Source organism: Ranitomeya variabilis, chromosome 6 (genome assembly GCF_051348905.1).
Source record: "Ranitomeya variabilis isolate aRanVar5 chromosome 6, aRanVar5.hap1, whole genome shotgun sequence".
Classification (NCBI taxonomy): domain Eukaryota; kingdom Metazoa; phylum Chordata; class Amphibia; order Anura; family Dendrobatidae; genus Ranitomeya; species Ranitomeya variabilis.
This window is the reverse complement of record NC_135237.1, coordinates 228,528,371-228,600,459: the sequence shown is the minus strand read 5'-3', so window position 1 is coordinate 228,600,459 and position 72,089 is coordinate 228,528,371.

The window sequence follows — 72,089 nt, the reverse complement described above, 5'->3', positions numbered from 1 at the left end:
ACGCTACACGCTACACTCTACACCATACACGCTACACCCTACACTCTACACCCTACACCCTACACGCTATACCCGACACCCTACACCCTACATGCTTCACCCTACACGCTACACTCTACACTCTACACGCTACACCCTACACGCTACACTCTACACCCTACACGCAACACCCTACACTCTACACCCTACACCCTAAACCCTACATGCTACACCCTACACGCTACACTCTACACCCTACACCCTACACTCTACACCCTACACGCTACACGCTACACTCTACACCCTACACCCTACACACGCTACACGCTACACCCTACACTCTACACGCTACATGCTACACTCTACACCCTACACGATACATGCTACACCCTACACGCTACAGCCTACACGCTACACGCTACACTCTACACCCTACAAGCTACACACTACACGCTACACCCTACACTCTACACCCTACACCGTACACGCTACACGCTACACTCTACACGCTACACCCTTCACTCTACACCCTACACCCTACATGCTACACTCTACACCCTACACGGTACACCCTACAATCTACACGCTACATGCTACACTCTACACTCTACACCCTACACCCTACACGCTACATGCTACACTCTACACCCTACACGCTACACTCTACACCCTACACGCTACATGCTACACTCTACACCATACACCCTACACGCTACATGCTACACGCTACACTCTACACCCTAAACGCTACACGCTAGGGTGTAGAGTGTAATATGTAGCGTGTAGTTTGTAGCGTTTAGCTTGTAGGGTGTAGCGTGTAGCGTGTAGGGTGTATAGTGTAGCGTGTAGCGTGTAGCATGTAGGGTGTAGGGTGTAGAGTGTAGAGTGTAGCGTGTAGGGTGTAGAGTGTAGGGTGTAGGATGTAGAGTGTAGGGTTTAGAGTGTAATGTGTAGCGTGTAGGGTGTAGCGTGTAGCATGTAGGGTGTAGAGTGAGGAGTGTAGGGTGCAGCGTGTAGGGTGTAGAGTGTAGCGTGTAGCGTGTAGGGTGTAGAGTGTAGGGTGTAGCGTGTAGGGTGTAGAGTGTAGCGTGTAGCGTGCAGGGTGTAGAGTGTAGCGTATAGTGTGTAGGGTGTAGATTGTAGGGTGTAGCGTGTAGGGTGTAGAGTGTAGGGTGTAGCGTGTAGGGTGTAGAGTGTAGCGTGTAGCGTGTAGGGTGTAGGGTGTAGGGTGTAGCGTGTAGGGTGTAGAGTGTAGCGTGTAGCGTGTAGGGTGTAGGGTGTAGGGTGTAGCATGTAGTGTGTAGCGTGTAGCGTGTAGGGTGTAGCGTGTAGTATGTAGCGTGTAGCGTGTAGCATGTAGAGTGTAGGGTGTAGGGTGTAGCATGTAGAGTGTAGGGTGTAGGGTGTAGCGTGTAGAGTGTAGGGTATAGAGTGTAGCGTCTAGTGTGTAGAGTGTAGCATGTAGCGTGTAGGGTGTAGAGTGTAGCGTGTAGGGTGTAGAATATAGCGTGTAGAGAGTAGGGTGTAGGGTGTAGAGTGTAGGGTGTAGGGTGTAGAGTGTAACGTGTAGCGTGTAGGGTGTAGCGTGTAGCATGTAGGGTGTAGGGTGTAGAGTGTAGGGTGTAGCGTGTAGGGTGTAGCGTGTAGCGTGTAGGGTGTAGGGTGTAGAGTGTAGGGTGTAGCGTGTAGGGTGTAGCGTGTATCGTGTAGCGTGTAGAGTGTAGCGTCTAGCGTATAGTGTGTAGCGTGTAGCGTGTAGATTGTAGCGTGTAGGGTGTAGGGTGTAGGGTGTATCGTGTAGCGTGCAGGGTGTAGAGTGTAGCGTGTAGTGTGTAGGGTGTAGGGTGTAGAGTGCAGAGTGTAGGGTGTAGAGTGTAGCGTGTAGAGTGTAGGGTGTAGAGTGTAGGGTGTAGAGTGTAACGTGTAGTGTGTAGGGTGTAGCGTGTAGCGTGTAGGGTGTAGCGTGTAGCGTGTAGGGTGCAGAATGTAGAGTGTAACGTGTAGCGTGTAGGGTGTAGCGTGTAGCGTGTAGGGTGTAGCGTGTACCGTGTAGTGTGTAGCGTGTAGGGTGTAGGGTGTAGAGTGTAGCGTGTAGGGTGTAGGGTGTAGAGTGCAGAGTGTAGGGTGTAGAGTGTAGCGTGTAGAGTGTAGGGTGTAGAGTGTAGGGTGTAGAGTGTAACGTGTAGTGTGTAGGGTGTAGCGTGTAGCATGTAGGGTGTAGCGTGTAGCGTGTAGGGAGCAGGGTGTAGAGTGTAGCGTGTAGGGTGTAGAGTGTAACGTGTAGCGTGTAGGGTGTAGCGTGTAGCGTGTAGGGTGTAGCGTGTAGCGTGTAGTGTGTAGCGTGTAGGGTGTAGGGTGTAGAGTGTAGCGTGTTGCGTGTAGGGTGTAGAGTGTAGCGTGTAGAGTGTAGCGTGTAGCGTGTAGCGTGTAGAGTGTAGCGTGTAGGGTGTAGAGTATAGTGTGTAGCGTGTAGGGTGTATGGTGTAGAGTGTAGAGTGTAGCATGTAGCGTGTAGCGTGTAGAGTGTAGCGTGTAGGGTGGAGAGTGTAGCGTGTTGCATGTAGGGTGTACAGTGTAGCGTGTAGCGTGTAGAGTGTAGGGTGTAGAGTGTAGCGTGTAGCGTGTAGAGTGTAGGGTGTAGAGTGTAGCGTGTTGCGTGTAGAGTGTAGCGTGTAGCGTGTAGGGTGTAGGGTGTAGCGTGTAGCGTGTAGAGTGTAGAGTGTAGCGTGTAGCATGTAGAGTGTAGATTGTAGCGTGTAGGGTGTAGAGTGTAGCGCTTAGCGTGTAGGGTGTAGGGTGTAGAGTGTAGCGTGTAGTGTGTAGCGTGTAGAGTGTAGGGTGTAGTGTGTAGAGTGTAGAGTGTAGCGTTTAGGGTGAAGCATGTAGGGTGTAGGGTGTCGGGTATAGCGTGTAGGGTGTAGGGTGTAGAGTGTAGGGTGTAGCGTGTATTTTGTAGAGTGTAGCGTGTAGCGTGCAGAGTATAGAGTGTAGCGTGTAGCGTGTAGAGTGTAGAGTGTAGCGTGTAGCGTGTAGAGTGTAGCGTGTAGGGTGTAGAGTATAGCGTGTAGCGTGTAGGGTGTAGGGTGTAGAGTGTAGAGTGTAGCATGTAGCGTGTAGCATGTAGAGTGTAGCGTGTAGCGTGTAGAGTGTAGGGTGTAGCGTGTAGCGTGTAGAGTGTAGGGTGTAGAGTGTAGCGTGTAGAGTGTAGAGTGTAGCGTGTAGGGTGTAGAGTGTAGCGTGTAGCGTGTAGGGTGTAGGGTGTAGCGTGTAGCGTGTAGAGTGTACGGTGTAGAGTGTAGGGTGTAGCGTGTAGGGTGTAGAGTGTAGCGTGTAGCGTGTAGCGTGTAGGGTTAAGCTACACACTACACACTAAACACAAAAAGAAAAGGATATGCAAACCAATGGGATCCACGTTAAATAGTCAATTTTATTGTACAAAAATAGTAATCCACAAACAGAACCAGGCAAAACATACATTTAAAAACATTTAAAACACTAGTATGGCTGAATAGGCCATAAGTAATTTTACCCGAGGGAATGAAGGAAGCTAATACTTTACAGCATATGTGAGACAGGAGAAATAACCAGAGAGAAAAAATTGCTAGGTATGCGGGTACACCAATCTTAGTCAAATCTACATATAAGAAGCCTATTGTTTACTGCCAACTGTGACCCCCTGAGTACTATGACAGGAAACATATACTCCAGCCTAGTATCTGGAAGAAATACATCATGGATCCTATTTTGTTCAACACAGCATGCGTGCGCACAGTTGGTAAGCAAATGAAAGCAGACCCCTATAGAAAGGTAATCAGGGAAATAGATATGCTGCAGTACTACAAAATCCTAGTTATTTGGATAAATGTATGCATACAGACGCCTTGTGGAAATACAAAGAATCACTCAGGATCCATTGTCCTAAGGCTTGGAAAAATGCCAGGCCATGCATGAAGTAAATAGGTGTAATTCCATAGCAGTTGTAAAGATAAGTTACCCAAGTCCTGTCCCTCGGGAAAAAAACAAAGGAAGCCCTGAACCCCACGCGTATCGACGCTACTCAAGCGTCTTCATCAGAGGAAAAAGTGACACCCTACACGCTACACGCTACACTCTACACCCTACATGCTACACTCTACACCCTACACGCTACACCCTACACTCTACACGCTACATGCTACACTCTACACCCTACACAATACACGCTACTTGCTACACCCTACATGCTACACTCTACACGCTACACGCTACACGCTACACCCTACACGGTACACCCTACACCCTACACCCTACACCCTACACGCTACACGCTACACCCTACACCCTACACGCTACAATCTACACGCTACACGCTACACCCTACACCCTACACCCTACACGCTACAATCTACACGCTACACGCTACACACTATACGCTACACGCTAGACGCTACACTCTACACCCTACACGCTACACCCTACACTCTACACCCTACACCCTACACGCTACACGCTACACGCTACACCCTACACGCTACACCCTACACTCTACACCCTACACCCTACACGCTACACGCTACACGCTACACCCTACACGCTACACCCTACACTCTACACCCTACACGCTACACCCTACACGCTACACGTTACACTCTACACCCTACACCCTACATTCTACACCCTACACCCTACTCTCTACACGCTACACTCTACACCCTACACGCTACACTCTACACTCTACACCCTACACCCTACACGCTACACGCTACACTCTACACGCTAAACGCTACAGCTTATACCCTACACTCTACACCGTACACCCTACATGCTACACTCTACACCCTACACGCTACACCCTACACCCTACACCCTACATGATACACCCTACACTCTACACCCTACACCCTACACGCTACACCCTATGCCCTGCACGCCACACACTACACTCTACACGCTACACCCTTCACTGTACACCCTACACCCTACACGCTACACGCTACACTCTACACGCTACACCCTACACCCTACACGCTATACGCTACACTCTACACCCTGCACGCTACACTCTACACCCTACACGCTACACCCTACACTCTACACCCTACACCCTACACTCTACACCCTACACCCTACACGCTATACGCTACACTCTACACCCTGCACGCTACACTCTACACCCTACACGCTACACCCTACACTCTACACCCTACACCCTACACACTACACGATACTCGCTACACTCTACACCGTACACGCTACACTCTACACTCTACTCCCTACTCTCTACACGCTACACTCTATACCCTACACTCTACACGCTACGCGCTACACGCTACACACTACACACTACACGCTACACTTTACACTCTACACGCTACACACTACACGCTACACGCTACACTCTACACGCTACACCCTACACCCTACACGCTATACGCTACACTCTACACCCTGCACGCTACACTCTACACCCTACACGCTACACCCTACACTCTACACCCTACACCCTACACTCTACACCCTACACCCTACACGCTATACGCTACACTCTACACCCTGCACGCTACACTCTACACCCTACACGCTACACCCTACACTCTACACCCTACACCCTACACACTACACGATACTCGCTACACTCTACACCGTACACGCTACACTCTACACTCTACTCCCTACTCTCTACACGCTACACTCTATACCCTACACTCTACACGCTACGCGCTACACGCTACACACTACACACTACACGCTACACTTTACACTCTACACGCTACACACTACACGCTACACGCTACACTCTACACCCTACACCCTACTCTACATGCTACACGCTACACGGTACATGATACACGCTACACCCTACACGCTACACGCTACACCCTACACGCTACACGCTACACTCCACACCCTACACGCTACACCCTACTCCCTACACTCTACACGCTACACACTACACCCTACACCCTACACTGTACACCCTACACCCTACATGCTACACTCTGCTCCCTACTCTCTACACGCTACACTCTATACCCTACACTCTACACGCTACGCGCTACACGCTACACACTACACGCTACACCCTACACGCTACACTTTACACTCTACACGCTACACTCCACACTCTACACACTACACTCTACACCCTACACCCTACTCTACATGCTACACGCTTCACGCTACATGCTACACCCTACACGCTTCACCCTACACCCTACACGCTACACGCTGCACGCTACACTCTACACCCTACACTCTACACCCTACACGCTACACGCTACACTCTACACGCTAAATGCTACAGCTTATACCCTACACTCTACACCGTACACCCTACACGCTACACTCTACAACCTACACGCTACACCCTACACCCTACACCCTACATGCTACACCCTACACTCTACACCCTACACCCTACATGCTACACTCTACACCCTACACCCTACTCTACATGCTACACGCTACACGGTACATGATACACGCTACACCCTACACGCTACACGCTACACCCTACACGCTACACGCTACACGCTACACTCTACACCCTACACGCTACACCCTACACCCTACTCCCTACACTCTACACGCTACACGCTACACCCTACACCCTACACTCTACACCCTACACCCTACATGCTACACTCTACACCCTACACCCTACTCTACATGCTACACGCTACACGGTACATGATACACGCTACACCCTACACGCTACACGCTACACAATACACGCTACACGCTACACTCCACACCCTACACGCTACACCCTACACCCTACTGCCTACACTCTACATGCTACACGCTACACCCTACACCCTACACTGTACACCCTACACCCTACATGCTACACTCTACACTCTGCTCCCTACTCTCTACACGCTACACTCTATACCCTACACTCTACACGCTACGCGCTACATGCTACACACTACACGCTACACCCTACACGCTACACTTTACACTCTACACGCTACACTCTACACTCTACACACTACACTCTACACCCTACACCCTACACCCTACTCTACATGCTACACGCTACACGCTACATGCTACACCCTACACGCTACACCCTACACCCTACACGCTACACGCTACACTCTACACCCTACACGCTACACTCTACACCCTACACGTTACACTCTACACGCTACACGGTACACGCTACACGCTACGCCCTACACCCTACACGCTACATGTTACACTCTACACCCTACACGCTACACTCTACACCCTACACGCTACACCCTACACCCTACACGCTACACACTACACGCTACACTCTACACCCTACACGCTGCACTCTATACGCTACACGGTACAGACTACACGCTACACCCTACACCCTACATGCTACACGCTACACCCTACACTGTACACCCTACACCCTACACGCTACACTCTACACGCTACATGCTACACCCTACACTTCACACCCTACACGCTATACGCTACACTCTACACCCTGCACGCTACACGCTACACGCTACACCCTACACGAAACACTCTACACCCTACACGCTACACTCTACATGCTACACGCTACACGCTACATGCTACACGCTACACCCTACACGCTACACTCTACACCCTACACCCTACACCCTACACGCTACACTCTACACCCTACACGCTACACCCTACACTCTACACCCTACACTCTACACGCTACTCGCTACACTCTACACCCTACCCGGTACACTCTACACGCTACACGCTACACTCTACACTCTACACGCTACACGCTACACTCTACACCCTACACGCAACACGCTACACTCTACACCCTACACGCTACACTCTGCACGCTACACGCTACACCCTACACCCTACACGCTACACTCTACACGCTACACTCTACACCATACACGCTACACCCTACACTCTACACCCTACACGCTATACCCGACACCCTACACCCTACATGCTTCACCCTACACGCTACACTCTACACCCTACACCCTACACGCTACATGCTACACTCTACACGCTACACTCTACACCCTACACGCTACACTCTACATCCTACACCCTACACGCTATACGCTACACTCTACACCCTGCACGCTACACGCTACACTCTACACCCTACACGCTACACTCTACACCCTACACGCTACACCCTACACTCTACACTCTCCACCCTACACGCTACACGCTACACTCTACACGCTACACCCTACACGCTACACTCCACACCCTACACGCAACACCCTACACTCTACACCCTACACCCTAAACCCTACACGCTACACCCTACACGCTACACTCTACACCCTACACCCTACACTCTACACCCTACACGCTACACTCTACACCCTACACCCTACAGACGCTACATGCTACACTCTACACCCTACACGCTACACTCTACACCCTACACGCTACACCCTACACTTCACACGCTACATGCTACACTCTACACCCTACACCCTACACGATACATGCTACACCCTACACGCTACAGCCTACACGCTACACGCTACACTCTACACCCTACAAGCTACACGCTACACGCTACACCCTACACTCTACACCCTACACCGTACACGCTACACGCTACACTCTACACGCTACACCCTTCACTCTACACCCTACACCCTACATGCTACACTCTACACCCTACACGGTACACCCTACAATCTACACGCTACATGCTACACTCTACACTCTACACCCTACACCCTACACGCTACATGCTACACTCTACACCCTACACGCTACACTCTACACCCTACACGCTACATGCTACATGCTACACTCTACACCCTACACCCTACACGCTACATGCTACACGCTAAACTCTACACCCTACACGCTACACGCTAGGGTGTAGAGTGTAATATGTAGCGTGTAGTTTGTAGCGTTTAGCTAGTAGGGTGTAGCGTGTAGCGTGTAGGGTGTAGAGTGTAGGGTGTAGCGTGTAGGGTGTAGAGTGTAGCGTGTAGGGTGTAGCCTGTAGCGTGCAGGGTGTAGAGTGTAGCATATAGCGTGTAGGGTGTAGAGTGTAGGGTGTAGCGTGTAGGGTGTAGAGTGTAGGGTGTAGCGTGTAGGGTGTAGAGTGTAGCGTGTAGGGTGTAGGGTGTAGCGTGTAGGGTGTAGAGTGTAGCGTGTAGCGTGTAGGGTGTAGGGTGTAGGGTGTAGCGTGTAGTGTGTAGCGTGTAGGGTGTAGCGTGTAGCATGTAGCGTGTAGCGTGTAGCATGTAGAGTGTAGGGTGTAGGGTGTAGCATGTAGAGTGTAGGGTGTAGGGTGTAGCGTGTAGAGTGTAGGGTATAGAGTGTAGCGTCTAGGGTGTAGAGTGTAGCGTGTAGCGTGTAGGGTGTAGAGTGTAGGGTGTAGGGTGTAGAATATAGCGTGTAGAGAGTAGGGTGTAGGGTGTAGAGTGTAGGGTGTAGGGTGTAGAGTGTAACGTGTAGCGTGTAGGGTGTAGCGTGTAGCGTGTAGGGTGTAGGGTGTAGAGTGTAGGGTGTATCGTGTAGGGTGTAGCGTGTAGCGTGTAGCGTGTAGGGTGTAGGGTGTAGAGTGTAGGGTGTAGTGTGTAGGGTGTAGCGTGTATCGTGTAGCGTGTAGAGTGTAGCGTCTAGCGTATAGGGTGTAGCGTGTAGCGTGTAGATTGTAGCGTGTAGGGTGTAGGGTGTAGGGTGTAGCGTGTAGCGTGTAGGGTGTAGAGTGTAGCGTGTAGCGTGTAGGGTGTAGGGTGTAGAGTGCAGAGTGTAGGGTGTAGAGTGTAGCGTGTAGAGTGTAAGGTGTAGAGTGTAGGGTGTAGAGTGTAACGTGTAGTGTGTAGGGTGTAGCGTGTAGCGTGTAGGGTGTAGCGTGTAGCGTGTAGGGTGCAGGGTGTAGAGTGTAACGTGTAGCGTGTAGGGTGTAGCGTGTAGCGTGTAGGGTGTAGCGTGTAGCGTGTAGTGTGTAGCGTGTAGGGTGTAGGGTGTAGAGTGTAGCGTGTAGGGTGTAGCATGTAGCGTGTAGGGTGTAGGGTGTATAGTGTAGAGTGTAGCGTGTAGTGTGAAGCATGCAGGGTGTAGGGTGTCGGGTATAGCGTGTAGGGTGTAGGGTGTAGAGTGTAGGGTGTTGCGTGTATGGTGTAGCGTGTAGCGTGTAGAGTGTAGCGTGTAGGGTGTAGGGTGTAGCGTGTAGCGTGCAGAGTGTAGCGTGTAGGGTGTAGAGTGTAGCGTGTTGCGTGTAGGGTGTAGCGTGTAGGGTGTAGAGTATAGTGTGTAGCGTGTAGGGTGTAGGGTGTAGAGTGTAGGGTGTAGCGTGTAGCGTGTAGGGTGTAGGGTGTAGATTGTAGCGTGTAGGGTGTAGGGTGTAGCGTGTACCGTGTAGGGTGCAGGGTGTAGAGTGTAGCGTGTAGCGTGTAGGGTGTAGGGTGTAGAGTGTAGAGTGTAGGGTGTAGAGTGTAGCGTGTAGAGTGTAGGGTGTAGAGTGTAGGGTGTAGCGTGTATGGTGTAGGGTGTAGCGTGTAGAATGCAGAGTGTAGCGTGTAGGGTGTAGAGTGTAGGGTGTAGCGTGTAGGGTGTAGAGTGTAGCGTGTAGCGTGTAGGGTGTAGCGTGTAGGGTGTAGGGTGTAGCGTGTAGGGTGTAGAGTGTAGCGTGTAGCGTGTAGGGTGTAGGGTGTAGCGTGTAGGGTGTAGAGTGTAGCGTGTAGCGTGTAGGGTGTAGGGTGTAGGGTGTAGCGTGTAGTGTGTAGCGTGTAGGGTGTAGCGTGTAGCATGTAGCGTGTAGCGTGTAGCATGTAGAGTGTAGGGTGTAGGGTGTAGGGTGTAGCATGTAGAGTGTAGGGTGTAGGGTGTAGCGTGTAGAGTGTAGGGTATAGAGTGTAGCGTCTAGGGTGTAGAGTGTAGCGTGTAGCGTGTAGGGTGTAGAGTGTAGGGTGTAGGGTGTAGAATATAGCGTGTAGAGAGTAGGGTGTAGGGTGTAGAGTGTAGGGTGTAGGGTGTAGAGTGTAACGTGTAGCTTGTAGGGTGTAGCGTGTAGCGTGTAGGGTGTAGGGTGTAGAGTGTAGGGTGTAGCGTGTAGGGTGTAGCGTGTAGCGTGTAGCGTGTAGGGTGTAGGGTGTAGAGTGTAGGGTGTAGTGTGTAGGGTGTAGCGTGTATCGTGTAGCGTGTAGAGTGTAGCGTCTAGCGTATAGGGTGTAGCGTGTAGCGTGTAGATTGTAGCGTGTAGGGTGTAGGGTGTAGCGTGTAGCGTGTAGGGTGTAGAGTGTAGCGTGTAGCGTGTAGGGTGTAGGGTATAGAGTGCAGAGTGTAGGGTGTAGAGTGTAATGTGTAGTGTGTAGGGTGTAGCGTGTAGCGTGTAGGGTGTAGCGTGTAGCGTGTAGGGTGCAGGGTGTAGAGTGTAACGTGTAGCGTGTAGGGTGTAGCGTGTAGCGTGTAGGGTGTAGCGTGTAGCGTGTAGTGTGTAGCGTGTAGGGTGTAGGGTGTAGAGTGTAGCGTGTAGGGTGTAGCATGTAGCGTGTAGGGTGTAGGGTGTATAGTGTAGAGTGTAGCGTGTAGTGTGAAGCATGCAGGGTGTAGGGTGTCGGGTATAGCGTTGTAGGGTGTAGGGTGTAGAGTGTAGGGTGTTGCGTGTATGGTGTAGAGTGTAGCGTGTAGAGTGTAGCGTGTAGGGTGTAGGGTGTAGCGTGTAGCGTGCAGAGTGTAGCGTGTAGGGTGTAGAGTGTAGCGTGTTGCGTGTAGGGTGTAGCGTGTAGGGTGTAGAGTATAGTGTGTAGCGTGTAGGGTGTAGGGTGTAGAGTGTAGGGTGTAGCGTGTAGCGTGTAGGGTGTAGGGTGTAGATTGTAGCGTGTAGGGTGTAGCGTGTAGCGTGTAGGGTGTAGGGTGTAGAGTGTAACGTGTAGCGTGTAGGGTGTAGCGTGTAGCGTGTAGGGTGTAGCGTGTAGTGTGTAGCGTGTAGAGTGTAGGGTGTAGAGTGTAGCGTGTAGGTTGTAGCATGTAGCGTGTAGGGTGTAGGGTGTAGAGTGTAGTGTGTAGCGTGTATGGTGTAGAGTGTAGCGTGTAGCGTGCAGAGTGTAGCGTGCAGGGTGTAGGGTGTAGCGTGTAGAATGCAGAGTGTAGCGTGTAGGGTGTAGAGTGTAGCGTGTTGCGTGTAGGGTTTAGAGTGTAGCGTGTAGCGTGTAGAGTGTACCGTGTAGCGTGTAGCGTGTAGAGTGTAGCGTGTAGGGTGTAGAGTATAGCGTGTAGGTTGTAGGGTGTAGAGTGTAGAGTGTAGCGTGTAGCGTGTAGAGTGTAGCGTGTAGCGTGTAGCGTGTAGAGTGTAGGGTGTAGCGTGTAGGGTGTAGAGTGTAGGGTGTAGCATGTAGGGTGTAGAGTGTAGCGTGTAGCGTGTAGCGTGTAGGGTGTAGGGTGTAGCGTGTAGGGTGTAGATTGTAGCATGTAGCGTGTAGGGTGTAAGGTGTAGAGTGCAGAGTGTAGGGTGTAGAGTGTAGCGTGTAGAGTGTAGGGTGTAGAGTGTAGGGTGTAGAGTGTAACGTGTAGTGTGTAGGGTGTAGCGTGTAGCATGTAGGGTGTAGCGTGTAGCGTGTAGGGTGCAGGGTGTAGAGTGTAACGTGTAGCGTGTAGGGTGTAGCGTGTAGCGTGTAGGGTGTAGCGTGTAGCGTGTAGTGTGTAGCGTGTAGGGTGTAGGGTGTAGAGTGTAGCGTGTAGGGTGTAGCATGTAGCGTGTAGGGTGTAGGGTGTATAGTGTAGAGTGTATCGTGTAGTGTGAAGCATGCAGGGTGTAGGGTGTCGGGTATAGCGTGTAGGGTGTAGGGTGTAGAGTGTAGGGTGTAGCGTGTATGGTGTAGAGTGTAGCGTGTAGAGTGTAGCGTGTAGGGTGTAGGGTGTAGCGTGTAGGGTGTAGAGTGTAGGGTGTAGCGTGTAGGGTGTAGAGTGTAGGGTGTAGCGTGTAGGGTGTAGAGTGTAGCGTGTAGCGTGTAGGGTGTAGGGTGTAGCGTGTAGGGTGTAGAGTGTAGGGTGTAGCGTGTAGGGTGTAGAGTGTAGGGTGTAGCGTGTAGGGTGTAGAGTGTAGCGTGTAGCGTGTAGGGTGTAGGGTGTAGCGTGTAGGGTGTAGAGTGTAGCGTGTAGCGTGTAGGGTGTAGGGTGTAGGGTGTAGCGTGTAGTGTGTAGCGTGTAGGGTGTAGCGTGTAGCATGTAGCGTGTAGCGTGTAGCATGTAGAGTGTAGGGTGTAGGGTGTAGGGAGTAGCATGTAGAGTGTAGGGTGTAGGGTGTAGCGTGTAGAGTGTAGGGTAGAGTGTAGCGTCTAGGGTGTAGAGTGTAGCGTGTAGCGTGTAGGGTGTAGAGTGTAGGGTGTAGGGTGTAGAATATAGCGTGTAGAGAGTAGGGTGTAGGGTGTAGAGTGTAGGGTGTAGGGTGTAGAGTGTAACGTGTAGCGTGTAGGGTGTAGCGTGTAGCGTGTAGGGTGTAGGGTGTAGAGTGTAGGGTGTAGCGTGTAGGGTGTAGCGTGTAGCGTGTAGCGTGTAGGGTGTAGGGTGTAGAGTGTAGGGTGTAGTGTGTAGGGTGTAGCGTGTATCGTGTAGCGTGTAGAGTGTAGCGTCTAGCGTATAGGGTGTAGCGTGTAGCGTGTAGATTGTAGCGTGTAGGGTGTAGGGTGTAGGGTGTAGCGTGTAGCGTGTAGGGTGTAGAGTGTAGCGTGTAGCGTGTAGGGTGTAGAGTGCAGAGTGTAGGGTGTAGAGTGTAGCGTGTAGAGTGTAAGGTGTAGAGTGTAGGGTGTAGAGTGTAACGTGTAGTGTGTAGGGTGTAGCGTGTAGCGTGTAGGGTGTAGCGTGTAGCGTGTAGGGTGCAGGGTGTAGAGTGTAACGTGTAGCGTGTAGGGTGTAGCGTGTAGCGTGTAGGGTGTAGCGTGTAGCGTGTAGTGTGTAGCGTGTAGGGTGTAGGGTGTAGAGTGTAGCGTGTAGGGTGTAGCATGTAGCGTGTAGGGTGTAGGGTGTATAGTGTAGAGTGTAGCGTGTAGTGTGAAGCATGCAGGGTGTAGGGTGTCGGGTATAGCGTGTAGGGTGTAGGGTGTAGAGTGTAGGGTGTTGCGTGTATGGTGTAGAGTGTAGCGTGTAGAGTGTAGCGTGTAGGGTGTAGGGTGTAGCGTGTAGCGTGCAGAGTGTAGCGTGTAGGGTGTATAGTGTAGCGTGTTGCGTGTAGGGTGTAGCGTGTAGGGTGTAGAGTATAGTGTGTAGCGTGTAGGGTGTAGGGTGTAGAGTGTAGGGTGTAGCGTGTAGCGTGTAGGGTGTAGGGTGTAGATTGTAGCGTTTAGGGTGTAGGGTGTAGCGTGTAGCGTGTAGGGTGCAGGGTGTAGAGTGTAGCGTGTAGCGTGTAGGGTGTAGGGTGTAGAGTGTAGAGTGTAGGGTGTAGAGTGTAGCGTGTAGAGTGTAGGGTGTAGAGTGTAGGGTGTAGCGTGTATGGTGTAGGGTGTAGCGTGTAGAATGCAGAGTGTAGCGTGTAGGGTGTAGAGTGTAGGGTGTAGCGTGTAGGGTGTAGAGTGTAGCGTGTAGCGTGTAGGGTGTAGCGTGTAGGGTGTAGGGTGTAGCGTGTAGGGTGTAGAGTGTAGCGTGTAGCGTGTAGCGTGTAGGGTGTAGGGTGTAGCGTGTAGGGTGTAGAGTGTAGCGTGTAGCGTGTAGGGTGTAGGGTGTAGGGTGTAGCGTGTAGTGTGTAGCGTGTAGGGTGTAGCGTGTAGCATGTAGCGTGTAGCGTGTAGCATGTAGAGTGTAGGGTGTAGGGTGTAGGGTGTAGCATGTAGAGTGTAGGGTGTAGGGTGTAGCGTGTAGAGTGTAGGGTATAGAGTGTAGCGTCTAGGGTGTAGAGTGTAGCGTGTAGCGTGTAGGGTGTAGAGTGTAGGGTGTAGGGTGTAGAATATAGCGTGTAGAGAGTAGGGTGTAGGGTGTAGAGTGTAGGGTGTAGGGTGTAGAGTGTAACGTGTAGCTTGTAGGGTGTAGCGTGTAGCGTGTAGGGTGTAGGGTGTAGAGTGTAGGGTGTAGCGTGTAGGGTGTAGCGTGTAGCGTGTAGCGTGTAGGGTGTAGGGTGTAGAGTGTAGGGTGTAGTGTGTAGGGTGTAGCGTGTATCGTGTAGCGTGTAGAGTGTAGCGTCTAGCGTATAGGGTGTAGCGTGTAGCGTGTAGATTGTAGCGTGTAGGGTGTAGGGTGTAGCGTGTAGCGTGTAGGGTGTAGAGTGTAGCGTGTAGCGTGTAGGGTGTAGGGTGTAGAGTGCAGAGTGTAGGGTGTAGAGTGTAACGTGTAGTGTGTAGGGTGTAGCGTGTAGCGTGTAGGGTGTAGCGTGTAGGGTGCAGGGTGTAGAGTGTAACGTGTAGCGTGTAGGGTGTAGCGTGTAGCGTGTAGGGTGTAGCGTGTAGCGTGTAGTGTGTAGCGTGTAGGGTGTAGGGTGTAGAGTGTAGCGTGTAGGGTGTAGCATGTAGCGTGTAGGGTGTAGGGTGTATAGTGTAGAGTGTAGCGTGTAGTGTGAAGCATGCAGGGTGTAGGGTGTTGGGTATAGCGTTGTAGGGTGTAGGGTGTAGAGTGTAGGGTGTTGCGTGTATGGTGTAGAGTGTAGCGTGTAGAGTGTAGGGTGTAGGGTGTAGAGTGTAGGGTGTAGCGTGTAGGGTGTAGCGTGTAGCGTGTAGCGTGTAGGGTGTAGGGTGTAGAGTGTAGGGTGTAGTGTGTAGGGTGTAGCGTGTATCGTGTAGCGTGTAGAGTGTAGCGTCTAGCGTATAGGGTGTAGCGTGTAGCGTGTAGATTGTAGCGTGTAGGGTGTAGGGTGTAGGGTGTAGCGTGTAGCGTGTAGGGTGTAGAGTGTAGCGTGTAGCGTGTAGGGTGTAGGGTGTAGAGTGCAGAGTGTAGGGTGCAGAGTGTAGCGTGTAGAGTGTAAGGTGTAGAGTGTAGGGTGTAGAGTGTAACGTGTAGTGTGTAGGGTGTAGCGTGTAGCGTGTAGGGTGTAGCGTGTAGCGTGTAGGGTGCAGGGTGTAGAGTGTAACGTGTAGCGTGTAGGGTGTAGCGTGTAGCGTGTAGCGTGTAGGGTGTAGCGTGTAGCGTGTAGTGTGTAGCGTGTAGGGTGTAGGGTGTAGAGTGTAGCGTGTAGGGTGTAGCATGTAGCGTGTAGGGTGTAGGGTGTATAGTGTAGAGTGTAGCGTGTAGTGTGAAGCATGCAGGGTGTAGGGTGTCGGGTATAGCGTGTAGGGTGTAGGGTGTAGAGTGTAGGGTGTTGCGTGTATGGTGTAGAGTGTAGCGTGTAGAGTGTAGCGTGTAGGGTGTAGGGTGTAGCGTGTAGCGTGCAGAGTGTAGCGTGTAGGGTGTAGAGTGTAGCGTGTTGCGTGTAGGGTGTAGCGTGTAGGGTGTAGAGTATAGTGTGTAGCGTGTAGGGTGTAGGGTGTAGAGTGTAGGGTGTAGCGTGTAGCGTGTAGGGTGTAGGGTGTAGATTGTAGCGTGTAGGGTGTAGGGTGTAGCGTGTAGCGTGTAGGGTGCAGGGTGTAGAGTGTAGCGTGTAGCGTGTAGGGTGTAGGGTGTAGAGTGTAGAGTGTAGGGTGTAGAGTGTAGCGTGTAGAGTGTAAGGTGTAGAGTGTAGGGTGTAGCGTGTAGGGTGTATGGTGTAGGGTGTAGCGTGTAGAATGCAGAGTGTAGCATGTAGGGTGTAGAGTGTAGGGTGTAGCGTGTAGGGTGTAGAGTGTAGCGTGTAGCGTGTAGGGTGTAGCGTGTAGGGTGTAGGGTGTAGCGTGTAGGGTGTAGAGTGTAGCGTGTAGCGTGTAGGGTGTAGGGTGTAGCGTGTAGGGTGTAGAGTGTAGCGTGTAGCGTGTAGGGTGTAGGGTGTAGGGTGTAGCGTGTAGTGTGTAGCGTGTAGGGTGTAGCGTGTAGCATGTAGCGTGTAGCGTGTAGCATGTAGAGTGTAGGGTGTAGGGTGTAGGGTGTAGCATGTAGAGTGTAGGGTGTAGGGTGTAGCGTGTAGAGTGTAGGGTATAGAGTGTAGCGTCTAGGGTGTAGAGTGTAGCGTGTAGCGTGTAGGGTGTAGAGTGTAGGGTGTAGGGTGTAGAATATAGCGTGTAGAGAGTAGGGTGTAGGGTGTAGAGTGTAGGGTGTAGGGTGTAGAGTGTAACGTGTAGCTTGTAGGGTGTAGCGTGTAGCGTGTAGGGTGTAGGGTGTAGAGTGTAGGGTGTAGCGTGTAGGGTGTAGCGTGTAGCGTGTAGGGTGTAGGGTGTAGCGTGTAGCGTGCAGAGTGTAGCGTGTAGGGTGTAGAGTGTAGCGTGTTGCGTGTAGGGTGTAGCGTGTAGTGTGTAGAGTATAGTGTGTAGCGTGTAGGGTGTAGGGTGTAGAGTGTAGGGTGTAGCGTGTAGCGTGTAGGGTGTAGAGTGTAGGGTGTTGCGTGTATGGTGTAGAGTGTAGCGTGTGGAGTGTAGCGTGTAGGGTGTAGGGTGTAGCGTGTAGCGTGCAGAGTGTAGCGTGTAGGGTGTAGAGTGTAGCGTGTTGCGTGTAGGGTGTAGCGTGTATGGTGTAGGGTGTAGCGTGTAGAATGCAGAGTGTAGCGTGTAGGGTGTAGAGTGTAGGGTGTAGCGTGTAGAGTGTAGCGTGTAGCGTGTAGGGTGTAGCGTGTAGGGTGTAGCGTGTAGGGTGTAGAGTGTAGCGTGTAGCGTGTAGGGTGTAGGGTGTAGCGTGTAGGGTGTAGAGTGCAGCGTGTAGCGTGTAGGGTGTAGGGTGTAGGGTGTAGCGTGTAGTGTGTAGCGTGTAGGGTGTAGCGTGTAGCATGTAGCGTGTAGCGTGTAGCATGTAGAGTGTAGGGTGTAGGGTGTAGGGTGTAGCATGTAGAGTGTAGGGTGTAGGGTGTAGCGTGTAGAGTGTAGGGTATAGAGTGTAGCGTCTAGGGTGTAGAGTGTAGCGTGTAGCGTGTAGGGTGTAGAGTGTAGGGTGTAGGGTGTAGAATATAGCGTGTAGAGAGTAGGGTGTAGGGTGTAGAGTGTAGGGTGTAGGGTGTAGAGTGTAACGTGTAGCTTGTAGGGTGTAGCGTGTAGCGTGTAGGGTGTAGGGTGTAGAGTGTAGGGTGTAGCGTGTAGGGTGTAGCGTGTAGCGTGTAGCGTGTAGGGTGTAGGGTGTAGAGTGTAGGGTGTAGTGTGTAGGGTGTAGCGTGTATCGTGTAGCGTGTAGAGTGTAGCGTCTAGCGTATAGGGTGTAGCGTGTAGCGTGTAGATTGTAGCGTGTAGGGTGTAGGGTGTAGCGTGTAGCGTGTAGGGTGTAGAGTGTAGCGTGTAGCGTGTAGGGTGTAGGGTGTAGAGTGCAGAGTGTAGCGTGTAGGGTGTAGCATGTAGCGTGTAGGGTGTAGGGTGTATAGTGTAGAGTGTAGCGTGTAGTGTGAAGCATGCAGGGTGTAGGGTGTCGGGTATAGCGTTGTAGGGTGTAGGGTGTAGAGTGTAGGGTGTTGCGTGTATGGTGTAGAGTGTAGCGTGTAGAGTGTAGCGTGTAGGGTGTAGGGTGTAGCGTGTAGCGTGCAGAGTGTAGCGTGTAGGGTGTAGAGTGTAGCGTGTTGCGTGTAGGGTGTAGCGTGTAGGGTGTAGAGTATAGCGTGTAGCGTGTAGGGTGTAGCGTGTAGCGTGTAGGGTGCAGGGTGTAGAGTGTAACGTGTAGCGTGTAGGGTGTAGCGTGTAGCGTGTAGGGTGTAGCGTGTAGCGTGTAGTGTGTAGCGTGTAGGGTGTAGGGTGTAGAGTGTAGCGTGTAGGGTGTAGCATGTAGCGTGTAGGGTGTAGGGTGTATAGTGTAGAGTGTAGCGTGTAGTGTGAAGCATGCAGGGTGTAGGGTGTCGGGTATAGCGTTGTAGGGTGTAGGGTGTAGAGTGTAGGGTGTTGCGTGTATGGTGTAGAGTGTAGCGTGTAGAGTGTAGCGTGTAGGGTGTAGGGTGTAGCGTGTAGCGTGCAGAGTGTAGCGTGTAGGGTGTAGAGTGTAGCGTGTTGCGTGTAGGGTGTAGCGTGTAGGGTGTAGAGTATAGTGTGTAGCGTGTAGGGTGTAGGGTGTAGAGTGTAGGGTGTAGCGTGTAGCGTGTAGGGTGTAGGGTGTAGATTGTAGCGTGTAGGGTGTAGGGTGTAGCGTGTAGTGTGTAGGGTGTAGGGTGTAGAGTGTAGCGTGTAGCGTGTAGGGTGTAGGGTGTAGAGTGTAGAGTGTAGGGTGTAGAGTGTAGCGTGTAGAGTGTAGGGTATAGAGTGTAGGGTGTAGAGTGTAACGTGTAGCGTGTAGGGTGTAGCGTGTAGCGTGTAGGGTGCAGGGTGTAGAGTGTAGCGTGTAGGGTGTAGAGTGTAACGTGTAGCGTGTAGGGTGTAGCGTGTAGCGTGTAGGGTGTAGGGTGTAGAGTGTAACGTGTAGCGTGTAGGGTGTAGCGTGTAGCGTGTAGGGTGTAGCGTGTAGTGTGTAGCGTGTAGAGTGAAGGGTGTAGAGTGTAGCGTGTAGGTTGTAGCATGTAGCGTGTAGGGTGTAGGGTGTAGAGTGTAGAGTGTAGCATGTAGGGTGAAGCATGTAGGGTGTAGGGTGTCGGGTATAGCGTGTAGGGTGTAGGGTGTAGAGTGTAGTGTGTAGCGTGTATGGTGTAGAGTGTAGCGTGTAGCGTGCAGAGTGTAGCGTGCAGGGTGTAGGGTGTAGCGTGTAGAATGCAGAGTGTAGCGTGTAGGGTGTAGAGTGTAGCGTGTTGCGTGTAGGGTGTAGCGTGTAGGGTGTAGAGTATAGCGTGTAGCGTGTAGGGTGTAGCGTGTAGCGTGTAGGGTGCAGGGTGTAGAGTGTAACGTGTAGCGTGTAGGGTGTAGCGTGTAGCGTGTAGGGTGTAGCGTGTAGCGTGTAGTGTGTAGCGTGTAGGGTGTAGGGTGTAGAGTGTAGCGTGTAGGGTGTAGCATGTAGCGTGTAGGGTGTAGGGTGTATAGTGTAGAGTGTAGCGTGTAGTGTGAAGCATGCAGGGTGTAGGGTGTCGGGTATAGCGTTGTAGGATGTAGGGTGTAGAGTGTAGGGTGTTGCGTGTATGGTGTAGAGTAGCGTGTAGAGTGTAGCGTGTAGGGTGTAGGGTGTAGCGTGTAGCGTGCAGAGTGTAGCGTGTAGGGTGTAGAGTGTAGCGTGTTGCGTGTAGGGTGTAGCGTGTAGGGTGTAGAGTATAGCGTGTAGCGTGTAGGGTGTAGCGTGTAGCGTGTAGGGTGCAGGGTGTAGAGTGTAACGTGTAGCGTGTAGGGTGTAGCGTGTAGCGTGTAGGGTGTAGCGTGTAGCGTGTAGTGTGTAGCGTGTAGGGTGTAGGGTGTAGAGTGTAGCGTGTAGGGTGTAGCATGTAGCGTGTAGGGTGTAGGGTGTATAGTGTAGAGTGTAGCGTGTAGTGTGAAGCATGCAGGGTGTAGGGTGTCGGGTATAGCGTTGTAGGGTGTAGGGTGTAGAGTGTAGGGTGTTGCGTGTATGGTGTAGAGTGTAGCGTGTAGAGTGTAGCGTGTAGGGTGTAGGGTGTAGCGTGTAGCGTGCAGAGTGTAGCGTGTAGGGTGTAGAGTGTAGCGTGTTGCGTGTAGGGTGTAGCGTGTAGGGTGTAGAGTATAGTGTGTAGCGTGTAGGGTGTAGGGTGTAGAGTGTAGGGTGTAGCGTGTAGCGTGTAGGGTGTAGGGTGTGGATTGTAGCGTGTAGGGTGTAGGGTGTAGCGTGTAGTGTGTAGGGTGTAGGGTGTAGAGTGTAGCGTGTAGCGTGTAGGGTGTAGGGTGTAGAGTGTAGAGTGTAGGGTGTAGAGTGTAGCGTGTAGAGTGTAGGGTATAGAGTGTAGGGTGTAGAGTGTAACGTGTAGCGTGTAGGGTGTAGCGTGTAGCGTGTAGGGTGCAGGGTGTAGAGTGTAGCGTGTAGGGTGTAGAGTGTAACGTGTAGCGTGTAGGGTGTAGCGTGTAGCGTGTAGGGTGTAGGGTGTAGAGTGTAACGTGTAGCGTGTAGGGTGTAGCGTGTAGCGTGTAGGGTGTAGCGTGTAGTGTGTAGCGTGTAGAGTGAAGGGTGTAGAGTGTAGCGTGTAGGTTGTAGCATGTAGCGTGTAGGGTGTAGGGTGTAGAGTGTAGAGTGTAGCATGTAGGGTGAAGCATGTAGGGTGTAGGGTGTCGGGTATAGCGTGTAGGGTGTAGGGTGTAGAGTGTAGTGTGTAGCGTGTATGGTGTAGAGTGTAGCGTGTAGCGTGCAGAGTGTAGCGTGCAGGGTGTAGGGTGTAGCGTGTAGAATGCAGAGTGTAGCGTGTAGGGTGTAGAGTGTAGCGTGTTGCATGTAGGGTTTAGAGTGTAGCGTGTAGCGTGTAGAGTGTACCGTGTAGCGTGTAGCGTGTAGAGTGTAGCGTGTAGGGTGTAGAGTATAGCGTGTAGCGTGTAGGTTGTAGGGTGTAGAGTGTAGAGTGTAGCGTGTAGCGTGTAGAGTGTAGCGTGTAGCGTGTAGCGTGTAGAGTGTAGGGTGTAGCGTGTAGGGTGTAGAGTGTAGGGTGTAGCGTGTAGGGTGTAGAGTGTAGCGTGTAGCGTGTAGCGTGTAGGGTGTAGGGTGTAGCGTGTAGGGTGTAGATTGTAGCATATAGCGTGTAGGGTGTAAGGTGTAGAGTGCAGAGTGTAGGGTGTAGAGTGTAGCGTGTAGAGTGTAGGGTGTAGAGTGTAGGGTGTAGAGTGTAACGTGTAGAATGCAGAGTGTAGCGTGTAGGGTGTAGAGTGTAGCGTGTAGGGTGTAGAGTATAGCGTGTAGCGTGTAGGTTGTAGGGTGTAGAGTGTAGAGTGTAGCGTGTAGCGTGTAGAGTGTAGCGTGTAGCGTGTAGCGTGTAGAGTGTAGGGTGTAGCGTGTAGGGTGTAGAGTGTAGGGTGTAGCGTGTAGGGTGTAGAGTGTAGCGTGTAGCGTGTAGCGTGTAGGGTGTAGGGTGTAGGGTGTAGCGTGTAGGGTGTAGATTGTAGCATGTAGCGTGTAGGGTGTAAGGTGTAGAGTGCAGAGTGTAGGGTGTAGAGTGTAGCGTGTAGAGTGTAGGGTGTAGAGTGTAGGGTGTAGAGTGTAACGTGTAGTGTGTAGGGTGTAGCGTGTAGCATGTAGGGTGTAGCGTGTAGCGTGTAGGGTGCAGGGTGTAGAGTGTAACGTGTAGCGTGTAGGGTGTAGCGTGTAGCGTGTAGGGTGTAGCGTGTAGCGTGTAGTGTGTAGCGTGTAGGGTGTAGGGTGTAGAGTGTAGCTTGTAGGGTGTAGCATGTAGCGTGTAGGGTGTAGGGTGTATAGTGTAGAGTGTAGCGTGTAGTGTGAAGCATGCAGGGTGTAGGGTGTCGGGTATAGCGTGTAGGGTGTAGGGTGTAGAGTGTAGGGTGTAGCGTGTATGGTGTAGAGTGTAGCGTGTAGAGTGTAGCGTGTAGGGTGTAGGGTGTAGCGTGTAGCGTGCAGAGTGTAGCGTGTAGGGTGTATAGTGTAGCGTGTTGCGTGTAGGGTGTAGCGTGTAGGGTGTAGAGTATAGTGTGTAGCGTGTAGGGTGTAGGGTGTAGAGTGTAGGGTGTAGCGTGTAGCGTGTAGGGTGTAGGGTGTAGATTGTAGCGTGTAGGGTGTAGGGTGTAGCGTGTAGCGTGTAGGGTGCAGGGTGTAGAGTGTAGCGTGTAGCGTGTAGGGTGTAGGGTGTAGAGTGTAGAGTGTAGGGTGTAGAGTGTAGCGTGTAGAGTGTAGGGTGTAGAGAGTAGGGTGTAGCGTGTATGGTGTAGGGTGTAGCGTGTAGAATGCAGAGTGTAGCGTGTAGGGTGTAGAGTGTAGCGTGTTGCGTGTAGGGTGTAGAGTGTAGCGTGTAGCGTGTAGAGTGTAGCGTGTAGCGTGTAGCGTGTAGAGTGTAGCGTGTAGGGTGTAGAGTATAGCGTGTAGCGTGTAGGGTGTAGGGTGTAGAGTGTAGAGTGTAGCGTGTAGCGTGCAGAGTGTAGCGTGCAGGGTGTAGCGTGTAGAATGCAGAGTGTAGCCTGTAGGGTGTAGAGTGTAGCGTGTTGCATGTAGGGTGTAGAGTGTAGCGTGTTGCGTGTAGGGTGTAGCGTGTAGGGTGTAGAGTATAGTGTGTAGCGTGTAGGGTGTAGGGTGTAGAGTGTAGGGTGTAGCGTGTAGCGTGTAGGGTGTAGGGTGTAGATTGTAGCGTGTAGGGTGTAGGGTGTAGCGTGTAGTGTGTAGGGTGTAGGGTGTAGAGTGTAGAGTGTAGCATGTAGGGTGTAGGGTGTAGAGTGTAGAGTGTAGGGTGTAGAGTGTAGGGTGTAGAGTGTAACGTGTAGCGTGTATTGTGTAGCGTGTAGCATGTAGGGTGTAGCGTGTAGCGTGTAGGGTGCAGGGTGTAGAGTGTAGCGTGTAGGGTGTAGAGTGTAACGTGTAGCGTGTAGGGTGTAGCGTGTAGCGTGTAGGGTGTAGGGTGTAGAGTGTAACGTGTAGCGTGTAGGGTGTAGCGTGTAGGGTGTAGGGTGTAGAGTGTAGCGTGTAGGTTGTAGCATGTAGCGTGTAGGGTGTAGGGTGTAGAGTGTAGAGTGTAGCGTGTAGGGTGAAGCATGTAGGGTGTAGGGTGTCGGGTATAGCGTGTAGGGTGTAGGGTGTAGAGTGTAGTGTGTAGCGTGTATGGTGTAGAGTGTAGCGTGTAGCGTGCAGAGTGTAGCGTGCAGGGTGTAGGGTGTAGCGTGTAGAATGCAGAGTGTAGCGTGTAGGGTGTAGAGTGTAGCGTGTTGCGTGTAGGGTTTAGAGTGTAGCGTGTAGCGTGTAGAGTGTAGCGTGTACCGTGTAGCGTGTAGAGTGTAGCGTGTAGGGTGTAGAGTATAGCGTGTAGCGTGTAGGGTGTAGCGTGTAGAGTGTAGCGTGTAGCGTGTAGCGTGTAGAGTGTAGGGTGTAGCGTGTGGGGTGTAGAGTGTAGGGTGTAGCGTGTAGGGTGTAGGGTGTAGCGTGTAGCGTGTAGCGTGTAGGGTGTAGGGTGTAGCGTGTGGGGTGTAGATTGTAGCATGTAGCGTGTAGGGTGTAGCGTGTAGCATGTATCGTGTAGCGTGTAGCATGTAGAGTGTAGGGTGTAGGGTGTAGGGTGTAGCATGTAGAGTGTAGGGTGTAGGGTGTAGCGTGTAGCGTGTAGGGTGTAGAGTGTAGCGTGTAGAGTGTATTGTGTAGAATGTAGAGTGTAGCATGTAGCGTGTAGAGTGTAGGGTGTAGAGTGTAGCGTGTAGGGTGTAGAGTGTAGCGAGTAGAGTGTATCGTGTAGGGTGTAGCGTGTCGGGTGTAGGGTGTAGGGTGTAGCGTGTAGTTTGTAGGGTGCAGGGTGTAGGGTGTTGCGTGTAGGGTGTAGAGTGTAGCGTGTAGCGTGTAGAGTGTAGGGTGTAGCGTGTAGTGTGTAGGGTGTAGGGTGTAGAGTGTAGGGTGTAGCATGTAGGGTGTAGGGTGTAGGGTGTAGCATGTAGGGTGTAGAGTGTAGCGTGTAGGGTGTACGGTGTAGAGTGTAGGGTATAAGCTGTAGCGTTTAGCGTGTAGGGTGTAGCGTGTAGCGTGTAGGGTGTAGAGTGTAGCGTGTAGGGTGTAGAGTATAGCATGTAGAGAGTAGGGTGTAGGGTGTAGAGTGTAACGTGTAGCGTGTAGGGTGTAGCGTGTAGCGTGTAGGGTGTAGCGTGTAGGGTGTAGAGTGTAGGGTGTAGGGTGTAGCGTGTAGCGTGTAGCGTGTAGGGTGTAGAGTGTATGTAGTTTGTAGCGTTTAGCTTGTAGGGTGTAGCGTGTAGCGTGTGGGGTGTAGAGTGTAGCGTGTAGCGTGTAGCATGTAGGGTGTAGGGTGTAGAGTGTAGAGTGTAGCGTGTAGGGTGTAGAGTGTAGGGTGTAGGATGTAGAGTGTAAGGTTTAGAGTGTAATGTGTAGCGTGTAGGGTGTAGCGTGTAGCATGTAAGGTGTAGGGTGTGGAGTGTAGGGTGTAGCGTGTAAGGTGTAGAGTGTAGCGTGTAGCGTGTAGGGTGTAGGGTGTAGAGTGTAGGGTGTAGCGTGTAGGGTGTAGGGTGTAGAGTGTAGCGTGTAGGGTGTAGCGTGTAGCGTGCAGGGTGTAGAGTGTAGCGTAGAGCGTGTAGGGTGTGTGGTGTAGAGTGTAGGGTGTAGCGTGTAGAGTGTAGCGTGTAGCGTGTAGGGTGTAGGGTGTGCAGTGTAGGGTGTAGGGTGTAGCGTGTAGAGTGTAGTGTGTGGCGTGCAGGGCGTAGGGTGTAGCGTGTAGGGTGTAGGGTGTAGAGTGTAGGGTGTAGCATGTAGGGTGTAGGGTGTAGGGTGTAGCGTGTAGTGTGTAGAGTGTAGCGTGTAGGGTGTAGCGTGTAGGGTGTAGAGTGTAGGGTGTAGCGTGTAGGGTGTAGCGTGTAGCGTGTAGCGTGTAGTGTGTAGGGTGTAGAGTGTAGGGTGTAGCATGTAGGGTGTAGCGTTAGCGTGTAGCGTGTAGCGTGTAGGGTGTAGGGTGTAGAGTGTAGGGTGTAGCGTGTAGTGTGTAGCGTGTATCGTGTATCGTGTAGAGTGTAGCGTCTAGCGTGTAGCGTATAGTGTGTAGGGTGTAGAGTGTAGCGTGTAGAGAGTAGGGTGTAGGGTGTAGAGTGTAGGGTGTAGGGTGTAGAGTGTAACGTGTAGCGTGTAGGGTGTAGCGTGTAGGGTGTAGAGTGTAGGGTGTAGCGTGTAGGGTGTAGCGTGTAGCGTGTAGCGTGTAGTGTGTAGGGTGTAGAGTGTAGGGTGTAGCATGTAGGGTGTAGCGTTAGCGTGTAGCGTGTAGCGTGTAGGGTGTAGGGTGTAGAGTGTAGGGTGTAGCGTGTAGTGTGTAGCGTGTATCGTGTATCTTGTAGAGTGTAGCGTCTAGCGTGTAGCGTATAGTGTGTAGCGTGTAGCGTGTAGATTGTAGCGTGTAGGGTGTAGGGTGTAGCGTGTAGCGTGTAGGGTGTAGGGTGTAGGGTGTACGTGTAGGGTGTAGCGTGTAGCGTGTAGCGTGTAGAGTGTATCATGTAGGGTGTAGCAAGTAGCGTGTATTGTGTAGGGTGTAGAGTGTAGCATGTAGCGTGTAGAGTGTAGGGTGTAGCGTGTAGGGTGTAGAGTGTAGCGTGTAGGGTGTAGAGTGTAGCGTGTAGCGTGTAGCGTGTAGGGTGTAGGGTGTAGAGTGTAGCGTGTAGCGTGTAGGGTGTCACTTTTTCCCCTGATGAAGACGCTTGAGTAGCGTCGATACGCGTGGGGTTCAGGGCTTCCTTTGTTTTAATCCCGAGGGACAGGACTTGGGTAACTTATCTTTACAACTGCTATGGAATTACACCTATTTACTTCATGCATGGCCTGGCATTTTTCCAAGCCTTAGGACAATGGATCCTGATTCTTTGTATTTCCACAAGGCGTCTGTATGCATACATTTATCCAAATAACTAGGATTTTGTAGTACTGCAAGCATATCTATTTCCCTGATTACCTTTCTATAGGGGTCTGCTTTCATTTGCTTACCAACTGTGCGCACGCATGCTGTGTTGAACAAAATAGGATCCATGATGTATTTCTTCCAGATACTAGGCTGGAGTATATGTTTCCTGTCATAGTACTCAGGGGGTCACAGTTGGCAGTAAACAATAGGCTTCTTATATGTAGATTTGACTAAGATTGGTGTACCCGCATAACTAGCAATTTTTTCTCTCTGGTTATTTCTCCTGTCTCACATATGCTGTAAAGTATTAGCTTCCTTCATTCCCTCGGGTAAAATTACTTATGGCCTATTCAGCCATACTAGTGTTTTAAATGTTTTTAAATGTATGTTTTGCCTGGTTCTGTTTGTGGATTACTATTTTTGTACAATAAAATTGACTATTTAACGTTGATCCCATTGGTTTGCATATCCTTTTCTTTTTGTGTTTAGTGTGTAGCGTGTAGCTTAACCCTACACGCTACACGCTACACCCTACACTCTACACCGTACACTCTACACGCTACATGCTACACTCTACACCCTACACCCTACACGCTACACGCTACACTCTACACCCTACACGCTACACGCTACACTCTACACGCTACACGCTACACTCTACACCCTACACTCTACACGCTACACGCTACACGCTACACCCTACACTCTACACGCTACACGCTACACTCTACACGCTACACGCTACATGCTACACTCTACACTCTACACCCTACACCCTACACGCGAAACGCTATACTCTACACCCTACACGCTACACTCTACACGCTACACGCTACACTCTACACTCTACACGCTACACGCTACACTCTACACCCTACACGCAACACGCTACACTCTACACCCTACACGCTACACTCTGCACGCTACACGCTACACCCTACACGCTACACTCTGCACGCTACACGCTACACTCTACACCATACACGCTACACCCTACACTCTACACCCTACACTCTACACCCTACACCCTACACGCTATACCCGACACCCTACACGCTACATGCTACACCCTACACGCTACACTCTACACCCTACACTCTACACGCTACACACTACACGCTACACGCTACACCCTACACGCTACACGCTACACCCTACACGCTACACGTTACACTCTACACCCTACACCCTACACGGTACACGCTACACCCTACACGCTACACGTTACACTCTACACCCTACACGCTACACTCTACAACCTGCACCCTACACGCTACACGCTACACCCTACATGCTACACGCTACACCCTACACGCTACACGTTACACTCTACACCCTACAATCTACACCCTACACTCTACACGCTACACTCTACACCCTACACTCTACACTCTACACCCTACACCCTACACGCTACACGCTACACTCTACACCCTACACCCTACACGCTACACGCTACACCCTACACCCTACACGCTACAATCTACACCCTACACCCTACACGCTACACGCTACACCCTACACCCTACACTCTACACCCTACACCCTACACGCTACACGCTACACCCTACACGCTACACGTTACACTCTACACCCTACACCCTACACCCTACTCTCTACATGCTATATTCTACACCCTACACCCTACACTCTACACTCTACACCCTACACGCTACACCCTACACGCTAAACGCTACAGCTTATACCCTACACTCTACACCGTACACCCTACACGCTACACTCTACACCCTACATGCTACACCCTACACCCTACACCCTACATGCTACACCCTACACTCTACACCCTACACCGTACACACTACACGCTACACCCTACACGCTACACTCTACACGCTACACTCTACACCCCTACACGCAACGCCCTACACCCTACAAACTACACGCTACACCCTACACCCTACACCCGACACGCTACACCCTACACGCTACACTCTACACTCTACACGCTACACTCTACACCCTACACGCTACACTCTACACCCTACACTCTACACGCTACATGCTACACTCTACATTCTACACAATACACTCTACACGCTACACTCTACACCCTACACGCTACACTCTACACACTACACCCTACTCTCTACACGCTACACGCTACACTCTATACCCTACACTCTACATGCTACACCCTACACCCTACACTCTACATGCTACACGCTTCACGATACATGCTACACGCTACACCCTACACGCTACACGCTACACTCTACACACTACACGCTAAACCCTACAGCCTACACCCTACACGCTACACGCTACACTCTACACCCTACACGCTACACCCTACACCCTACACGCTACACGCTACACTCTACACCCTACACGCTACACCCTACACTCTACACTCTACACACTACACGCTACACTCTACACCCTACACCCTACACGCTACACGCTATACTCTACACCCTACACGCTACACTCTACACGCTACACGTTACACGCTACACTCTACACGCTACAGGCTACACTCTACACCCTACACGCAACACACTACACTCTACACCCTACACGCTACACTCTGCACGCTACACGCTACACCCTACACCCTGCACGCTACACTCTGCACGCTACACGCTACACTCTACACCATACACGCTACACCCGACACCCTACACCCTACATGCTTCACCCTACACGCTACACTCTACACTCTACACCCTACACCCTACACGCTACATGCTACACCCTACACGCTACACTCTACACCCTACACTCTACACGCTACACACTACACGCTACACGCTACACCCTACACGCTACACGCTACACCCTACACGCTACACGTTACACTCTACACCCTACACCCTACACGCTACACGCTACACCCTACATGCTACACGCTACACTCTACACCCTGCACCCTACACGCTACAATCTACACCCTACACCCTACACGCTACACGCTACACGCTACACCCTACACCCTACACTCTACACCCTACACCCTACACGCTACACGCTACACCCTACACGCTACACGTTACACTCTACACCCTACACCCTACACCCTACTCTCTACATGCTATACTCTACACCCTACACGCTACACTCTACACCTTACACGCTACACGCTACACCCTACACGCTAAACGCTACAGCTTATACCCTACACTCTACACCGTACACCCTACACGCTACACTCTACACCCTACATGCTACAACCTACACCCTACACCCTACATGCTACACCCTACACTACACCCTACACCCTACACACTACACGCTACACCCTACACCCTATACGCTACACTCTACACGCTACACGCTACACGCTACACCCTACACGCAACACCCTACACCCTACACCCTACAAACTACACGCTACACCCTACACCCGACACGCTACACCCTACACGCTACACTCTACACGCTACACTCTACACCCTACACGCTACACTCTACACCCTACACTCTACACGCTACATGCTACACTCTACATTCTACACAATACACTCTACACGCTACACTCTACACCCTACACGCTACACTCTACACTCTACACCCTACTCTCTACACGCTACACGCTACACTCTATACCCTACACTCTACACGCTACACCCTACACCCTACAGGCTACACTCTGCACGCTACACGCTACACCCTACACCCTGCACGCTACACTCTGCACGCTACACGCTACACTCTACACCATACACGCTACACCCTACACTCTACACCCTACACGCTATACCCGACACACTACACCCTACATGCTTCACCCTACACGCTACACTCTACACTCTACACCCTACACCCTACAAGCTACATGCTACAACCTACACGCTACACTCTACACCCTACACTCTACACGCTACACACTACACGCTACACGCTACACCCTACACGCTACACGCTACACCCTACACGCTACACGTTACACTCTACACCCTACACGCTACACTCTTACACCCTGCACCCTACACGCTACACGCTACACCCTACATGCTACATGCTACACAATACAAGCTACACGTTACACTCTACACCCTACACTCTACACCCTACACTCTACACGCTACACTCTACACCCTACACTCTACACTCTACACCCTACACCCTACACGCTACACGCTACACTCTACACCCTACACCCTACACGCTACACGCTACACCCTACACCCTACACGCTACAATCTACACCCTACACCCTACACGCTACACCCTACACTCTACACCCTACACCCTACACGCTACACACTATACTCTACACCCTACACGCTACACTCTACACTCTACACGCTACACTCTACACCCTACACGCAACACGCTACACTCTACACCCTACACGCTACACTCTGCACGCTACACGCTACACCCTACACGCTACACTCTACACGCTACACTCTACACCATACACGCTACACCCTACACTCTACACCCTACACCCTACACGCTATACCCGACACCCTACACCCTGCATGCTTCACACTACATGCTACACTCTACACTATACACCCTACACCCTACACGCTACATGCTACACCCTACACGCTACACTCTACACCCTACACCCTACACGCTACACACTACACGCTACACCCTACACGCTACACGCTACACCCTACACGCTACACGTTACACTCTACACCCTGCACCCTACACGATACACGCTACACCCTACACGCTACACGCTACACCCTACACACTACACGTTACACTCTACACCCTACACTCTACACCCTACACTCTACACGCTACACTCTACACCCTACACTCGGCACTCTACACCCTACACCCTACACACTACACGCTACACTCTACACCCTACACGCTACACGCTACACCCTACACCCTACACCCTACACGCTACAATCTACACGCTACACGCCACACCCTATACGCTAGACGCTACACTCTACACGATACACGCTACACCCTACACGCTACACCCTACATTCTACACCCTACACCCTACACGCTACACGCTACACGCTACACCCTACACGCTACACCCTACACTCTACACCCTACACCCTACACGCTACACCCTACACGCTACACGTTACACTCTACACCCTACACCCTACACTCTACACCCTACACCCTACTCTCTACACGCTATATTCTACACCCTACACGCTACACTCTACACCCTACACGCTACACGCTACACTCTACACCCTAGACGCTACACTCTATACCCTACACTCTACACGCTACACCCTACACCCTACACTCTACATGCTACACCCTACACCCTACACCCTACACTCTACATGCTACACGCTACACGCTACATGCTACACGCTACACCCTACACGCTACACGCTACACACTACACGCTACACCCTACACCCTACACCCTACACGCTACACGCTACACTCTACACCCTACACGCTACACCCTACACCCTACACGCTACACGCTACACTCTACACCCTACACGCTACACCCTACACTCTACACCCTACACGCTACACCCTACACTCTACACCCTACACGCTATACGCTACACTCTACACCCTGCACGCTACACGCTACACCCTACACGCTACACTCTACACCCTACACGCTACACCCTACACGCTACACTCTACACCCTACACGCTACACCCTACACTCTACACCCTACACCCTACACGCTACACGCTACACTCTAGACCCTACACGCTACACCCTACACTCCACACCCTACACCCTACATGCTACACGCTACACCCTACACGCTACACATTACACTCTAAACCCTACACTCTACATCCTATACCCTACACTCTACACCCTACACGCTACACTCTACACTCTACACCCTACACCCTACATGCTACACGCTACACGCTACACTCTACACCCTACACGCTACACGCTACACCCTACAAGCTAAACGCTACAAACTACACGCTACATATTACACTCTACACCCTAGCGTGTAGCGTGTAGGGTGTAGAGTGTAGCGTGTAGCATTTAGCGTGTAGGGTGTAGGGTGTAGAGTGTAGCATGTAGCGTGTAGGGTGTAGAGTGTAGCGTGTAGGGTGTAGAGTGTAGCATGTAGCGTGTAGGGTGTAGGGTGTAGAGTGTAGAGTGTAGCATGTAGCGTGTAGATTGTAGGGTGTACCGTGTAGGGTGTAGAGTGTAGCATGTAGGGTGTAGGGTGTAGAGTGAAGGGTGTAGCGTGTAGAGTGTAGCGTGTAGCGTGTACGGTGTATGGTGTAGAGTGTAGGGTGTAGCGTGTAGCGTGTAGCTTGTAGGGTGTAGAGTGTAGCGTGTAGCGTGTAGGCTGTAGCGTGTAGGGTGTAGCATGTATCGTGTAGGGTGTAGAGTGTAGCATGTAGCGTGTAGAGTGTAGGGTGTAGCGTGTAGGGTGTAGAGTGTAGCGTGTAGGGTGTAGAGTGTAGCGTGTAGCGTGTAGCGTGTAGGGTGTAGGGTGTAGAGTGTAGCGTGTAGCGTGTAGGGTGTCACTTTTTCCCCTGATGAAGACGCTTGAGTAGCGTCGATACGCGTGGGGTTCAGGGCTTCCTTTGTTTTAATCCCGAGGGACAGGACTTGGGTAACTTATCTTTACAACTGCTATGGAATTACACCTATTTACTTCATGCATGGCCTGGCATTTTTCCAAGCCTTAGGACAATGGATCCTGATTCTTTGTATTTCCACAAGGCGTCTGTATGCATACATTTATCCAAATAACTAGGATTTTGTAGTACTGCAAGCATATCTATTTCCCTGATTACCTTTCTATAGGGGTCTGCTTTCATTTGCTTACCAACTGTGCGCACGCATGCTGTGTTGAACAAAATAGGATCCATGATGTATTTCTTCCAGATACTAGGCTGGAGTATATGTTTCCTGTCATAGTACTCAGGGGGTCACAGTTGGCAGTAAACAATAGGCTTCTTATATGTAGATTTGACTAAGATTGGTGTACCCGCATAACTAGCAATTTTTTCTCTCTGGTTATTTCTCCTGTCTCACATATGCTGTAAAGTATTAGCTTCCTTCATTCCCTCGGGTAAAATTACTTATGGCCTATTCAGCCATACTAGTGTTTTAAATGTTTTTAAATGTATGTTTTGCCTGGTTCTGTTTGTGGATTACTATTTTTGTACAAAAAAATTGACTATTTAACGTTGATCCCATTGGTTTGCATATCCTTTTCTTTTTGTGTTTAGTGTGTAGCGTGTAGCTTAACCCTACACGCTACACGCTACACCCTACACTCTACACCGTACACTCTACACGCTACATGCTACACTCTACACCCTACACCCTACACGCTACACGCTACACTCTACACGTTACACTCTACACCCTACAATCTACACCCTACACTCTACACGCTACACTCTACACCCTACACTCTACACTCTACACCCTACACCCTACACGCTACACGCTACACTCTACACCCTACACCCTACACGCTACACGCTACACCCTACACCCTACACGCTACAATCTACACCCTACACCCTACACGCTACACGCTACACCCTACACCCTACACTCTACACCCTACACCCTACACGCTACACGCTACACCCTACACGCTACACGTTACACTCTACACCCTACACCCTACACCCTACTCTCTACATGCTATATTCTACACCCTACACCCTACACTCTACACTCTACACCCTACACGCTACACGCTACACCCTACACGCTAAACGCTACAGCTTATACCCTACACTCTACACCGTACACCCTACACGCTACACTCTACACCCTACATGCTACACCCTACACCCTACACCCTACATGCTACACCCTACACTCTACACCCTACACCGTACACACTACACGCTACACCCTACACGCTACACTCTACACGCTACACTCTACACCCCTACACGCAACGCCCTACACCCTACAAACTACACGCTACACCCTACACCCTACACCCGACACGCTACACCCTACACGCTACACTCTACACTCTACACGCTACACTCTACACCCTACACGCTACACTCTACACCCTACACTCTACACGCTACATGCTACACTCTACATTCTACACAATACACTCTACACGCTACACTCTACACCCTACACGCTACACTCTACACACTACACCCTACTCTCTACACGCTACACGCTACACTCTATACCCTACACTCTACACGCTACACCCTACACCCTACACTCTACATGCTACACCCTACACCCTACACTCTACATGCTACACGCTTCACGATACATGCTACACGCTACACCCTACACGCTACACGCTACACTCTACACACTACACGCTAAACCCTACAGCCTACACCCTACACGCTACACGCTACACTCTACACCCTACACGCTACACCCTACACCCTACACGCTACACGCTACACTCTACACCCTACACGCTACACCCTACACTCTACACTCTACACACTACACGCTACACTCTACACCCTACACCCTACACGCTACACGCTATACTCTACACCCTACACGCTACACTCTACACGCTACACGCTACACGCTACACTCTACACGCTACACGCTACACTCTACACCCTACACGCAACACACTACACTCTACACCCTACACGCTACACTCTGCACGCTACACGCTACACCCTACACCCTGCACGCTACACTCTGCACGCTACACGCTACACTCTACACCATACACGCTACACCCGACACCCTACACCCTACATGCTTCACCCTACACGCTACACTCTACACTCTACACCCTACACCCTACACGCTACATGCTACACCCTACACGCTACACTCTACACCCTACACTCTACACGCTACACACTACACGCTACACGCTACACCCTACACGCTACACGCTACACCCTACACGCTACACGTTACACTCTACACCCTACACCCTACACGCTACACGCTACACCCTACATGCTACACGCTACACTCTACACCCTGCACCCTACACGCTACAATCTACACCCTACACCCTACACGCTACACGCTACACGCTACACCCTACACCCTACACTCTACACCCTACACCCTACACGCTACACGCTACACCCTACACGCTACACGTTACACTCTACACCCTACACCCTACACCCTACTCTCTACATGCTATACTCTACACCCTACACGCTACACTCTACACCTTACACGCTACACGCTACACCCTACACGCTAAACGCTACAGCTTATACCCTACACTCTACACCGTACACCCTACACGCTACACTCTACACCCTACATGCTACAACCTACACCCTACACCCTACATGCTACACCCTACACTCTACACCCTACACCCTACACACTACACGCTACACCCTACACCCTATACGCTACACTCTACACGCTACACGCTACACGCTACACCCTACACGCAACACCCTACACCCTACACCCTACAAACTACACGCTACACCCTACACCCGACACGCTACACCCTACACGCTACACTCTACACGCTACACTCTACACCCTACACGCTACACTCTACACCCTACACTCTACACGCTACATGCTACACTCTACATTCTACACAATACACTCTACACGCTACACTCTACACCCTACACGCTACACTCTACACTCTACACCCTACTCTCTACACGCTACACGCTACACTCTATACCCTACACTCTACACGCTACACCCTACACCCTACAGGCTACACTCTGCACGCTACACGCTACACCCTACACCCTGCACGCTACACTCTGCACGCTACACGCTACACTCTACACCATACACGCTACACCCTACACTCTACACCCTACACGCTATACCCGACACACTACACCCTACATGCTTCACCCTACACGCTACACTCTACACTCTACACCCTACACCCTACAAGCTACATGCTACAACCTACACGCTACACTCTACACCCTACACTCTACACGCTACACACTACACGCTACACGCTACACCCTACACGCTACACGCTACACCCTACACGCTACACGTTACACTCTACACCCTACACGCTACACTCTACACCCTACACCCTACACGCTACACGCTACACCCTACACCCTACACGCTACAATCTACACCCTACACCCTACACGCTACACGCTACACCCTACACTCTACACCCTACACCCTACACGCTACACACTATACTCTACACCCTACACGCTACACTCTACACTCTACACGCTACACTCTACACCCTACACGCAACACGCTACACTCTACACCCTACACGCTACACTCTGCACGCTACACGCTACACCCTACACGCTACACTCTACACGCTACACTCTACACCATACACGCTACACCCTACACTCTACACCCTACACCCTACACGCTATACCCGACACCCTACACCCTGCATGCTTCACACTACACGCTACACTCTACACTATACACCCTACACCCTACACGCTACATGCTACACCCTACACGCTACACTCTACACCCTACACCCTACACGCTACACACTACACGCTACACCCTACACGCTACACGCTACACCCTACACGCTACACGTTACACTCTACACCCTGCACCCTACACGATACACGCTACACCCTACACGCTACACGCTACACCCTACACACTACACGTTACACTCTACACCCTACACTCTACACCCTACACTCTACATGCTACACTCTACACCCTACACTCGGCACTCTACACCCTACATCCTACACACTACACGCTACACTCTACACCCTACACGCTACACGCTACACCCTACACCCTACACCCTACACGCTACAATCTACACGCTACACGCCACACCCTATACGCTAGACGCTACACTCTACACGATACACGCTACACCCTACACGCTACACCCTACATTCTACACCCTACACCCTACACGCTACACGCTACACGCTACACCCTACACGCTACACCCTACACTCTACACCCTACACCCTACACGCTACACCCTACACGCTACACGTTACACTCTACACCCTACACCCTACACTCTACACCCTACACCCTACTCTCTACACGCTATATTCTACACCCTACACGCTACACTCTACACCCTACACGCTACACGCTACACTCTACACCCTAGACGCTACACTCTATACCCTACACTCTACACGCTACACCCTACACCCTACACTCTACATGCTACACCCTACACCCTACACCCTACACTCTACATGCTACACGCTACACGCTACATGCTACACGCTACACCCTACACGCTACACGCTACACACTACACGCTACACCCTACACCCTACACCCTACACGCTACACGCTACACTCTACACCCTACACGCTACACCCTACACCCTACACGCTACACGCTACACTCTACACCCTACACGCTACACCCTACACTCTACACCCTACACGCTACACCCTACACTCTACACCCTACACGCTATACGCTACACTCTACACCCTGCACGCTACACGCTACACCCTACACGCTACACTCTACACCCTACACGCTACACCCTACACGCTACACTCTACACCCTACACGCTACACCCTACACTCTACACCCTACACCCTACACGCTACACGCTACACTCTAGACCCTACACGCTACACCCTACACTCCACACCCTACACCCTACATGCTACACGCTACACCCTACACGCTACACATTACACTCTAAACCCTACACTCTACATCCTATACCCTACACTCTACACCCTACACGCTACACTCTACACTCTACACCCTACACCCTACATGCTACACGCTACACGCTACACTCTACACCCTACACGCTACACGCTACACCCTACAAGCTAAACGCTACAAACTACACGCTACATATTACACTCTACACCCTAGCGTGTAGCGTGTAGGGTGTAGAGTGTAGCGTGTAGCATTTAGCGTGTAGGGTGTAGGGTGTAGAGTGTAGCATGTAGCGTGTAGGGTGTAGAGTGTAGCGTGTAGGGTGTAGAGTGTAGCATGTAGCGTGTAGGGTGTAGGGTGTAGAGTGTAGAGTGTAGCATGTAGCGTGTAGATTGTAGGGTGTACCGTGTAGGGTGTAGAGTGTAGCATGTAGGGTGTAGGGTGTAGAGTGAAGGGTGTAGCGTGTAGAGTGTAGCGTGTAGCGTGTAGCGTGTACGGTGTATGGTGTAGAGTGTAGGGTGTAGCGTGTAGCGTGTAGCTTGTAGGGTGTAGAGTGTAGCGTGTAGCGTGTAGGCTGTAGCGTGTAGGGTGTAGCATGTATCGTGTAGGGTGTAGAGTGTAGCATGTAGCGTGTAGAGTGTAGGGTGTAGCGTGTAGGGTGCAGAGTGTAGCGTGTAGGGTGTAGAGTGTAGCGTGTAGCGTGTAGCGGGTGTAGGGTGTGGAGTGTAGCGTGTAGCGTGTAGGGTGTCACTTTTTCCTCTGATGAAGACGCTTGAGTAGCGTCGATACGCGTGGGGTTCAGGGCTTCCTTTGTTTTTTTCCCGAGGGACAGGACTTGGGTAACTTATCTTTACAACTGCTATGGAATTACACCTATTTACTTCATGCATGGCCTGGCATTTTTCCAAGCCTTAGGACAATGGATCCTGATTCTTTGTATTTCCACAAGGTGTCTGTATGCATACGTTTATCCAAATAACTAGGATTTTGTAGTACTGCAGCATATCTATTTCCCTGATTACCTTTCTATAGGGGTCTGCTTTCATTTGCTTACCAACTGTGCGCACGCATGCTGTGTTGAACAAAATAGGATCCATGATGTATTTCTTCCAGATACTCGGCTGGAGTATATGTTTCCTGTCATAGTACTCAGGGGGTCACAGTTGGCAGTAAACAATAGGCTTCTTATATGTAGATTTGACTAAGATTGGTGTACCCGCATACCTAGCAATTTTTTCTCTCTGGTTATTTCTCCTGTCTCACATATGCTGTAAAGTATTAGCTTCCTTCATTCCCTCGGGTAAAATTACTTATGGCCTATTCAGCCATACTAGTGTTTTAAATGTTTTTTTATTTTTTTTTTGCCTGGTTCTGTTTGTGGATTACTATTTTTGTACAATAAAATTGACTATTTAACGTGGATCCCATTGGTTTGCATATCCTTTTCTTTTTGTGTTTAGTGTGTAGTGTGTAGCTTAACCCTACACGCTACACACTACACGCTACACTCTACACCCTACACGCTACACCCTACACTCTACACCGTACACTCTACACGCTACACGCTACACTCTACACCCTACACCCTACACGCTACACGCTACACTCTACACCCTACACGCTACACGCTACACTCTACACGCTACACGCTACACTCTACACCCTACACTCTACACGCTACACGCTACACGCTACACCCTACACCCTACACGCTACACGCTACACACTACACGCTACACCCTACACCCTACACGCTACACACTACACTCTACACCCTACACGCTACACCCTACACCCTACACCCTACACGCTACACGCTACACTCTACACCCTACACGCTACACCCTACACTCTACACCCTACACGCTACACCCTACACTCTACACCCTACACGCTATACGCTACACTCTACACCCTGCACGCTACACGCTACACCCTACACGCTACACTCTACACCCTACACGCTACACCCTACACTCTACACCCTACACCCTACACGCTACACGCTACACTCTACACCCTACACGCTACACCCTACACTCCACACCCTACACCCTACATGCTACACGCTACACCCTACACGCTACACATTACACTCTAAACCCTACACTCTACATCCTACACCCTACACTCTACACCCTACACGCTACACTCTACACTCTACACCCTACACTCTACATGCTACACGCTACACGCTACACTCTACACCCCACACGCTACACGCTACACCCTACAAGCTAAACGCTACAAACTACACGCTACATATTACACTCTACACCCTAGCGTGTAGCGTGTAGGGTGTAGAGTGTAGCGTGTAGCATGTAGCGTGTAGGGTGTAGGGTGTAGAGTGTAGCATGTAGCGTGTAGGGTGTAGAGTGTAGCGTGTAGGGTGTAGAGTGTAGCGTGTAGGGTGTAGCGTGTAGGGTTTAGGGTGTAGGGTGTAGAGTGTAGGGTGTTGCGTGTAGGGTGTAGAGTGTAGCGTGTAGCGTGTAGGGTGTAGCGTGTAGAGTGTAGCGTGTAGCGTGTAGGGTGGAGGGTGTAGCGTGTAGGGTGTAGAGTGTAGCGTGTAGGGTGTAGAGTGTAGCGTGTAGCGTGCAGGGTATAGAGTGTAGCGTATAGCGTGTAGGGTGTAGGATGTAGAGTGTAGCGTGTAGGGTGTAGAGTGTAGCGTGTAGGGTGTAGCATGTAGCGTGTAGGGTGTAGAGTGTAGAGTGTAGCGTCTAGGGTGAAGCATGTAGGGTGTAGGGTGTCGGGTATAGCGTGTAGGGTGTAGGGTGTAGAGTGTAGGGTGTAGCGTGTATGGTGTAGAGTGTAGCGTGTAGCGTGTAGAGTGTAGCGTGTAGGGTGTAGAGTGTAGCGTGTAGCGTGCAGAGTGTAGCGTGTAGGGTGTAGAGTGTAACGTGTTGCGTGTAGGGTGTAGAGTGTAGCGTGTAGCGTGCAGAGTGTAGCGTGTAGGGTGTAGAGTGTAACGTGTTGCGTGTAGGGTGTAGAGTGTAGCGTGTAGCATGTAGAGTGTAGAGTGTAGCGTGTAGCGTGTAGAGTGTAGCGGGTAGGGTGTAGAGTGTAGCGAGTAGCGTGTAGGGTGTAGGGTGTAGAGTGTAGGGTGTAGCGTGTAGGGTGTAGAGTGTAGCGTGTAGGGTGTAGGGTGTAGCGTGTAGGGTGTAGAGTGTAGCGTGTAGGGTGTAGCGTGTAGCGTGTAGAGTGTAGCGTGTAGGGTGTAGAGTGTAGCGTGTAGGGTGTAGCGTGTTGCGTGTAGCATGTAGAGTGTAGCGTGTAGGGTGTAGAGTGTAGCGTGTAGGGTGTATCGTGTAGCGTGTAGCGTGCAGGGTGTAGAGTGTAGCGTATAGCGTGTAGGGTGTAGAGTGTAGGGTGTAGCATGTAGCGTGTAGAGTGTAGCGTGTAGGGTGTAGGGTGTAGCGTGTAGCGTTTACCGTGTAGCGTATAGAGTGCAGCGTGTAGGGTGTAGAGTGTAGCGTGTAGTGTGTAGCGTGTAGGGTGTAGGGTGTAGCGTGTAGGGTGTAGAGTGTAGCGAGTAGCGTGTAGGGTGTAGGGTGTAGAGTGTAGGGTGTAGCGTGTAGGGTGTAGAGTGTAGCGTGTAGGGTGTAGGGTGTAGCGTGTAGGGTGTAGAGTGTAGCGTGTAGGGTGTAGCGTGTAGCGTGTAGAGTGTAGCGTGTAGGGTGTAGAGTGTAGCGTGTAGGGTGTAGCGTGTAGGGTGTAGAGTGTAGCGTGTAGGGTGTAGCGTGTAGCGTGTAGAGTGTAGCGTGTAGGGTGTATAGTGTAGCGTGTTGCGTGTAGGGTGTAGCGTGTAGGGTGTAGAGTATAGTGTGTAGCGTGTAGGGTGTAGGTTGTAGAGTGTAGGGTGTAGCGTGTAGCGTGTAGGGTGTAGGGTGTAGATTGTAGCGTGTAGGGTGTAGGGTGTAGCGTGTAGCGTGTAGGGTGCAGGGTGTAGAGTGTAGCGTGTAGCGTGTAGGGTGTAGGGTGTAGAGTGTAGAGTGTAGGGTGTAGAGTGTAGCGTGTAGAGTGTAGGGTGTAGAGAGTAGGGTGTAGCGTGTATGGTGTAGGGTGTAGCGTGTAGAATGCAGAGTGTAGCGTGTAGGGTGTAGAGTATAGCGTGTAGCGTGTAGGGTGTAGGGTGTAGAGTGTAGAGTGTAGCGTGTAGCGTGCAGAGTGTAGCGTGCAGGGTGTAGGGTGTAGCGTGTAGAGTGTAGCGTGTAGCGTGTAGCGTGTAGAGTGTAGCGTGTAGGGTGTAGAGTATAGCGTGTAGCGTGTAGGGTGTAGGGTGTAGAGTGTAGAGTGTAGCGTGTAGCGTGCAGAGTGTAGCGTGCAGGGTGTAGGGTGTAGCGTGTAGAATGCAGAGTGTAGCCTGTAGGGTGTAGAGTGTAGCGTGTTGCATGTAGGGTGTAGAGTGTAGCGTGTTGCGTGTAGGGTGTAGCGTGTAGGGTGTAGAGTATAGTGTGTAGCGTGTAGGGTGTAGGGTGTAGAGTGTAGGGTGTAGCGTGTAGCGTGTAGGGTGTAGGGTGTAGATTGTAGCGTGTAGGGTGTAGGGTGTAGCGTGTAGTGTGTAGGGTGTAGGGTGTAGAGTGTAGAGTGTAGCATGTAGGGTGTAGGGTGTAGAGTGTAGAGTGTAGGGTGTAGAGTGTAGGGTGTAGAGTGTAACGTGTAGCGTGTATTGTGTAGCGTGTAGCATGTAGGGTGTAGCGTGTAGCGTGTAGGGTGCAGGGTGTAGAGTGTAGCGTGTAGGGTGTAGAGTGTAACGTGTAGCGTGTAGGGTGTAGCGTGTAGCGTGTAGGGTGTAGGGTGTAGAGTGTAACGTGTAGCGTGTAGGGTGTAGCGTGTAGGGTGTAGCGTGTAGTGTGTAGCGTGTAGAGTGTAGGGTGTAGAGTGTAGCGTGTAGGTTGTAGCATGTAGCGTGTAGGGTGTAGGGTGTAGAGTGTAGAGTGTAGCGTGTAGGGTGAAGCATGTAGGGTGTAGGGTGTCGGGTATAGCGTGTAGGGTGTAGGGTGTAGAGTGTAGTGTGTAGCGTGTATGGTGTAGAGTGTAGCGTGTAGCGTGCAGAGTGTAGCGTGCAGGGTGTAGGGTGTAGCGTGTAGAATGCAGAGTGTAGCGTGTAGGGTGTAGAGTGTAGCGTGTTGCGTGTAGGGTTTAGAGTGTAGCGTGTAGCGTGTAGAGTGTAGCGTGTAGCGTGTAGAGTGTAGGGTGTAGCGTGTGGGGTGTAGAGTGTAGGGTGTAGCGTGTAGGGTGTAGGGTGTAGCGTGTAGCGTGTAGCGTGTAGGGTGTAGGGTGTAGCGTGTGGGGTGTAGATTGTAGCATGTAGCGTGTAGGGTGTAGCGTGTAGCATGTATCGTGTAGCGTGTAGCATGTAGAGTGTAGGGTGTAGGGTGTAGGGTGTAGCATGTAGAGTGTAGGGTGTAGGGTGTAGCGTGTAGCGTGTAGGGTGTAGAGTGTAGCGTGTAGAGTGTATTGTGTAGAATGTAGAGTGTAGCATGTAGCGTGTAGAGTGTAGGGTGTAGAGTGTAGCGTGTAGGGTGTAGAGTGTAGCGAGTAGAGTGTATCGTGTAGGGTGTAGCGTGTCGGGTGTAGGGTGTAGGGTGTAGCGTGTAGTTTGTAGGGTGCAGGGTGTAGGGTGTTGCGTGTAGGGTGTAGAGTGTAGCGTGTAGCGTGTAGAGTGTAGGGTGTAGCGTGTAGTGTGTAGGGTGTAGGGTGTAGAGTGTAGGGTGTAGCATGTAGGGTGTAGGGTGTAGGGTGTAGCATGTAGGGTGTAGAGTGTAGCGTGTAGGGTGTACGGTGTAGAGTGTAGGGTATAAGCTGTAGCGTTTAGCGTGTAGGGTGTAGCGTGTAGCGTGTAGGGTGTAGAGTGTAGCGTGTAGGGTGTAGAGTATAGCATGTAGAGAGTAGGGTGTAGGGTGTAGAGTGTAACGTGTAGCGTGTAGGGTGTAGCGTGTAGCGTGTAGGGTGTAGCGTGTAGGGTGTAGAGTGTAGGGTGTAGGGTGTAGCGTGTAGCGTGTAGCGTGTAGGGTGTAGAGTGTATGTAGTTTGTAGCGTTTAGCTTGTAGGGTGTAGCGTGTAGCGTGTGGGGTGTAGAGTGTAGCGTGTAGCGTGTAGCATGTAGGGTGTAGGGTGTAGAGTGTAGAGTGTAGCGTGTAGGGTGTAGAGTGTAGGGTGTAGGATGTAGAGTGTAAGGTTTAGAGTGTAATGTGTAGCGTGTAGGGTGTAGCGTGTAGCATGTAAGGTGTAGGGTGTGGAGTGTAGGGTGTAGCGTGTAAGGTGTAGAGTGTAGCGTGTAGCGTGTAGGGTGTAGGGTGTAGAGTGTAGGGTGTAGCGTGTAGGGTGTAGGGTGTAGAGTGTAGCGTGTAGGGTGTAGCGTGTAGCGTGCAGGGTGTAGAGTGTAGCGTAGAGCGTGTAGGGTGTGTGGTGTAGAGTGTAGGGTGTAGCGTGTAGAGTGTAGCGTGTAGCGTGTAGGGTGTAGGGTGTGCAGTGTAGGGTGTAGGGTGTAGCGTGTAGAGTGTAGGGTGTAGCATGTAGGGTGTAGGGTGTAGGGTGTAGCGTGTAGTGTGTAGAGTGTAGCGTGTAGGGTGTAGCGTGTAGGGTGTAGAGTGTAGGGTGTAGCGTGTAGGGTGTAGCGTGTAGCGTGTAGCGTGTAGTGTGTAGGGTGTAGAGTGTAGGGTGTAGCATGTAGGGTGTAGCGTTAGCGTGTAGCGTGTAGCGTGTAGGGTGTAGGGTGTAGAGTGTAGGGTGTAGCGTGTAGTGTGTAGCGTGTATCGTGTATCGTGTAGAGTGTAGCGTCTAGCGTGTAGCGTATAGTGTGTAGGGTGTAGAGTGTAGCGTGTAGAGAGTAGGGTGTAGGGTGTAGAGTGTAGGGTGTAGGGTGTAGAGTGTAACATGTAGCGTGTAGGGTGTAGCGTGTAGGGTGTAGAGTGTAGGGTGTAGCGTGTAGGGTGTAGCGTGTAGCGTGTAGCGTGTAGTGTGTAGGGTGTAGAGTGTAGGGTGTAGCATGTAGGGTGTAGCGTTAGCGTGTAGCGTGTAGCGTGTAGGGTGTAGGGTGTAGAGTGTAGGGTGTAGCGTGTAGTGTGTAGCGTGTATCGTGTATCGTGTAGAGTGTAGCGTCTAGCGTGTAGCGTATAGTGTGTAGCGTGTAGCGTGTAGATTGTAGCGTGTAGGGTGTAGGGTGTAGCGTGTAGCGTGTAGGGTGTAGGGTGTAGGGTGTACCGTGTAGGGTGTAGCGTGTAGCGTGTAGCGTGTAGAGTGTAGCATGTAGGGTGTAGCAAGTAGCGTGTATTGTGTAGGGTGTAGAGTGTAGCATGTAGCGTGTAGAGTGTAGGGTGTAGCGTGTAGGGTGTAGAGTGTAGCGTGTAGGGTGTAGAGTGTAGCGTGTAGCGTGTAGCGTGTAGGGTGTAGGGTGTAGAGTGTAGCGTGTAGCGTGTAGGGTGTCACTTTTTCCCCTGATGAAGACGCTTGAGTAGCGTCGATACGCGTGGGGTTCAGGGCTTCCTTTGTTTTAATCCCGAGGGACAGGACTTGGGTAACTTATCTTTACAACTGCTATGGAATTACACCTATTTACTTCATGCATGGCCTGGCATTTTTCCTTTTCAAAGGAACTTTATTAAATTTTGTATTTAACCGGGAAGGGTAAACAAGGGAGGGAAGGATGGGAGGGAGGGATATGAGGATAGGGAAAGACCCCTATACAATAGGGGAGACAAGCAGACATTTAGATCAGTAGAATTTCACATGATAAATGTGGCTTAAAAGTAATACTTTAGAATGGGTTAAGTAAAATATGCGTAGAATAACGGATGATTATGTCAACTTTAAAGGTGCAGTAGGCTATGAAATAACTAAGTTAGTTTAGGCCAGCAGCTAAATTTGTAACTAAAACTGCATAATAAAAGGAGTAACATCGCTTAATAAATCTTGAAAAAATTTGGTAACCAAAGTTTGAGTAGCTGAGGGAAAAAAATGAAAGCCTGTCAAGGTAGGACCATCATTGATGGTCCACAGACTTATTGGGCAACAAGTTCGGTTCAATCACATGTTGTGATCTGGACTATACAAAGAGAAGAGAAACATTCAAGGGTTTAGTTTGGGTTTGAAAGTAGGGTCAGAAGAAGACCCGGGATGTCCTATACCCGCACGGTTTAGAAAGTCCATCGCCTCTGCTGGAGAAGTAAAAGTACGCCATTTTGCCGCGAAGAGGAATCTTAGACTAGAGAACTGGTGCCAGTTGTATTGCATTCCAGCCTGTTGCAGTCTATTGGTGGCGAACTGAAACAGTTTACGTTTTTGCATAGTGTCCTTGCATAGATCCCTGTACAAGGACAAGTGTCCATACTGAGACGAGAGAAACCTTGGCTCCCTTGCGGCGACTAGCAGCGAGTCTCTTAGCCAATTGGGGTATAATGAGACGATGACATCCGCGGCAGTATTAGGCGGGAGAAAGGGAGGTCTCCGTATCCTAAATGCTTTCACTATTAGGTTTTTACCTTTAGTCTCGGGGAGCATGTAAGATATCATGGATGAAATATATTTTTCTAACTGAAGTTTCCCCACCGATTCCGGGATACCACGGACTTTCAAGTTGTTTTTTCTTTTGTAATTTTCAAAATCAGTTAATTTGGCCCTGAAGGAGTCTATATCTTTTTTTAGATTGACCAGGGGATCTGGACGTGCAGGCTCGCCCTCCGCATTATTACAAAACGCCAACCTTTGGTGTTTGCTTGGAGAGGATTTATTCGGGATGTTGGGGGAATTATCAGAGGTCGTGCTGACGTTAGAGAATGGGGCACCATCAATTTGCGAAAAAACTTCTCTGAATAGATTTTTGAATATTTTTTCAGATGACCTAGTTCCCTTTAGCTCCATAGATGACAGAAGAGCCTTACACAGGTTAACCATGAATTTCATAGAGGGATACTCGTCAGAGGCCACAATTTTATCAATCGGGGAGTAATTAGGGACCTCAGTACAAGGCTGCTCCTGCTCCATGACGCTCACATCTGAGGTTATTGATATGTCATCTGAACCACTTAAGTCTTCCATATCACTGGACTCCTCTGAGCACCCCTCTAAATCTGTTAACCCCTCATTGTCACAGTCATCCATAAGATCATTATAATCACGGTCAGAGGAAGCTGAAGAAACTGTGTGATTGTCTGATTGTGCACCCCTCTCTACCAAAGATGTCATAGAAAGGTCAGGGGTCAAGAAAGGGTTATCAGAGTGAAGCTGTTCTTTGAGTTTCTCTTCAAGCCCTGTGGCGATAGATTTAATAAATGATTTGGGCAGCAAAGCAGTAATTTCTGCTTGTAATCTGCTTGTATTTCCACAAGGCGTCTGTATGCATACATTTATCCAAATAACTAGGATTTTGTAGTACTGCAAGCATATCTATTTCCCTGATTACCTTTCTATAGGGGTCTGCTTTCATTTGCTTACCAACTGTGCGCACGCATGCTGTGTTGAACAAAATAGGATCCATGATGTATTTCTTCCAGATACTAGGCTGGAGTATATGTTTCCTGTCATAGTACTCAGGGGGTCACAGTTGGCAGTAAACAATAGGCTTCTTATATGTAGATTTGACTAAGATTGGTGTACCCGCATAACTAGCAATTTTTTCTCTCTGGTTATTTCTCCTGTCTCACATATGCTGTAAAGTATTAGCTTCCTTCATTCCCTCGGGTAAAATTACTTATGGCCTATTCAGCCATACTAGTGTTTTAAATGTTTTTAAATGTATGTTTTGCCTGGTTCTGTTTGTGGATTACTATTTTTGTACAATAAAATTGACTATTTAACGTTGATCCCATTGGTTTGCATATCCTTTTCTTTTTGTGTTTAGTGTGTAGCGTGTAGCTTAACCCTACACGCTACACGCTACACCCTACACTCTACACCGTACACTCTACACGCTACACGCTACACTCTACACCCTACACCCTACACGCTACACGCTACACTCTACACCCTACACGCTACACGCTACACTCTACACGCTACACGCTACACTCTACACCCTACACTCTACACGCTACACGCTACACGCTACACCCTACACTCTACACGCTACACGCTACACTCTACACGCTACATGCTACACTCTACACTCTACACCCTACACCCTACACGCGAAACGCTATACTCTACACCCTACACGCTACACTCTACACGCTACACGCTACACTCTACACTCTACACGCTACACGCTACACTCTACACCCTACACGCAACACGCTACACTCTACACCCTACACGCTACACTCTGCACGCTACACGCTACACCCTACACGCTACACTCTGCACGCTACACGCTACACTCTACACCATACACGCTACACCCTACACTCTACACCCTACACTCTACACCCTACACCCTACACGCTATACCCGACACCCTACACGCTACATGCTACACCCTACACGCTACACTCTACACCCTACACTCTACACGCTACACACTACACGCTACACGCTACACCCTACACGCTACACGCTACACCCTACACGCTACACGTTACACTCTACACCCTACACCCTACACGGTACACGCTACACCCTACACGCTACACGTTACACTCTACACCCTACACGCTACACTCTACAACCTGCACCCTACACGCTACACGCTACACCCTACATGCTACACGCTACACCCTACACGCTACACGTTACACTCTACACCCTACAATCTACACCCTACACTCTACACGCTACACTCTACACCCTACACTCTACACTCTACACCCTACACCCTACACGCTACACGCTACACTCTACACCCTACACCCTACACGCTACACGCTACACACTACACCCTACACGCTACAATCTACACCCTACACGCTACACGCTACACCCTACACCCTACACTCTACACCCTACACGCTACACGCTACACCCTGCACGCTACACGTTACACTCTACACCCTACACCCTACACCCTACTCTCTACATGCTATATTCTACACCCTACACCCTACACTCTACACTCTACACCCTACACGCTACACGCTACACCCTACACGCTAAACGCTACAGCTTATACCCTACACTCTACACCGTACACCCTACACGCTACACTCTACACCCTACATGCTACACCCTACACCCTACACCCTACATGCTACACCCTACACTCTACACCCTACACCGTACACACTACACGCTACACCCTACACGCTACACTCTACACGCTACACTCTACACCCCTACACGCAACGCCCTACACCCTACAAACTACACGCTACACCCTACACCCTACACCCGACACGCTACACCCTACACGCTACACTCTACACTCTACACGCTACACTCTACACCCTACACGCTACACTCTACACCCTACACTCTACACGCTACATGCTACACTCTACATTCTACACAATACACTCTACACGCTACACTCTACACCCTACACGCTACACTCTACACACTACACCCTACTCTCTACACGCTACACGCTACACTCTATACCCTACACTCTACACGCTACACCCTACACCCTACACTCTACATGCTACACCCTACACCCTACACTCTACATGCTACACGCTTCACGATACATGCTACACGCTACACCCTACACGCTACACGCTACACTCTACACACTACACGCTAAACCCTACAGCCTACACCCTACACGCTACACGCTACACTCTACACCCTACACGCTACACCCTACACCCTACACGCTACACGCTACACTCTACACCCTACACGCTACACCCTACACTCTACACTCTACACACTACACGCTACACTCTACACCCTACACCCTACACGCTACACGCTATACTCTACACCCTACACGCTACACTCTACACGCTACACGCTACACTCTACACGCTACACGCTACACTCTACACCCTACACGCAACACACTACACTCTACACCCTACACGCTACACTCTGCACGCTACACGCTACACCCTACACCCTGCACGCTACACTCTGCACGCTACACGCTACACTCTACACCATACACGCTACACCCGACACCCTACACCCTACATGCTTCACCCTACACGCTACACTCTACACTCTACACCCTACACCCTACACGCTACATGCTACACCCTACACGCTACACTCTACACCCTACACTCTACACGCTACACACTACACGCTACACGCTACACCCTACACGCTACACGCTACACCCTACACGCTACACGTTACACTCTACACCCTACACCCTACACGCTACACGCTACACCCTACATGCTACACGCTACACTCTACACCCTGCACCCTACACGCTACAATCTACACCCTACACCCTACACGCTACACGCTACACGCTACACCCTACACCCTACACTCTACACCCTACACCCTACACGCTACACGCTACACCCTACACGCTACACGTTACACTCTACACCCTACACCCTACACCCTACTCTCTACATGCTATACTCTACACCCTACACGCTACACTCTACACCTTACACGCTACACGCTACACCCTACACGCTAAACGCTACAGCTTATACCCTACACTCTACACCGTACACCCTACACGCTACACTCTACACCCTACATGCTACAACCTACACCCTACACCCTACATGCTACACCCTACACTCTACACCCTACACCCTACACACTACACGCTACACCCTACACCCTATACGCTACACTCTACACGCTACACGCTACACGCTACACCCTACACGCAACACCCTACACCCTACACCCTACAAACTACACGCTACACCCTACACCCGACACGCTACACCCTACACGCTACACTCTACACGCTACACTCTACACCCTACACGCTACACTCTACACCCTACACTCTACACGCTACATGCTACACTCTACATTCTACACAATACACTCTACACGCTACACTCTACACCCTACACGCTACACTCTACACTCTACACCCTACTCTCTACACGCTACACGCTACACTCTATACCCTACACTCTACACGCTACACCCTACACCCTACAGGCTACACTCTGAACGCTACACGCTACACCCTACACCCTGCACGCTACACTCTGCACGCTACACGCTACACTCTACACCATACACGCTACACCCTACACTCTACACCCTACACGCTATACCCGACACACTACACCCTACATGCTTCACCCTACACGCTACACTCTACACTCTACACCCTACACCCTACAAGCTACATGCTACAACCTACACGCTACACTCTACACCCTACACTCTACACGCTACACACTACACGCTACACGCTACACCCTACACGCTACACGCTACACCCTACACGCTACACGTTACACTCTACACCCTACACGCTACACTCTTACACCCTGCACCCTACACGCTACACGCTACACCCTACATGCTACACGCTACACAATACAAGCTACACGTTACACTCTACACCCTACACTCTACACCCTACACTCTACACGCTACACTCTACACCCTACACTCTACACTCTACACCCTACACCCTACACGCTACACGCTACACTCTACACCCTACACCCTACACGCTACACCCTACACCCTACACGCTACAATCTACACCCTACACCCTACACGCTACACGCTACACCCTACACTCTACACCCTACACCCTACACGCTACACACTATACTCTACACCCTACACGCTACACTCTACACTCTACACGCTACACTCTACACCCTACACGCAACACGCTACACTCTACACCCTACACGCTACACTCTGCACGCTACACGCTACACCCTACACCCTACACGCTACACTCTACACGCTACACTCTACACCATACACGCTACACCCTACACTCTACACCCTACACCCTACACGCTATACCCGACACCCTACACCCTGCATGCTTCACACTACACGCTACACTCTACACTATACACCCTACACCCTACACGCTACATGCTACACCCTACACGCTACACTCTACACCCTACACCCTACACGCTACACACTACACGCTACACCCTACACGCTACACGCTACACCCTACACGCTACACGTTACACTCTACACCCTGCACCCTACACGATACACGCTACACCCTACACGCTACACGCTACACCCTACACACTACACGTTACACTCTACACCCTACACTCTACACCCTACACTCTACACGCTACACTCTACACCCTACACTCGGCACTCTACACCCTAAACCCTACACACTACACGCTACACTCTACACCCTACACGCTACACGCTACACCCTACACCCTACACCCTACACGCTACAATCTACACGCTACACGCCACACCCTATACGCTAGACGCTACACTCTACACGATACACGCTACACCCTACACGCTACACCCTACATTCTACACCCTACACCCTACACGCTACACGCTACACGCTACACCCTACACGCTACACCCTACACTCTACACCCTACACCCTACACGCTACACCCTACACGCTACACGTTACACTCTACACCCTACACCCTACACTCTACACCCTACACCCTACTCTCTACACGCTATATTCTACACCCTACACGCTACACTCTACACCCTACACGCTACCCGCTACACTCTACACCCTAGACACTACACTCTATACCCTACACTCTACACGCTACACCCTACACCCTACACTCTACATGCTACACCCTACACCCTACACCCTACACTCTACATGCTACACGCTACACGCTACATGCTACACGCTACACCCTACACGCTACACGCTACACACTACACGCTACACCCTACACCCTACACCCTACACGCTACACGCTACACTCTACACCCTACACGCTACACCCTACACCCTACACGCTACACGCTACACTCTACACCCTACACGCTACACCCTACACTCTACACCCTACACGCTACACCCTACACTCTACACCCTACACGCTATACGCTACACTCTACACCCTGCACGCTACACGCTACACCCTACACGCTACACTCTACACCCTACACGCTACACCCTACACGCTACACTCTACACCCTACACGCTACACCCTACACTCTACACCCTACACCCTACACGCTACACGCTACACTCTAGACCCTACACGCTACACCCTACACTCCACACCCTACACCCTACATGCTACACGCTACACCCTACACGCTACACATTACACTCTAAACCCTACACTCTACATCCTATACCCTACACTCTACACCCTACACGCTACACTCTACACTCTACACCCTACACCCTACATGCTACACGCTACACGCTACACTCTACACCCTACACGCTACACGCTACACCCTACAAGCTAAACGCTACAAACTACACGCTACATATTACACTCTACACCCTAGCGTGTAGCGTGTAGGGTGTAGAGTGTAGCGTGTAGCATTTAGCGTGTAGGGTGTAGGGTGTAGAGTGTAGCATGTAGCGTGTAGGGTGTAGAGTGTAGCGTGTAGGGTGTAGAGTGTAGCATGTAGCGTGTAGGGTGTAGGGTGTAGAGTGTAGAGTGTAGCATGTAGCGTGTAGATTGTAGGGTGTACCGTGTAGGGTGTAGAGTGTAGCATGTAGGGTGTAGGGTGTAGAGTGAAGGGTGTAGCGTGTAGAGTGTAGCGTGTAGCGTGTACGGTGTATGGTGTAGAGTGTAGGGTGTAGCGTGTAGCGTGTAGCTTGTAGGGTGTAGAGTGTAGCGTGTAGCGTGTAGGCTGTAGCGTGTAGGGTGTAGCATGTATCGTGTAGGGTGTAGAGTGTAGCATGTAGCGTGTAGAGTGTAGGGTGTAGCGTGTAGGGTGCAGAGTGTAGCGTGTAGGGTGTAGAGTGTAGCGTGTAGCGTGTAGCGGGTGTAGGGTGTGGAGTGTAGCGTGTAGCGTGTAGGGTGTCACTTTTTCCTCTGATGAAGACGCTTGAGTAGCGTCGATACGCGTGGGGTTCAGGGCTTCCTTTGTTTTTTTCCCGAGGGACAGGACTTGGGTAACTTATCTTTACAACTGCTATGGAATTACACCTATTTACTTCATGCATGGCCTGGCATTTTTCCAAGCCTTAGGACAATGGATCCTGATTCTTTGTATTTCCACAAGGTGTCTGTATGCATACGTTTATCCAAATAACTAGGATTTTGTAGTACTGCAGCATATCTATTTCCCTGATTACCTTTCTATAGGGGTCTGCTTTCATTTGCTTACCAACTGTGCGCACGCATGCTGTGTTGAACAAAATAGGATCCATGATGTATTTCTTCCAGATACTAGGCTGGAGTATATGTTTCCTGTCATAGTACTCAGGGGGTCACAGTTGGCAGTAAACAATAGGCTTCTTATATGTAGATTTGACTAAGATTGGTGTACCCGCATACCTAGCAATTTTTTCTCTCTGGTTATTTCTCCTGTCTCACATATGCTGTAAAGTATTAGCTTCCTTCATTCCCTCGGGTAAAATTACTTATGGCCTATTCAGCCATACTAGTGTTTTAAATGTTTTTTTATTTTTTTTTTGCCTGGTTCTGTTTGTGGATTACTATTTTTGTACAATAAAATTGACTATTTAACGTGGATCCCATTGGTTTGCATATCCTTTTCTTTTTGTGTTTAGTGTGTAGTGTGTAGCTTAACCCTACACGCTACACACTACACGCTACACTCTACACCCTACACGCTACACCCTACACTCTACACCGTACACTCTACACGCTACACGCTACACTCTACACCCTACACCCTACACGCTACACGCTACACTCTACACCCTACACGCTACACGCTACACTCTACACGCTACACGCTACACTCTACACCCTACACTCTACACGCTACACGCTACACGCTACACCCTACACTCTACACGCTACACGCTACACTCTACACGCTACACGCTACATGCTACACTCTACACTCTACACCCTACACCCTACACGCTACACGCTATACTCTACACCCTACACGCTACACTCTACACGCTACACGCTACACTCTACACTCTACACGCTACACGCTACACTCTACACCCTACACGCAACACGCTACACTCTACACCCTACACGCTACACTCTACACCCTGCACCCTACACGCTACACGCTACATCCTACATGCTACACGCTACACAATACACGCTACACGTTACACTCTTCAACCTACACTCTACACCCTACACTCTACACGCTACACTCTACACCCTACACTCTACACTCTACACCCTACACCCTACACGCTACACGCTACACTCTACACCCTACACCCTACATGCTACACGCTACACCCTACACCCAACACGCTACAATCTACACCCTACACCCTACACGCTACACCCTACACTCTACACCCTACACCCTACACGCTACACACTATACTCTACACCCTACACGCTACACCCTACACGCAACACGCTACACTCTACACCCTACACGCTACACTCTGCACGCTACACGCTACACCCTACACCCTACACGCTACACTCTACACGCTACACTCTACACCATACATGCTACACCCTACACTCTACACCCTACACCCTACATGCTATACCCGACACCCTACACCCTGCATGCTTCACCCTACACGCTACAATCTACACCCTACACCCTACACGCTACATGCTACACCCTACACGCTACACTCTACACCCTACACCCTACACGCTACACACTACACGCTACACGCTACACCCTACACACTACACGTTACACTCTACACCCTACACTCTGCACTCTACACCCTACACCCTACACGCTACACGCTACAATCTACACCCTACACGCTACACGCTACACCCTACACCCTACACCCTACACGCTACAATCTACACGCTACACGCTACACCCTATACGCTAGACGCTACACTCTACACGCTACACTCTACACGCTACACCCTACACACTACACCCTACACTCTACACCCTACACCCTACACGCTACACGCTACACGCTACACCCTACACGCTACACCCTACACTCTACACCCTACACCCTACACGCTACACGCTACACCCTACACGCTACACGTTACACTCTACACCCTACACCCTACACTCTACACCCTACACCCTACTCTCTACACGCTATATTCTACACCCTACACGCTACACTCTACACCCTACACGCTACACGCTACACTCTACACCCTAGACGCTACACTCTATACCCTACACTCTACACGCTACACCCTACACCCTACACTCTACATGCTACACCCTACACCCTACACTCTACATGCTACACGCTACACGCTACATGCTACACGCTACACCCTACACGCTACACGCTACACACTACACGCTACACCCTACACCCTACACGCTACACACTACACTCTACACCCTACACGCTACACCCTACACCCTACACCCTACACGCTACACGCTACACTCTACACCCTACACGCTACACCCTACACTCTACACCCTACACTCTACACCCTACACTCTACACCCTACACGCTATACGCTACACTCTACACCCTGCACGCTACACGCTACACCCTACACGCTACACTCTACACCCTACACGCTACACCCTACACTCTACACCCTACACCCTACACGCTACACGCTACACTCTACACCCTACACGCTACACCCTACACTCCACACCCTACACCCTACATGCTACACGCTACACCCTACACGCTACACATTACACTCTAAACCCTACACTCTACATCCTACACCCTACACTCTACACCCTACACGCTACACTCTACACTCTACACCCTACACTCTACATGCTACACGCTACACGCTACACTCTACACCCCACACGCTACACGCTACACCCTACAAGCTAAACGCTACAAACTACACGCTACATATTACACTCTACACCCTAGCGTGTAGCGTGTAGGGTGTAGAGTGTAGCGTGTAGCATGTAGCGTGTAGGGTGTAGGGTGTAGAGTGTAGCATGTAGCGTGTAGGGTGTAGAGTGTAGCGTGTAGGGTGTAGAGTGTAGCGTGTAGGGTGTAGCGTGTAGGGTTTAGGGTGTAGGGTGTAGAGTGTAGGGTGTTGCGTGTAGGGTGTAGAGTGTAGCGTGTAGCGTGTAGGGTGTAGCGTGTAGAGTGTAGCGTGTAGCGTGTAGGGTGGAGGGTGTAGCGTGTAGGGTGTAGAGTGTAGCGTGTAGGGTGTAGAGTGTAGCGTGTAGCGTGCAGGGTATAGAGTGTAGCGTATAGCGTGTAGGGTGTAGGATGTAGAGTGTAGCGTGTAGGGTGTAGAGTGTAGCGTGTAGGGTGTAGCATGTAGCGTGTAGGGTGTAGAGTGTAGAGTGTAGCGTGTAGGGTGAAGCATGTAGGGTGTAGGGTGTCGGGTATAGCGTGTAGGGTGTAGGGTGTAGAGTGTAGGGTGTAGCGTGTATGGTGTAGAGTGTAGCGTGTAGCGTGTAGAGTGTAGCGTGTAGGGTGTAGAGTGTAGCGTGTAGCGTGCAGAGTGTAGCGTGTAGGGTGTAGAGTGTAACGTGTTGCGTGTAGGGTGTAGAGTGTAGCGTGTAGCGTGCAGAGTGTAGCGTGTAGGGTGTAGAGTGTAACGTGTTGCGTGTAGGGTGTAGAGTGTAGCGTGTAGCATGTAGAGTGTAGAGTGTAGCGTGTAGCGTGTAGAGTGTAGCGGGTAGGGTGTAGAGTGTAGCGAGTAGCGTGTAGGGTGTAGGGTGTAGAGTGTAGGGTGTAGCGTGTAGGGTGTAGAGTGTAGCGTGTAGGGTGTAGGGTGTAGCGTGTAGGGTGTAGAGTGTAGCGTGTAGGGTGTAGCGTGTAGCGTGTAGAGTGTAGCGTGTAGGGTGTAGAGTGTAGCGTGTAGGGTGTAGCGTGTTGCGTGTAGCATGTAGAGTGTAGCGTGTAGGGTGTAGAGTGTAGCGTGTAGGGTGTATCGTGTAGCGTGTAGCGTGCAGGGTGTAGAGTGTAGCGTATAGCGTGTAGGGTGTAGAGTGTAGGGTGTAGCATGTAGCGTGTAGAGTGTAGCGTGTAGGGTGTAGGGTGTAGCGTGTAGCGTTTACCGTGTAGCGTATAGAGTGCAGCGTGTAGGGTGTAGAGTGTAGCGTGTAGTGTGTAGCGTGTAGGGTGTAGGGTGTAGCGTGTAGGGTGTAGAGTGTAGCGAGTAGCGTGTAGGGTGTAGGGTGTAGAGTGTAGGGTGTAGCGTGTAGGGTGTAGAGTGTAGCGTGTAGGGTGTAGGGTGTAGCGTGTAGGGTGTAGAGTGTAGCGTGTAGGGTGTAGCGTGTAGCGTGTAGAGTGTAGCGTGTAGGGTGTAGAGTGTAGCGTGTAGGGTGTAGCGTGTTGCGTGTAGCATGTAGAGTGTAGCGTGTAGGGTGTAGAGTGTAGCGTGTAGGGTGTATCGTGTAGCGTGTAGCGTGCATTGTGTAGAGTGTAGCGTATAGCGTGTAGGGTGTAGAGTGTAGGGTGTAGCATGTAGCGTGTAGAGTGTAGCGTGTAGGGTGTAGGGTGTAGCGTGTAGCGTTTACCGTGTAGCGTATAGAGTGCAGCGTGTAGGGTGTAGAGTGTAGCGTGTAGTGTGTAGCGTGTAGGGTGTAGGGTGTAGCGTGTAGGGTGTAGAGTGTAGCGTGTAGCGTGTAGAGTGTAGTGTGTAGGGTGTAGAGTGTAGCGTGTAGGGTGTAGAGTGTAGCGTGTAGCGTGTAGCGTGTAGCGTGTAGAGTGTAGGGTGTAGAGTGTAGGGTGTAGCGTGTAGGGTGTAGAGTGTAGCGTGTAGGGTGTAGGGTGTAGCGTGTAGGGTGTAGAGTGTAGCGTGTAGGGTGTAGCGTGTAGCGTGTAGCGTGTAGAGTGTAGCGTGTAGGGTGTAGGGTGTAGCGTGTAGGGTGTAGAGTGTAGCGTGTAGGGTGTAGCGTGTAGCGTGTAGAGTGTAGCGTGTAGGGTGTAGAGTGTAGCGTGTAGGGTGTAGCGTGTTGCGTGTAGCATGTAGAGTGTAGCGTGTAGGGTGTAGAGTGTAGCGTGTAGGGTGTATCGTGTAGCGTGTAGCGTGCAGGGTGTAGAGTGTAGCGTATAGCGTGTAGGGTGTAGAGTGTAGGGTGTAGCATGTAGCGTGTAGAGTGTAGCGTGTAGGGTGTAGGGTGTAGCGTGTAGCGTTTACCGTGTAGCGTATAGAGTGCAGCGTGTAGGGTGTAGAGTGTAGCGTGTAGTGTGTAGCGTGTAGGGTGTAGGGTGTAGCGTGTAGGGTGTAGAGTGTAGCGTGTAGCGTGTAGAGTGTAGTGTGTAGGGTGTAGAGTGTAGCGTGTAGGGTGTAGAGTGTAGCGTGTAGCGTGTAGCGTGTAGCGTGTAGAGTGTAGCGTGTAGGGTGTAGCGTGTAGAGTGTAGTGTGTGGCGTGCAGGGCATAGGTTGTTGCGTGTAGCGTGTAGGGTGTAGGGTGTAGAGTGTAGGGTGTAGCATGTAGGGTGTAGGGTGTAGGGTGTAGCGTGCAGCGTGTAGAGTGTAGCGTGTAGGGTGTACGGTGTAGAGAGTATGGTATAAGCTGTAGCGTTTAGCGTGTAGAGTGTAGCGTGTAGCGTGTAGCGTGTAGCGTGTAGCGTGTAGGGTGTAGAGTGTAGGGTGTGGAGTGTAGCGTGTAGGGTGTAGCGTGTAGGGTGTAGCATGTAGCGTGTAGCGTGTAGCATGTAGAGTAGGGTGTAGGGTGTAGGGTGTAGAGTGTAGTGTGTAGAGTGTAGAGTGTAGCGTGTAGAGTGTAAAGTGTAGCGTGTAGGGTGTAGCGTGTAGTGTGTAGCGTGTAGCGCGTAGCGTGTAGAGTGTAGGGTATAGAGTGTAGCGTGTAGAGAGTAGGGAGCAGAGTGTAGAGTGTAGCGTGCAGGGTGTAGGGTGTACAGTGTAGGGTGTAGCGTGTAGCGTGTAGAGTGTAGGGAGTAGGGTGTAGGGTGTAGCGTGTAGGGTGTAGAGTGTAGCGTGTAGCGTGTAGCGTGTAGGGTGTAGCGTGTAGCGTGTAGGGTGTAGCGTGTATCATGTACCGTGTAGCGTGTAGCATGTAGAGTAGGGTGTAGGGTGTAGAGTGTAGCGTGTAGGGTGTAGGGTGTAGAGTGTAGGGTGTAGCATGTAGGGTGTAGGGTGTAGGGTGTAGCGTGTAGGGTGTAGTGTAGCGTGTAGGGTGTACGGTGTAGAGTGTAGGGTATAAGCTGTAGCGTTTAGCGTGTAGAGTGTAGCGTGTAGCGTGTAGCGTGTAGGGTGTAGAGTGTAGGGTGTAGAGTGTAGCGTGTAGCGTGTAGCGTGTAGGGTGTAGGGTGAAGCGTGTAGGGTGTAGCATGTAGCGTGTAGCGTGTAGCATGTAGAGTAGGGTGTAGGGTGTAGGGTGTAGAGTGTAGTGTGTAGAGTGTGGAGTGTAGCGTGTAGAGTGTAAAGTGTAGCGTGTAGGGTGTAGCGTGTAGTGTGTAGCGTGTAGCGCGTAGCGTGTAGAGTGTAGGGTATAGACTGTAGCGTGTAGAGAGTAGGGAGCAGAGTGTAGAGTGTAGCGTGTAGGGTGTAGGGTGTACAGTGTAGGGTGTAGGGTGTAGCGTGTAGCGTGTAGAGTGTAGGGATAAGGGTGTAGATTGTAGCGTGTAGGGTGTAGGGTGTAGGGTGTACCGTGTAGGGTGTAGCGTGTAGCGTGTAGAGTGTAGCATGTAGGGTGTAGCAAGTAGCATGTATTGTGTAGGGTGTAGAGTGTAGCATGTAGCGTGTAGAGTGTAGGGTGTAGCGTGTAGGGTGTAGAGTGTAGCGTGTAGAGTGTAGAGTGTAGCGTGTAGCGTGTAGGGTGTCACTTTTTCCTCTGATGAAGACGCTTGAGTAGCGTCGATACGCGTGGGGTAAAGGGCTTCCTTTGTTTTTTTCCCGAGGGACAGGACTTGGGTAACTTATCTTTACAACTGCTATGGAATTACACCTATTTACTTCATGCATGGCCTGGCATTTTTCCAAGCCTTAGGACAATGGATCCTGATTCTTTGTATTTCATTTCAATTAGATTTTTATTGAGTTTAAACAAAGAAAACGAATAACAAAACATAACTGTATCTGTATAACTGTAGTAAATATTCTATAGCAGGTACAAGTGTACAATCAGGAAAAGAAACCGTCAAATTGCTTTTTTAATTGTGACCATTTACCCCATCTGGCATGAAAACGATCTTTGGATAGAAGATTAGTATAATAAATTTCCTCATATACAAAATGTCTATCGATCAACAATATCAAATGTTTCACGTTGGGCGGGCGAATGTTATTCCACTCTTTCACAATCAAATAGCTTGCGGACATTAGAACATGAGCTGTTAGAAATCTGTCCATTTTGAATTGATGTAGATTAATAAGCAATAAGGCCATATCAGGGCATGGCAATATAGTTTCCCCAGTCAGAAGTGAAATTATTAAGAAAATCTCAGACCAGAAATTTTTCAGAAGGGGACAGGACCAGAAAACATGTAGCAAATCTGCTGACTGACCACATTTCCTCCAACACATCCCATCATGACCCTTAATAAAATGTTTAAGTCTATTGGGAGTTAAATAATATCTCTGAATTAGTTTATAATGGGTTTCCAGGGTATTCGAGCATCTGGAGGCTTTCGTAGCTAATTTGAATGATTGTGTCCATTGAGATGGTGAAATTGTTTTATTTAATCTTTGTGCCCATTTCTCAAAGGAACCCGAGCTGCTAAAAGTATATTTGTCAGTCAATATGTTATAGAAGGACCTCAGACAGCTCTTGTTTTTTAGAGGTGGGGTTTTGAAAAAATTAATGGCAGTTTGATTAAGTAATATTTTTTGGGGAGTGTTTAGTTCTAATCTTTTATACTCCTCTTTAAGCAAATAATAATTCATAAATTCACAACTCTCAATCTTAAATTTATCTTTCAGTATTTGAAAGGGAACAAATTTATTAGCTTCCAGCATATCATGGATATACTTAATCCCTAGTGTCGACCACTTTTCAAAACGAAATCTAAGTGTGGGCCTAACCGGGAGCAAGTATGAAATGGGGAGTGGGTAGACAGGATGAGGAGGTCTGTTGGATTTATGAGCTTGAAAATGTATCCAGCTTTGAACTGCCGCCTTGATGATGGGATTATGAATACTCTCAACTTTCTGATGCTTTATAAAGAATCTATATAGATATAAAAGGGGTTCCTGGTTGGGCATGGAGGTTAATTCCATTTTGGGCCATTCCAAATTTTCAGTATTCCTGAACCATAATTTGGTTTGGTCAAGGATACTGGAGTGGTAATATGCGCTTATATCCGGAAGAGCAATTCCCCCGTTCTCTTTAGAGCGAATCAAAATTTGTTTTTTTATCCTCGATTTCCCCCTAGGCCATATAAATCTGTTCATTTGTTTAATCAAATTTTGTAAAATAAGATTGGGAAGTGGTAGGGGGACATTCCTAAAGAAATATAGAATTTTAGGAAGGAGAAGCATTTTATACAAGGTAATTTTTCCAAGCCATGAGGAAGGGGATTTTGAAATGGTTTTAATAGTTTGTTCTATTTCGTTATAAACGTGATCAGCGTTGATCTTGTATAGATTGTGTATATCATTCGTCAATAAAATGCCCAGGTAAGGGGTTTGGGTACGGTTCCATATGAAAGGGTAGGAACTGTGTAGTATCTGTTTCGTTTGAGTTGATAAATAGAGAGATAGTACAATAGTTTTGGAATGGTTCAATTTATAGAGAGAAACTCTACCAAAGTCCTTTATAATTTCCCAAGCGTATTTGATTGAGCTAATTGGGTTTGACAAGGTTAGGATAATATCATCCGCATATAATCCAATTTTATGATCTATGTTGCCTGAGGATATACCTTTAATCTCTTCAGAGTCCCTGATGTACTGAGCTAACGGTTCAAGACTAAGGATAAAAATCAGAGGGGAAAGTGGGCATCCCTGCCTCGTGCCGTTAGAGATCGGGAACTGTTCTGACATTATGTTGTTAACAAATATAGCGGCTGAAGGGGTAGAGTATAATGTTTGTATGCTATTGATTAGGTTTGGACTAAAATTTAATTTCTTGAGTACCGCAAATGCAAAGTCCCAGCTCAAACGATCAAACGCTTTTTCAGCGTCTAAAGTGATGAATAAACTGGGAATCTGCCTACGGTTACATAGAGAAAGAAGATTCAACACCCGTCTAGTGCTATCGTATGTTTGTCTTTGTTTGACAAAACCTACCTGATCAGGGTGAACAACATCTGGAATAATGTGTTGTAGTCTATTTGCTATGATTTTTGCATATGCTTTAATGTCGGTATTTAGTAGTGAAATTGGTCTAAAATTTTCAATTTTTGTTGTATCTTTATTGGGTTTAGGAATGACTACTATTGTGGCTTTGAGCATTTCATTGTCACATTTTCCATTCACTCTGATAAAATTGAGTGTCTGGGTAAGGTGGGGGATAAGCAATTTTTGAAACTGTTTGTAGTACTCACTCGTGAAACCGTCTGGACCCGGTGCTTTGTTAATTTTAAAGGCATTAATAACATTCATAACCTCTTTCTCGCTAAAGGGCATATCAAGTGTTTCTCTTTGCTCTGGCGTAAGGCTCCCCAGTTTTATTTTCTCTAGAAATAAATCAATTTGGTCTTGGGAGGGAGGTGAGACATCTATATTATCTTTCAGGTTATATAGTTTAAAGTAATAATCCCTGAAAGCCTTTGCGATGTCCTTTGGTTTTAGAACATCGCCAGAAGCCAATGATATTCTATCAACCACCTTTCTCATCTTTATAGGTTTGAATTTGTTGGCCATCAGCCTAGTTGGTCTATCATTTTCCGTATAGTATCCAGCCCCAAAAAAAGTGGCTTTTTTATCATACTGAGCAATTAATAGATTCCTAAGATCTAGCCTACAAATATGCAATTCTTTGTGTTTATCAAAACTACTATCATTTTGAGCAGAGGCTTCCAGGATTTTAATTTTTTCTATTAGTTCTTTCTGTCTAAACTCTCTTATTTTTTTTTGTTTAGCTCCAAGCTGAATTAATGTTCCCCTAATCACACACTTGTGGGCTTGCCATAATATCTCTGGGTTGATTTCTTGTGTAGAGTTTTCAACAAAATAGTGGGAGATGGTTTGTTCTATTAATTTGGAATTTTCCTGTGTATTGGTTATGAATTTACTGTATTTCCAATTGTATGATTTATTTTCTCTATCTGTATTTTTAAGTCTAAGGAGGATAGGTGCATGGTCTGACCAAGTGATTGGGCCCGTGACAAATTTTTCATATAGATCTAAAACTGAAAGACTTGTAAAAATATGGTCAATCCTAGTGAAAGATTTGTTGTATGGGCAGTATCTTGTGAATTCTTTTGAATTTGTATTCAGCACTCTACAACTGTCCTGTAATCCAGATTGTCTTAGCCAGTAAGATAAATTTTGTTTTTTATAATATGTCAGCGGGTGGGAGCAATCCAAATGGGGATCAACAATATGATTAAAATCCCCGCCCCATACAACATGACCCTCACTGAAGTCCTCCAATTTTTTTTTGAATCTATTAAGAAAGCGAATTTGACTTGAATTGGGGGCATGTATGTTAGCAATGGTGAAATTAACATCTCCCAATTTTCCCTTAATAGTGATTTGTCTACCTTCCTCGTCCTTCATTGTGTCTATTATTTTAAAAGGTAAATCCTTGTGAATGGCTATCGCAACCCCCGCTTTTTTCTTTTCACTGTTTGAAAAGAATATTTGCGAGAAATATTTATTTCGGAGTCTATGGTTATCAGATTCTAATAAATGAGTTTCCTGAAGCAGGACTATATCAGCTTTAAGTCTACGCATATCTTTCCAAAGAGTAAATCTCTTGTAGGGGTTGTTCAAACCACTCACGTTATAGGACACAATATTTAAAGACATAGTATTGGTGTTTGTAGATTATGTAGTGATGTCTGTATTTACAATTAGAATTGTCCACAGAGAAGGAGATTAATAAGACCAGCAAACCCTGTAGAAACAAAAGAGGCAACCTACACAGAACCTGTATCCCCAACATGACGATGATGATGAACCCTTCCAGATCAGATGAAAGTGAAAGCAAACGACGGTCTCCGCTTAGTAGAGATGCACACAGACCTGCATACAGATAAAAGATAAAAATAACATAATTGCAACCAGCAAAAAAGTGGGTTAGAAAACCAACAGTTGATGCACACCGAAGTGTGTGTGTAAATGAGTAAGTACTCATTCAAAGTTTAGGGGGTGAAATTAAGGGCCAAGTGAGTGGGGCCAACCCAAAATAATTCAAAAGCTTCATCTGTTTTTCTTCGTGATCCACGAGGGCTTGACATGTCCTGGAAGATGATCAGAAACTCCGCTGTCTTTGTGTCCAGAACTTGATCTCTCCATGGGCGGCAGGCCTAGATCATGAATAAATTTGTCAGAGTTATTTAAGTCAGTTAGCGCAAAAATGACATCTTCCTTAATCACGATCAATTTGGTTGGAAATCCCCATTTATACAGTATCTTATTATTCCTAAGATGGTCAGTGACAGGAATGTATTCTCTCCGTTTTTGTAATGTGGCTCTTGAAAAGTCTGCGAAAATTTTTATCTTGTTGTAGGGGGTCGGTAAATTTGGCAATTGCCTGCTTTTCCTAAGAATTTCCTCTTTAATTTGAAAATAGTGAAAACAGGCTATGACGTCCCTGGGAGCTGTAGTTGGTGCGTATTTGGATTTAGGTAGTCTGTGAATGCGCTCCAGTGTTAGATCACCCCTAGAAGCTTTAGGAAGAACTGAGTGAAGCATTTTTTGGGTGTATTCTGTAAGATCACGATCTTTGATTGACTCAGGTATCCCTCTAAATTTTAAGTTACTACGCCTGCTTCTATCTTCTTGTTCAACTTGTTTTGATTTTATTTGGGCCACCTCGTCCTCCAGGTTGTAATGTGCATCTATCAATTTATTATGGGACTCCACCAATTCCCCCATTTTCCGTTCAAGGTGGTCCACACGCTGTCCAAGATCATCTATATCTTTACGGAGGGAAAGATTATGAGATTCCAATTGTGACTGGAAAGATTGAGCCAAAAGAAGAATGATGTTCTTAATGAATATTTCTGATGCATTTTTATTAGAAGCGTCCACATCAGATAGTGACTGTATAAGAGTATCAGCAAGTGTCGGGTTGCCGAGATCCTTGGGAGAATGAATAAGAATTGAGTCTTTATTCTGAAGGCTCTCCTGAGCTGCAGCAACCAAAATATTCCCTTTAGAATAGGGAGTATCATGGGAGCCGATCGGCACCTTAATGGGGCTGGCATTAATATTGAATCCGGCACTATGTGTAGCATAAGCAGCCTTTCCAGGGGCTGGTGGGGTAAAGGGAGTATCAGATATAAATGAAACATCCTTACAAGATGTGGCCCCTTTAACCGGCGTTGTAAAAAGATCTCCGGTTGTTAAAATAGCCGGCGCACATTTTTCGGCCTTTCCAGCGTTTTGTTTTTGTGAGCGTTGCCGATTAGAGCGCTCGTTCTCCTTTTCAAGATGGCCGCTCTCGCGGGAAGACGAGCGAGAGCGGGAGCTCCGTGCAGGGCTATTTTCCAGCGGTCCCCTCCGCTTACTCACGGTTACCGCTGATTTCCTCTGTGTGAGCCGCGGGTTCATTTTCGTCTTGAAAGCGGCGTGCTTCTGCCGCTGTGGCGTCGCTCTTAAGTGCTGGCGTCCCCGGCCATAGATACGGGACTTGCCTGCACTTCCTGGTATTTTACATGCTGGATGCGGGGAGCCACCGCCGCCATCTTGGATCATCTCTTCAGCGCTACAGCGCTCTGTATCAGTGTCTTTTTCTCTGCGGCTGCTGCAATCAGCCATGGCAGCTTAGTAGCGATCTGTGCAGGAGATATTCCGGTGTCGGAGGCTTTAGTTTTTAGGTGGAATCTTGAAGAAAAGCTTAATAAAATCGCTTAATTAGGTGGCCCCAGTGTGGAGCTCACAGCTGAGACGTCCTCTCAGAATCAGCGCTGGCCACGCCCCCCGATTCTTTGTATTTCCACAAGGCGTCTGTATGCATACATTTATCCAAATAACTAGGATTTTGTAGTACTGCAGCATATCTATTTCCCTGATTACCTTTCTATAGGGGTCTGCTTTCATTTGCTTACCAACTGTGCGCACGCATGCTGTGTTGAACAAAATAGGATCCATGATGTATTTCTTCCAGATACTAGGCTGGAGTATATGTTTCCTGTCATAGTACTCAGGGGGTCACAGTTGGCAGTAAACAATAGGCTTCTTATATGTAGATTTGACTAAGATTGGTGTACCCGCATACCTAGCAATTTTTTCTCTCTGGTTATTTCTCCTGTCTCACATATGCTGTAAAGTATTAGCTTCCTTCATTCCCTCGGGTAAAATTACTTATGGCCTATTCAGCCATACTAGTGTTTTAAATGTTTTTAAATGTATGTTTTGCCTGGTTCTGTTTGTGGATTACTATTTTTGTACAATAAAATTGACTATTTAACGTGGATCCCATTGGTTTGCATATCCTTTTCTTTTTGTGTTTAGTGTGTAGCGTGTAGCTTAACCCTACACGCTACACGCTACACGCTACACTCTACACCCTACACGCTACACCCTACACTCTACACCGTACACTCTACACGCTACACGCTACACTCTACACCCTACACCCTACACGCTACGCGCTACACTCTACACCCTACACGCTACACTCTACACTCTACATGCTACACGCTACACTCTACACTCTACACGCTACACGCTACACCCTACACCCTACACGCTACATGCTACACTCTACAACCTACACGCTACACGCTACACTCTACACGCTACACGCTACACTCTACACCCTACACTCTACATGCTACACGCTACACTCTACACCCTACACGCTACACCCTACACCCTACACCCTACACGCTACACGCTACACTCTACACCCTACACGCTACACCCTACACTCTACACCCTACACGCTACACCCTACACTCTACACCCTACACGCTATACGCTACACTCTACACCCTGCACGCTACACGCTACACCCTACACGCTACACTCTACACCCTACACGCTACACCCTACACTCTACACCCTACACGCTACACGCTACACTCTACACCCTACACGCTACACCCTACACTCCACACCCTACACCCTACATGCTACACGCTACACCCTACACGCTACACATTACACTCTAAACCCTACACTCTACATCCTACACCCTACACTCTACACCCTACACGCTACACTCTACACTCTACACCCTACATGCTACACGCTACACGCTACACTCTACACCCTACACGCTACACGCTACACCCTACAAGCTGAACGCTACAAACTACACGCTACATATTACACTCTACACCCTAGCGTGTAGCGTGTAGGGTGTAGAGTGTAGCGTGTAGCATGTAGCGTGTAGGGTGTACGGTGTAGAGTGTAGCATGTAGCGTGTAGGGTGTAGAGTGTAGCGTGTAGGGTGTAGAGTGTAGCATGTAGCGTGTAGGGTGTAGGGTGTAGAGTGTAGAGTGTAGCATGTAGCGTGTAGATTGTAGGGTGTACCGTGTAGGGTGTAGAGTGTAGCATGTAGGGTGTAGGGTGTAGAGTGAAGGGTGTAGCGTGTAGAGTGTAGCGTGTAGCGTGTACGGTGTAGGGTGTAGAGTGTAGGGTGTAGCGTGTAGCGTGTAGCTTGTAGGGTGTAGAGTGTAGCGTGTAGCGTGTAGGCTGTAGCGTGTAGGGTGTAGCATGTATCGTGTAGGGTGTAGTGTAGCATGTAGCGTGTAGAGTGTAGGGTGTAGCGTGTAGCGTGTGTAGGGTGTAGGGTGTAGAGTGTAGCGTGTAGCGTGTAGGGTGTAGAGTGTAGGGTGTAGGGTGTAGAGTGTAGCGTGTAGGGTGTAGCGTGTAGGATTTAGGGTGTAGGGTGTAGAGTGTAGGGTGTTGCGTGTAGGGTGTAGAGTGTAGCGTGTAGGGTGTAGCGTGTAGAGTGTAGCGTGTAGCGTGTAGGGTGGAGAGTGTAGAGTGTAGGGTGTAGCGTGTAGGGTGTAGAGTGTAGCGTGTAGGGTGTAGAGTGTAGCGTGTAGCGTGCAGGGTGTAGAGTGTAGCGTATAGCGTGTAGGGTGTAGTATGTAGAGTGTAGGGTGTAGAGTGTAGCGTGTAGAGTGTAGCATGTAGCGTGTAGGGTGTAGAGTGTAGAGTGTAGCGTGTAGGGTGAAGCATGTAGGGTGTAGGGTGTCGGGTATAGCGTGTAGGGTGTAGGGTGTAGAGTGTAGGGTGTAGCGTGTATGGTGTAGAGTGTAGCGTGTAGCGTGTAGAGTGTAGCGTGTAGGGTGTAGGGTGTAGCGTGTAGAGTGCAGAGTGTAGCGTGTAGGGTGTAGAGTGTAGCGTGTTGCGTGTAGGGTGTAGAGTGTAGCGTGTAGCGTGTAGAGTGTAGAGTGTAGCGTGTAGCGTGTACAGTGTAGCGGGTAGGGTGTAGAGTGTAGCGAGTAGCGTGTAGGGTGTAGAGTGTAGGGTGTAGCGTATAGGGTGTAGAGTGTAGCGTGTAGGGTGTAGGGTGTAGGGTGTAGGGTGTAGCGTGTAGCATGTAGCATGTAGCGTGTAGCGTGTAGCATGTAGAGTGTAGCGTGTAGGGTGTAGAGTGTAGCGTGTAGGGTGTAGCGTGTAGCGTGTAGCGTGCAGGGTGTAGAGTGTAGCGTATAGCGTGTAGGGTGTAGAGTGTAGGGTGTAGCATGTAGCGTGTAGAGTGTAGCGTGTAGGGTGTAGGGTGTACAGTGTAGGGTTTAGCGTGTAGCATGTAGGGTGTAGGGTGTAGCGTGTAGCGTGTACCGTGTAGCGTATAGAGTGCAGCGTGTAGGGTGTAGAGTGTAGCGTGTAGTGTGTAGCGTGTAGGGTGTAGGGTGTAGCGTGTAGGGTGTAGAGTGTACCGTGTAGGGTGTAGAGTGTAACATGTAGCGTGTAGGGTGTAGGGCGTAGCGTGTAGCGTGTACCGTGTAGCGTGTAGAGTGTAGTGTGTAGGGTGTAGAGTGTAGCGTGTAGCGTGTAGCGTGTAGAGTGTAGCGTGTAGGGTGTAGCGTGTAGAGTGTAGTGTGTGGCGTGCAGGGCGTAGGGTGTAGCGTGTCGGGTGTAGGGTGTAGAGTGTAGGGTGTAGCATGTAGGGTGTAGGGTGTAGCGTGTAGGGTGTAGAGTGTAGCGTGTAGGGTGTACGGTGTAGAGTGTAGGGTATAAGCTGTAGCGTTTAGCGTGTAGAGTGTAGCGTGTAGCGTGTAGCGTGTAGGGTGTAGAGTGTAGGGTGTAGGGTGTAGGGTGTAGCGTGTAGGGTGTAGCATGTAGCGTGTAGCGTGTAGCATGTAGAGTAGGGTGTAGGGTGTAGGGTGTAGAGTGTAGTGTGTAGAGTGTAGAGTGTAGCGTGTAGAGTGTAAAGTGTAGCGTGTAGGGTTTAGCGTGTAGTGTGTAGCGTGTAGCGCGTAGCGTGTAGAGTGTAGGGTAGAGTGTAGCGTGTAGAGAGTAGGGAGCAGAGTGTAGAGTGTAGCGTGCAGGGTGTAGGGTGTACAGTGTAGGGTGTAGGGTGTAGCGTGTAGCGTGTAGAGTGTAGGGAGTAGGGTGTAGAGTGTAGCGTGTAGCGTGTAGCGTGTAGAGTGTAGCGTGTAGGGTGTAGCGTGTAGAGTGTAGTGTGTGGCGTGCAGGGCGTAGGGTGTAGCGTGTCGGGTGTAGGGTGTAGAGTGTAGGGTGTAGCATGTAGGGTGTAGGGTGTAGCGTGTAGGGTGTAGAGTGTAGCGTGTAGGGTGTACGGTGTAGAGTGTAGGGTATAAGCTGTAGCGTTTAGCGTGTAGAGTGTAGCGTGTAGCGTGTAGCGTGTAGCGTGTAGGGTGTAGAGTGTAGGGTGTAGGGTGTAGGGTGTAGCGTGTAGGGTGTAGCATGTAGCGTGTAGCGTGTAGCATGTAGAGTAGGGTGTAGGGTGTAGGGTGTAGAGTGTAGTGTGTAGAGTGTAGAGTGTAGCGTGTAGAGTGTAAAGTGTAGCGTGTAGGGTTTAGCGTGTAGTGTGTAGCGTGTAGCGCGTAGCGTGTAGAGTGTAGGGTATAGAGTGTAGCGTGTAGAGAGTAGGGAGCAGAGTGTAGAGTGTAGCGTGCAGGGTGTAGGGTGTACAGTGTAGGGTGTAGGGTGTAGCGTGTAGCGTGTAGAGTGTAGGGAGTAGGGTGTAGGGTGTAGCGTGTAGGGTGTAGAGTGTAGCGTGTAGCGTGTAGCGTGTAGGGTGTAGCGTGTAGCGTGTAGGGTGTAGCGTGTATCATGTACCGTGTAGCGTGTAGCATGTAGAGTAGGGTGTAGGGTGTAGAGTGTAGCATGTAGGGTGTAGGGTGTAGAGTGTAGGGTGTAGCATGTAGGGTGTAGGGTGTAGGGTGTAGCGTGCAGGGTGTAGAGTGTAGCGTGTAGGGTGTACGGTGTAGAGTGTAGGGTATAAGCTGTAGCGTTTAGCGTGTAGCGTGTAGCGTGTAGCGTGTAGGGTGTAGAGTGTAGGGTGTAGAGTGTAGCGTGTAGCGTGTAGGGTGTAGGGTGAAGCGTGTAGGGTGTAGCATGTAGCGTGTAGCGTGTAGCATGTAGAGTAGGGTGTAGGGTGTAGGCTGTAGAGTGTAGTGTGTAGAGTGTGGAGTGTAGCGTGTAGAGTGTAAAGTGTAGCGTGTAGGGTGTAGCGTGTAGTGTGTAGCGTGTAGCGCGTAGCGTGTAAAGTGTAGTGTATAGAGTGTAGCGTGTAGAGAGTAGGGAGCAGAGTGTAGAGTGTAGCATGTAGGGTGTAGGGTGTACAGTGTAGGGTGTAGGGTGTAACGTGTAGCGTGTAGAGTGTAGGGAGTAGGGTGTAGGGTGTAGCGTGTAGGGTGTGGAGTGCAGCGTGTAGCGTGTAGGGTGTAGCGTGTAGCGTGTAGGGTGTAGCGTGTATCATGTACCGTGTAGCGTGTAGCATGTAGAGTAGGGTGTAGGGTGTAGAGTGTAGCGTGTAGCGTGTAGTGTGTAGCGTGTAGAGTGTAAAGTGTAGCGCGTAGTGTGTAGTGTGTAGCGTGTAGCGCGTAGCGTGTAGAGTGTAGGGTATAGAGTGTAGCGTGTAGAGAGTAGGGAGTAGAGTGTAGAGTGTAGCGTGTAGGGTGTAGAGTGTAGCGAGTAGCGTGTAGTGTGTAGGGTGTAGGGTGTAGAGTGTAGGGTGTAGCGTGTAGGGTGTAGAGTGTAGCGTGTAGGGTGTAGCGTGTAGCGTGCAGGGTGTAGAGTGTAGCGTATAGCGTGTAGGGTGTAGGGTGTAGAGTGTAGGGTGTAGCGTGTAGAGTGTAGCGTGTAGCGTGTAGAGTTTAGTGTGTGGCGTGCAGGGCATAGGGTGTAGCGTGTAGGGTGTAGGGTGTAGAGTGTAGGGTGTAGCATGTAGGGTGTAGGGTGTAGGGTGTAGCGTGTAGGGTGTAGAGTGTAGCATGGAGGGTGTACGGTGTAGAGTGTAGGGTATAAGCTGTAGCGTTTAGCGTGTAGAGTGTAGCGTGT